General features: G+C 34.9%; 2 protein-coding genes across 2 annotated transcripts; one reads left to right on the top strand and one right to left on the bottom strand.

Annotated features, from left to right (window-relative positions):
* Positions 1–17,180: 17,180 nt before the first annotated feature.
* On the top strand, positions 17,181–23,079 carry LOC120349860 (uncharacterized protein K02A2.6-like). Its single transcript, XM_039421098.1, has 2 exons — positions 17,181–19,311; positions 22,900–23,079. The coding sequence occupies exons 1-2, from the start codon at positions 18,231–18,233 to the stop codon at positions 23,061–23,063; spliced, it is 1,245 nt and encodes a 414-aa protein (XP_039277032.1). The 5' UTR covers positions 17,181–18,230; the 3' UTR covers positions 23,064–23,079.
* Positions 23,080–48,444: 25,365 nt separating this feature from the next.
* On the bottom strand, positions 48,445–65,904 carry LOC111055724 (gastrula zinc finger protein XlCGF57.1-like). Its single transcript, XM_039421096.1, has 4 exons — positions 65,886–65,904; positions 65,544–65,645; positions 54,827–54,962; positions 48,445–54,370 (listed from the first exon to the last, which is right to left on the bottom strand). Exons 1-4 carry the CDS (start codon positions 65,886–65,888, stop codon positions 53,184–53,186), a joined length of 1,428 nt encoding a protein of 475 aa, XP_039277030.1. The 5' UTR covers positions 65,889–65,904; the 3' UTR covers positions 48,445–53,183.
* Positions 65,905–72,089: the final 6,185 nt, after the last annotated feature.

Genomic DNA, 72,089 nt, shown 5'->3' with positions numbered 1-72,089 from the left:
TTATTATAATATATTCCAGTTTTGTTAATTCGTTTTCTGAGTTCGATTATTTCTTAAGCCTGTCAATTATTGTGTCTGATACGTTCTATATCATCAAGAACCGATCGAATACGATCATTGGAATAATTGAATTAAGCTGGATATTGGAACAGGTCTAAGTGGATGTAGCGAGTGGGGTCAGATCGAGATATTTATTCTTTGTCCTTACCTGCTCATATATCAGCTTTTATCTGTTACCAACCTCGACTTAGGAGCGAATACATCAATCGTACAGCAGATGCAGCCAGAGATCATATAATTTCCTACAATAGAGCTTAAAACCCGACAAGACTCTGTTCTCGAAATATATTCCGAACGATACCTGGTCCTTGTACCCTATCTTAATCTTCGGAACTTATTAGAGACGCAGTCCCGTAAATTATCTACATCGGGATTTTTGCTCGACCTGTATGATTTTGTATGCTCATTCTTCACAGGTAATAATTTTAAGGCATCCGTATTCAGTGTTTAGCGATCGCTACACTGCTTATAAAAATTTCATCACTATACAATCTGTCATTAGAAGAATCAAGGGTGAGCGAGCATTTAGGCCTCCCGCGATTCCGACAATTGCATTGAATCTTGTAGTGAATCAATCAATCTGGTGTGCACTCAGCGTCCACGCACGCAATTACAAAATTTATAACCTCAACACCGTTGATTTTAATACAAGATTCACCCTACATATGTGAAGCCGTTAAAAAACGCTCCACAATATTCAGGCTTCAACAGGCTTCTCACAACTGACTTATATAGAAGTATCAAAGGCTCTACATCACTGAAGGGCGAGCAAGTCCTCAAAATGAATCCCATCTGCTGATTGGTTCTATTAACTGTGTACTCAACTTGTGTGTTGAAAGAGAGGTCAGAGCTAAATACCACCCCCAGGTCCTTGAACAATTCCACCCTTTCCAATGGGATACCACTAATAGAATATAATAATATTATTATGAGGAGTGAATTGCCGGGTGAGACTCATAAATTTGCATTTCCCTACATTAATTTTTAACCCATTTGAATCACACCATATGGGCATATGATCAATATCTCTCTGCAGATTGTAGTAATCATTTAGATCCTTAATTTCTTTAAACAACTTCACGTCATCTGCATACATGAGACAGGAAGAGCTGTTGATGACAGATGGGAGGTCATTAATGAATAAAATTAAGAGGAGTGGCCCCAGATTAGAGCCTTGAGGTACGCCTGATGGGCACTGAAAATATTTTGAATTAAAATCATGAATCTTTACATATTGAATCCTCGCCTCAAGGTAACTCTGAATAAGATGAACTAAATTTTTACTGAATCCCAGTACTTCGAGTTTTCTAATCAGAAGTCTGTGATTTATGGTATCAAATGCCTTAGATAAGTCTGTGTGGATAACATCAGTACGCCCCCCACGATCCAAAGTCTGTGACACTTCATTACTGGAGATCATGAGATTGGATACAGTGGAGCGACCAGGCAAAAATTCATGCTGCTCTGATGATATAATCCTCTTATTCTGATCATAAATTATGGAATGAAGAATTATTCTCTCCAAAAACTTTCGAAAAGCAATTTAAGATTGATATAGGTCTGTAATTTTTTATATTATTTCTATTCCCACTTTCAAAAACATGAGTAACCCTCGCAATTTTCCATTTTGATGGAAATTTACCCGACCTTAGAGCTGAATTGAAAATGTATTTTAAAGTTTTGTAAGACATTATTCTCATAAATGATTTTTGTAAAATGATTAACGGATGTAAAACAGCCTTATATGCTCCCCCCAAAGTTTTTTAGTAATTATCCGCCATTTTTCTCAAGAATATTACGGAGCTCCTGCAATTTTCCCAGAAATGAGACTCATTTCAGTTGATAGGGCTTATGAATAGCTATTCATGGTATAAATTTGAAGAAAATCGTTTGAGCCGTTTTCGAGAAAACCGTAAAAAACATGGTTCTTTAGTAATTATCCGCCATCTTGAATTGAATTTCTTACTGTCGGATCCTCATGGTACAAGGACCCTAAGTTTTAAATTTCAAGTCAATCGGTTGATTAGGAAGGGAGTTATCGTTTTCACAGACATACACACATACACACACACACACACACACATCCACATATACACACACACAGACCAACACCTTTGATGCTTTGATCTTTTCCCGACTGTCAATCTGAGAACCGGAAGAATAGAGCTATGTCTGTTTTCCATGTAAATATAATAAGCTTTGAAAAAAACTTTGATGAACTCGTTGTAGTTTTCCCAGAAATGAGACTCATGTTAGTTGATAGGGCTTATAAGTAGCTTATCCATGGTATAAATTTGAAGAAAATCGTTTGAGCCGTTTTCGAGAAAACCTTGAAAAACATGGTTTTTTAGTAATTATCCGCCATTTTGAATTCAATTTTATTGAATTTCTTATTGTCGGATCCTCATGGTATAAGGACCTCAAGTTTAAAATTTCAAGTCAATCGGTTGATTAGGAATGGAGTTATCGTGTTCACAGACACACACACACACACCACACACACACACACACACACACACACACACACACACACAGACCAACACCCAAAAATCATGTTTTTGGACTCAGGGGACCTTGAAACGTATAGAAAACTTGAAATTGGGGTACCTTAATTATTTTTTTTTGGAAAGCATTACTTTTCTTACCTATGGTAGTAGGGCAAGGAAAGTAAAAACGGTCAGCACGCACTATTCAAGAAACAAAGCCGTTAAAATTGCATATACAGTATTCAATTATTCCCCTTATTTCAATTATTACACCCCTTTCTCCTCGCTTCGCGCCATTCTCCCGTCGCCCGCTCTAATGTAAGGAGCTTAGCGCCGAGGGCAGAAGGTACGAAAATTTTATTTCTTGCCAGAGACGAATCCGGATTATTGACGGTCCGGATTTTTGACGTCCGAATTATCGACGTTCTACTCATTTAGCAAAAATATGTTTTCTATGCATCCTTTATTGTATTGAGAAAAAAGAGTACTAATAGAAATAGCAATATAGATAGATTCCACTTGAGAGAGAAAAATATTTAAACCAACTCATTAATCACATCCCTTTACATAAAATACTAGCAGGTAACCCGTGCTTCGCAAGGGTCTATTTTAAAACTTGACGTAATGAAATATAGAAGAATTAATGAAAATAGGCCTATAAGAATCCTCGGTTGATTAAGAATTTATAAGCAGCATTTCAAGTAAATCAGTCCAGTAGTTCAGACGTGATGATGCGTCAAACATAATTTTCCTATCCTCTACACGTGTATACGTGTTCAAGCCAGTTCTTTCCTTTATTATAGTATCGAAGATGATAGATAGGTGGATGATATATCCATCTATCTATCATCTTCTATACTATAATAAAGGAAATGAATATGAAAAATTTTGAAAGGTTTGAGATATCGATGTGCGGGTTTCACCATACTTTTTCTCTGGAAATCCTGTATCGGAATCATGTATCATACGACTACCTTTCAATTAAAAAAAAGAAAGAAGTTGGATCCAAAATGACGGTTTCAAAATGGTGGAGAAAATTTGGATGCGACGGAAAACCTGTTTTCATCATTCGAAAAAGATCCCCAATCTAATACCTATCTTCTAATTTCCCTTTTAAGAGAAATGTTCTGCTGCTTCCTTACAACAACTGAAAGCATGACAAATAATTGAAAATTTGACAAACTGAAAACTTGATGTAATCAAATCTTGAAGAATTTATAATAGGTTTATAACCATCCTCGGTTAAGCAAGAATCTATAATTCAAAATTTCAAGTTAATCAGTCCAGTACTTCAGACGTGATGATGCGTCCAACATAATTTTCCTATTAGTCCAGTCAATATAGATATAAAAGAGGGGGTGTGCTTGCAATTTATATTGTAGTTCTGATTTTTTAATATATTATTTGGGTACATAAGAGAAGTCCAGAACCAATTTCTTCATGCAGAATTTCCTTGTGCTAGATACAGAGTGGCCCAAAAACCTCGTATTTTGGCTCATTTTCCAGTTTTCAGCTATTTCTGCCAAATCTCGTAATCGGACAGAAAAATTTGCTCTCTCCTTTGTTTTAGATTATAAACTTCTGAATAAAATGAGATCATTCGGAACTCTATATCTTAAATGAGTACTGAGTTAGGATTTTTCAAAAAAGAGTGAAATTTGAAGAAAAAAATCTATTTTGATGAATTTTAGTTTTTGATCAACAATATCTTCCGATTGTTACTATTTAGATGTATAATTCAAAATCTCTCTGGGCGCATTTTTGTGCTCTACAATCTGAGATCAGGTAGAGCGCTCTATCTCATATAGATTTCCAGGTACACCTGACAACAATGCTCCTTGTATTGTGAAAAACACCTAATTTTCAGCTTCAACCATCATCACCAACTACATTGTCCTCACATTGATATTTCGCACAATGACATAAGTTCATGAGATCATGTTCTATGAGAATCACCCGTTATATGCACTTCATTTCAGTATTTCCTAGTGGAGAGGCGCGCTTAAGGACACCTCAAGGATCAAAATTTCAAACACTTATAACCTTTGACACAATTCTCAGATTTTATCGTACTACACTTCATTCTTCTCGGCTCATCAAGGCGGTTCAAAATCATGCATCATAAGTCAAATTCGGTTGAATAGTTTCCCTTTCAGAGGGAATTTTGACAACCCACAAAACTCATTTTTAATTTGAAGATATAACGAAAAGGTTCATATGACTTTTTTTTGATCAGCTTGCCAAAATACCCCTCATTCCAATATTAAAATTTTCAACTGACTGTACAGTGAGTCAGTCATTCTATCAGGACTCGAATAATTTTGAAATTTTAATTAAATAAAAATGGAATAGAATAATTTATTCATGTAAATATCAACACCTTTATTCAAAGACATATTAACTGCATGCGTTTTCATATTGCCGATACAGCATTAATGAAACTGTAGACGTTTATTGAGCACTTTGTCTCAAAAAACTGTTCTAGCTCAAAAATTAATAATCCATACCACGTGTCAGTATGCATTTCATTGCATCAGGAAAACAAAGTTCCAAAACTATGTTCTTTCTGAACAGATGTTTTTGAGATAATTAATTTCTTTGATGCAGCTGTTTCACATTCACCATATTATTATACAGAGTTTGTGAAAATGAAAATATTCATTAATTATCAAAACAATACTATTATTCTATTTATAATAAAAATATTATCATTATTATTGAAAATATTTATAAATTATCAAAACAATATTATTGAGGTTAAGTGGTAACAGGTGGAAAGCAATAATAGAAACAGATGTTCCTTTTTTAATTTCGACTATATTATCTGGTGATTTTTTAATGAAATCGTATGTGCCATTGATGAAATTTTAGCATTAATTCAGAAAAATCTAGAAGGAAAATTGAAATTTGGGCTTCCAGGTGCACGAGATTGATATCTTTAGAACCTATGTGCAAAATTTGGAGATCTGAATCATTCCCGTTTTTCCGGTATGCAATCCACAAGCTTACATGTTTTGATGAGAACAAACGAACACACGAACAAACACAACCCCAACCCTACTCTCTCTTATTATATAGAAGATGGAACAAAACAAATCATAGCTCAATATGTGAAAAAAACAAACCTAGATATAGCTATAGCAAGGAATTTAGAATAAAAAATGAATAATGAAATTCCATGAGAAAAATTAAGATTCTAAACATTTTCGACAGCACATCCAACAGATCATAAAGTTCACTAAAATAAACAATATAAGAGCACTTCATTAATAATCTAAAATAAGAGCACTCTAAAATGAGTAAGATTGAATAATTAAAAGTAGCCTCATACTGTATTAAGCTTTAAAAGTAAATAAGCAATTGAAATAAAAGTAACCGTCACCAATGAAATGGTTTGAGAAAGAGAGAGAAGAGTGAAAATATCAGTATGAAATAAGAAATTAAGTGAATAAAAATTTTGAGAGAAACAACCACAGTAAGAGTAATCTAGCATTGAGCAGTGATAGGTACAGCTTTGAGGTCCTCTTCTGAATTAATAGAAAAATACGTCCATCAGGTACTACTCTGATTTTTATTGAACCGGATTTATCCACCCAAACATACTTGTATTGAAATTGTCTCTGGAGATTCCTAGCTTAAGCAAAGAGTTTTCTACGTTGAGAAGTTAATGATAGATTTATATAAATTTGTCGTTGCTCACTTTGCAGTCCAATATGTCTTGTAGAAAGACCCTTTACCACTTTCCGACCCTGTAATATTGCATGCGTGTCAGTACGCCGGACAAATTTGGCAATGATGGGTGGCGTCGCTTTGCGTGGTCCCCTCTAGAAATGAACTATGCAATTGTATAAATTATGAATTGCTTGCTTGCTAATTGTTTATCATGAATTTATACGCTTATTAGATACAACTATTAGAACTATTGTCGTTCCTCTACTATCACCAAGGAAAAACTCCAAATCAATGTCAATCTCACCTTGAACACTGCTCGATTTACAATATTGAACCGGTGATTGATCATAATCAGATCATTATGAAAACGTCTGTTTCTGATAAGAATGCGCAGAAATGCGATGAATATGACAAACAGGCTGCATAATCACTTTTAGTGGAGTAGAATTTAAAATCTTTCAAACTCATGTTGCGAGTCATAGCACACAATGAGTTACCGTGTGATAACCATAAATGAAGTAAGTCTCTTGAGATCTATATGCATAAAATTGATGATAAATTGATGTAGATATTCTTATTATCAGAGAAACTATCAAAAACTACGAAGATATTCATTCATGATGTTTCATAGAAACTCTCATATCACAAAACTCTCCACAATCACGCAACATATTTTTTTGGTTATGAGGTTATGAGTCTATCAATACGATTTCAACTTCACTTGTAATTCTGAAATAATGAGGTTTGGCGATTACACTTCTTGTATTTGGAATGAATAATGAATTTCAGCTACAATGCTATCTTAAAAAATATTCTAATTCATGGATTGAAAAGTATTTCAACTCTCTTGGATTGTTTTCATGGAACATGTGTATGACACCTCGCCTGACAAGTAACTTATTCCAAAAATTAATTAATATTAAGTAATTAATTAAACAAAAAAATTTTAAGTCTATTCAATTTATCCCAAGATACTCAAGCAATTAATGAAAATGTATCATGAAAGATAGAAAAGCAGTAGAGAAGAGAGAAATAAGCTTTTGTGATGTTACGATGTAAAAGATTGATGAGAGTTTGGTTGATGATTAATGAAGTCTGTAATGAGAAGGTTTAAAACAGACTGGTCGAAGTTGCAAGGAAAACTCATGTCTTAAAATAAGAGTATATTCTATATACCAAGGAATTCACTCTAAATATAGAGTTGATTTATTATTGAATAAGAATATTTATCTAAATATTATTTGTTTTTAGCGATAGTTGCAAATCTTCGATTTCTTTTTGTTTCCTTCTGTATCACCTATATTGACTAGCAAGAGTTGATAATATTTTACTATTCCATTTACACTATACCATATCAGTAGGAAAGACAACATGGATATAATGTGTAATATACATACATAAGAGACTGAAGTGAGATTCGTATTTTAAAATTCTTACATTTGTAAATTTTACATAAGTAATCTGGGGGATGAAAAAACATGCAAAATTGCTTAAATTTCAGTTTCTCTTCCAGCGAAATATAGCACCTCACTTCATGAGGAAACTGAGATAAACACCACTCTGTAGATAGTAGATCTACTTCAAGAGCACAAAGCATTCCTATGCTCATACAGTACTTTCACATATGTGAATGCACGTTTCATGAACAAGTAAATGTAGTTGAAGTACATGTGTGAGATTCCGGATGAAACATTTCACAGATTAGCCAACAGCAACCTGAAGAAAATAGCCGGTGAAACAAGCCTTGTTTTCACACGAAATCCTGAGTGCCCTTTCCTCTAGAGTTATTACTGTGTTGAGAGAACTTGAGATGAGGTAAGAACCCTCATCTATTATCCGTGAACTAGAATTTGTTGAGGAGAGACTCACAATATAAGTCAGGAAATAGGAGCAATGATCACTCTTTATAACAGACATGGGCTGCTGGACGTTGTTTCTCGTTTTCAGACAATGTAACACCATTACTGAACAAAAATGTTTCTATTCCTATTTAGTTTTTTAGAACTTACTAAAAAAAAATAAGAATATTTTTTGAATTTAGAAATTATCAAGTGGAATTTGGATGTTTTCCAAATCTTGAACATTAGAGAAGTTATTATCGCACAATGATAGATATTATTATCGAATAATATCAGTACTGAAAAAGAACACCATTCAGTTATTACGTGAAGTCATGTAACATTTGAAGGTCTCCCAGATCTTGAATTTATCAGAAGATTGTGAAGGTGAACTCGAATCATTCAAATTTGGAATTATAAAAACAATAACGTTTTTTATCGTTTTCTTTTCGAATAATCATTCAAACAAGTATGCGTATTTTCGCAAATTCGCAAAAATAATTATTACCTATGTATAAGACCGTATTTAATAATAGAAATGAATACCTAACTTTATTCAATTTCACAATTTGAATTCAATTTACTTCCATCAATAAATGTTCACGAGAACAATTTGATTCAATAATATCTTAAATTAATACATCTTCTTCAACTTTTGATAGTCGAATGTGGATTCAAAAATATTTTCTATCTGATCTCTAGATTTCGAACACCGTAATGAAAGACACAGACATTCTTCCATGAAAATCACGGAGGAGATCAATCATTTAAAGTATTATTTGATTTTATTAGCTCAAAAAGACGCGATCAATCGCCCTGAATTGATTCAATAATATCGATATCACAAAGTCAATTTGAAACATCGTCTTTAATCAAAAAATTTTATGAGTCTGGAGTCGGCTAGCGTTACGGAATTTTCATTTGATAGAGCACCTGGGCTTGGGAGGCAATGATTAATGGATTAGGCTCGAGGGCAAATTCTAATTTGAATTCGTTCCGGCATTGTTGACTCTCCTGAGAATATTCATATTCAGTCCACAACTGGCATGATAGCTCCAATTATATGAGCAATGACCGAACCAAATAACTGAATTAGTTTTTATTTCTGCAGATTTATTGAAAAAAAAAGACTGGAGAGACTCGTGCTCAGTGTTTACATTTTTTGAGTTCTGTTCCAATCGATGTATGGAGCAGAGAACTGTTTGAAGTATGATTCAGCTGGGAATAAAAATATCAATGTTTCACAAAAAAAAATCCACACTAGATACATGAACCTTCTACATTCAATCAACATTACTCAAGGTAATGTTGATATTTGTTGTTCCCTATCACAACTTGAATTGGGAAACTATGAACAATATGATATATTGAAACATTCACTGTGTAAGAAATTCAAGTGTTTTGTGTATCTCCATACACGGATTTAGTCGGAGACAATAATTTTGAGAATCCTGTGTTTGACCCTTCACCAGACATTGGTCGTATCGCCATCATAATCATCTACTGAAATCTACTTCATTATCAGCAGGCCTAAATACGAATCGCAACGAATCATGGAAGAATACTATTGACATATATGAAGTATCGATAGAGTAGCTTGAGTAACATGATTGTGATACATAAAAATCACATGGCTGTATCTATATCCTATTACATTAAGTGAGCAATTTCTGTATTTTTATATATTTATGGTTATTATATCTGGTTATTTATGTTCAACGGATCTCGAAAACGGTTCTAACGATTTTCACGAAATTTGAAACATAGTAGGTCTATGATATAAAAATTTGATTGCACTAGGTCTCATCCTTGGGAAAACTCGCTGAACGACATTAAAAGGATAATTCATCCTTGGCTGAAACAGCTGTGGATAGTTAAAAGTGAGTGAGCGAGTGAGTAGGTGTGTGAAAAATCAAAATATCGCATCCCCGAGATTCATAAGATGACATATAGCCAGCTGTGAAATATAAACACGATCATTTTAGAGAATTGTGTTCTGTTTATCAATAAATAAAAATAACGAGCGAAGCTCGGTGCCGCGATATTGAAAGAATATTATCACCAATACAAATCTTCTTTGAACAGGATGATTCGATTACTAAGCATTTCAATGATAATAAATCTGAAAATTAGAAGAAATTCGGAATCATATATTTCCAGAAAATCTGTCCCTGTGATTAACGCAATACAACTCGGTCATAGGCTACCGTATAACTTTATAACTGGGCTAACTAACTATTCGACACCGGGACTAGCGAACCCTAATAAAAATTGTATTATCTTTTTGAGTAATGACGTACTTACCGTGTGTGCAGGAGAGAACACTAATTAATGCAGATGATGTTCCAATACTTGTTGGTAATGCTCATACAACAGTAAAACCGATAGGCCATATCCCTACTGATTTCCAGGAGTTTTGGTGTCGTGACTTTATCTCTACTCGTTCTTAACGCTACATAAACAAAGTTCACATTCATTACTGGTCTCATCCTATCATTTTATTATTGTTGTATCTTATTATTCAGCTAACCTATCCATCCTATGCAGTATAAATATAGCACAATAATATTTATTATCTGTAATGTGAAAACATATTTTGACGATGTCTGTCTTTATTTTTCTATTTTTTCCCAAACAATATACTTTTTTTTTAAATTGACAGTAACCAAGAATGTTTCTCTATCAGGTTCTTGAAGCTCTAAAGCTTTTTGAATATTGTAATGGTAGTGAAGAAATATGGGAGAGCAGCTTTGCCGATTCTCTGCCTTGCCACTGCCTTCTATAGAAGATAACTGATATAATATTAACTGTTTGTCTTGTTTAGAATAACTAATTATATTTTTCAAGAAAACAAATTCTTCAATGATTAAATAATGAATTTCTTTAATACTATTGAGATTGAATGTTTTGTTTATTGATTATATAAGACCTATATTTCTAGATTGTTGAAAAATGATATGGAAACGTTGCGGAGCTAGAGAAGGATAGCGCTATCTGCATTATAGAATATATGTTGTTTGTTGCCGACGCAGACATTGACAACTCCAGTGGTGAACTAATTCTACCGCCGCAATATTTATTACATAAAATACACCCATTTGAAATAGATATTAGGGCTGCTTAGTAATTGGATCGAACGGTATTAGGCTTTGTCTGAGATTTTATTAAGAGGAATCATATTACAATCACAATACGGAATTCGATCACCCTTTGCTACATTATTTCCAGTTCAGTTAAATTTTTATTTGTGTTTTAGAAATTTAAAACAAATATTGAATGAGAATAATTTCTATTCTAATCCTTACTTTTTTAAATGTTATTAAATGTACCTTTCTAAAACAATCAGCAATACTCCTATTCTACTCATTTACTCAAACGATGTAATTATTTAAAGCTGGGATGAAAAGCGAGTGTGTTTCGATGTTTTCTCATCTTAATCTAGAAAACTGAACGTGGTCTATCGTGCGTAAAGAATGTTCACGGAGAGAAACGATCAGCTTTTAAGGAGATTGCTGCCGAATCACATCAGGAATGAAACGCTCCAAACAATAGTTTGCCTGGAATATAATCGCAACAACACTGTTCCAATCTTATTGTGTGTAGCAAACGTGGCGTGAATTGAAGTCGTCGAGTTGTTTTAGAATGAAATGTTACTGGCAAAGTGGCGGTGAGGGTTGGAATCCGGTAGCAGATTAAGAGACAGCGATGGGTTTTCATACGTGCATGAAAAATGAGCACACATCAGAATTCGGATGCTCAGGTAGCTGATTAGCTGGTGTTGGGGGAAATTAATGACAGACGGTCGCGCCATAAAGATCGAGCAGTTGATGAATGAAAAGCGAGATATGGTGTGTGTAGTTGACTGGAGAGTGTGTGAGAGAGTAAATGAGTGAGTGAAAGAGTGAGTGAGTGAATGAGTGAGGTGACTTCGAACTGTCGGCGTTCTAATCTTGGTGCCATGAGGGCCGGTTGAGTAGGACAGGTGAGGTGAGGTGAGGTGAGGCTCTCCTCATCCTCAGAGTAGCGGCAAACTCAGAGCGGAGGAGAGCCTCTCCGGATCGATATAGCTGACTCTCTGCCACGTAAACAAACGTGCCCCGGTTTCCCTGTTGCATGCCCTCTAACCCCCCCTGATCCGGGTTCACTACCCTTGAACTCCCTCCCCCGCAGATTGCCGGAAGGCTACTTTTCTATCCTTTACCCTCTCCTTTTTATCTGTGCTACAAACCTTCTCCCTCGTCATCATACTTACACCATCAAGTCCCCTCGTAATTACTTTCATTCTGAGCAAGAACTAAATTTTGTGGTCGTGTAATTACTGGACCTCAACGCTGGTGATTGGGGGAGTAGAGGATGGTGTAAAATTAGAAATACGGATACAAAGAAGAACGAATAGCTCATAATATGCTTCCTGAGCGGGAAAAGCACGGGTATATTAAAGTCTTAATTTTTATCAGTGTTGTTAATGAATGAATTCAATTCAAAGAGAAAACGAAATACTCAGTGATTGTAGAGGATTTCTCAACATAAAAATTACTTAATTGATAGAACTACAGTTGACGAGCTCAGTCATGGTAATTGTCAAGTTTGATTGTTGTTCTATTTTCTACGTCACTTCCATATTCTGTAATAGACCGAACGCAGTAAGGTCTATGTTTTGACTCGGATTTTATTTTGTCTGTATGTGTGTTACGCATTCACGTCCAAACGCGTTGATAGAATTCTATGAGATTTGGCAGGAATATTCCATTTTCAACTGCGCATCGATGTATACACAAGGTTTTTTGAAGTTTTGCGTTTAAGGATAGTATGAAAAGAAAAGGAATTCCTTCATTCTCCGATATCACTATATATATAATCTTCTCTGAAGATAGGATTAACCAGACTATAGAATAATTCATTAATCAATCAAGCTGACAAGTGGATTCATTGCATGCATTACACAGATGTCTGGAGAAGCCAGTGAAGAGGTGAAACCAGATACTTGTGGGTGAGAAAACTGCGTGAGGTCTACTGTTCACAGAACTACTGATGTAGTGTATAAATTATGTAAGTATAATATAAAATAATTCTATGTTAAAGTAATGTGAGTGTAAATTTTTCTTCTGTTTTTACGCAATTAGGAAACAAATATTCACAAGCATATTTGACAAAATAACACTCCATTATTACGTCATTGAAAGAAGTGGAAAGTTCCTTGATGTCTTTTTTGTATTGATGCATCAATAAACGTTTTGGAAGCGCTTAGAATAGTGTTAGAGAATTTTTGAAGTAAGATCATATTCCAAATAATCCAAATTTCACACAATCTGTTGCATTGAATACACTCGATACAGATCGATGGAAGAGGAATGCATAAAGTCTGCTTGAACAAAAGTGTTTTGGTGTATGGTGTTTACATATTACGATTCACGAACCCAAGTGATCAGCATTGATGTGAAGTGATAAATATTAAATGTTATTTATAGATAAATTGTATTGGCAATAATTGCTATCAATGCAGCCTGAAGGATAATCATCGATTATATCAACGTACAGGACATCAACTACCTCATGTACTCTAAACGAGAAAATATTTCCTTATCTCGAGACAGTGTTCAAGAGAATGAGCAACAAGTAAGACTTGTTACCCATGCAACCCGACAGGCTATTCACTTGCATGTTTATTACCTCACGAGGTTATAAACGTGTCGTAAAGGACTCATCATTTTATACAGTGTCCGTTGTCCAGAGGTGATTTTCAAGAACCTTTTCGAGAAGTAACAATATTTATGTTAACTTCATGGGTGTGAAGGTTGTCAAGAAATTTATGACTTGATTTTGATAATGTAAGTAGACTATTCATATTAAAGTCGAAGTTCTATCTTAAACATCAATTTTCGACCCTCAGTTTGTACGGATTCTGAAAATTGGATTTCACTGAGATTTCAATAAGAAGGTCTTGATAATGATGAACATTTTTTAGAATATAGAATAAATTTCATTGCACTCGCTTAAAATACAATGTGAAGATTTATTACAAAGCAATAAAAAAACTAGCAATGACTTACGTTCATGAATAATGATATTGTGAATTTTAAAAAAATGTGTTATGACTATGAACACCTATATACTAGTAGTTATGTGAACAGTAGACTTCACGCAGTATTCTCATCCACAAGTATCTGATTGAAACTATAGACCTTATGGAAATACAGCAATAGACTGGCTTCGCCACACATCTGTGTAATCACTTGTCAGCTGATTTATGATGAATAATTTTATTCTATAGTCTGATTCTTACTCTAATATTGGCGTATGAAGGAGGCTCCTTTTTCCTTCTATATTATCCTTGAAATGCAAAATTTCCAAAAACCTTGTATATACGTCGACGCGCAATAAAAAAAGGAACATACCCACATTTAAACATTTGAACATTTAAACATTTAAACATTTAAACATTCAAACATTTAAACATTTTGCTGGAATTGAAAAGACGAACTTAACTCCATAATTGTATAGATGTAATTGTATTTTCTTCTAGTTTGTATCTTATATTATCCAACTTTGTATTTTTCTGGTTTTTCATTATTGTTAGCAAGCGAATGATATTTTCTATTAGTCAATGATACTGAGCTTGACATCTGCCATTTCTGTCATAATTAGCCTCATATGAGAAATCTGCATGTTTTTCAATTATGAATCACAACCAATATAATCCTAGTAATATTCCAAAGCATTCCAATGCAAGGCGTGAATGCATATTATTGTACATTGAATACTGCATTATCATTTAATCATTTTATCTATTTTAGAAGATACTAGCAGGAACCCGTGCTTCGCAAGGATATATTTTCAAACTTGATAATCTGAAAACTTGACGTAATGAAATTTTTAAGAATTTAAAATAGGCCTATAACCATCCTTGGTTAATTAAGAATCTAGCCTATATGCAAAATTTCAAGTTAATTAGTCCAGTAGTTCAGACGTGCTGATGCGTCAAACATAATTTTCCTATATCGTACGTGTGTATAAGCCAACTCTTTATTCTATTATAGATATGGTTAACGACTGCAAGAGATAGGAGTGTGGAACAGAGTAGTTGTGAAACTATGATATCGCCAGAAGTGTCTCAAATACAATAGTAGGTACTACATGAACCTTTTGAAAGTGATTTGAAAAAAAGTTAAAACAACAGAACTGAAAGTCGTCAACCTTATCATTCTACCTCCATTTAGAGAGGCTTTTGTTTGAGACGAATGAAACCTTCTATCTTATATATATATATATATATATAAATGAATGTCTGTTTCTTCCTATGACTTGAAAAATACTTGACATAACGGCATGGAACTTTGGGAATATGTTGTGTGAATATTGGGGATGGTTTCTGACCAGAAATTTTAATAGGGTGGCTAATAATGATTATTTATCAATCCATTTTACAGACCTATGTTTTCGAAATTGTCGGCCTAGCGGCTACCGAATAACGGAAATATGATCATGTAGTGTCAAGTGTAGTTGATTGGTACCAGCTGTAGATAATGGTTCCTTAGAAGACCTATACAAATAATTATCACTCCCCTATCATTGAGTAACCGGAAAATGTTGGAAAAAAATATTCACCTCATGGAAGAGAGCATTTATTATTACTGAAGAATGTCAGAATAATTTACAATTTTTCTTGAATTTAGCTTAGCTTATATTCATCCTAAAATAGGAGATGGAAAGAATATGTAATTCCTGGTTATTCATCGTACATCGCATATTTCCTGGACCATCTATTGACAATCAACAACTGTCATATACCTTCCAATTACTGATTAAGAAGGCACTGGCCGACGATTCGATTCATATGGCTATGTACAACACGAAGTTATTATGATGTGAGTAAACAAGAAATAAAATGATATAATTTCCTACCAATGAGTTAGTTTATTATTAAAAAAACCTAAGGATACAACAGAATGGCGCAGTTGAGAGATAAGTAACCTACATTACGTGAGTATTGGATATTGAGTAATACGGTACGCTAAACTACTACTACAACGTCAAGATGAGCGAAATTGAACGTTTGGAATCTTCTATTCAGACTTTACTTACCATAGTTACTAGACAACGTGAATTGACTCAAACGTTAATAAATACGAATGCCAGTGACAATCGTGAAAAAGCGGTAAGTGGAATTCCATTTGACAGGTTTGATGAATCTTTGGAAGACTTTGACTCATACACTGATAGGTGAGCTGCCTACTTTGAGGTTCAAAATGTACCAGACAATAAAAAGGTTCAGTGTTTTATTTCGCTAATTGGACCAAAACTTTTCAGTCTCCTGAAAACTCTATTATACCCAGAGACAGTTGCATCCAAGACTTTTAACGATTTAAAAACACTGTTGAAAAATCATTTAAGCCCTGCACCATCAGTTATTCCAGCTCGGCATACGTTTATCAATTGTAAACAACAAGAAGGCGAATCAATAAGCATTTATTTGTCTGAGTTGCGTAAGTTAGCTGTCCCATGTAAATACAATAATGATACATTGTCAACAATGCTGAGAGACATCTTTGTTAGTGGCCTACGTTCAAAATCAATTTTAGATGGACTTTTTGAGGAGGATGATATTACTCTGGAGAAAACAGTAGAGATTGCCTTAGCGATTGAAAAGGCATCGATGGGCACACAGAGTATCCTTGATAATACTAAAAGCAGTTTTATGCAAATTCCAGTTAACAGCATAGATTCAGGGCAACGAAAGTGCTATCGGTGTGGAGAGTCAAATCACATTGCAAAATCCTGCACAAAAAAACATTCATTCTGTTCATATTTCAAACGAGACAACCATGTTGTTGATGTCTGCCTTGCAAGGAAACGCAAAAACACAAAACCACAAAATGCAAAACGCATCAATGTTCTTGATGTCTGCCGTGCAACAAATGTTGACAATCAAGATGAAACTTCAGTTTTGGATGACTGTGAGACACACGATGATAAACAAGTGCCTATCTACAACATGGAATCCAGTATCAGTAACCCTCCGCCAGTTATAGTCACTGTACAAATCAATGGCCACGATACTCCAATGGAATTGGATACTGGAAGTGGAGCTACTGTGATCAATAATAAAACACTCAAAAGCATCCCTAGTAAAGGTAGCAGAAAAATTTTGCCCACTAGCACAATTTTCCGAACCTATGGAAATACAGAAATACATCCGCTAGGAGTTATTTATGTGAATGCCAGCTACAACAACAAATTGGAAACACTTAAACTATACATCACAAAAGAGGACTGCAGCTCAATAGTGGGTAGAGATTGGATAAATGCCCTTAATATTCTCCCTGAGTACCACGGAATAAAAAATCTTGAATTCACAAACAACCCAGACTTGAACAAACTATTGACTGCATACACGAATTTATTCAAAAAGACTGTTGGAGTTGCAAAAGATTACACTTACAATATTGAATTAAAGGATGATGCCCAACCCATCTTCAAGCGTGCAAGACCAGATCCCTTTGCTCTTCAGTCGCAGATTGAAAGTGAAATACACAGACTTGAGACAGAAGGTATTATAAGTAAAATTCAATTCTCTGACTGGGCCACCCCGGTGGTTCCAGTTGTGAAGCCCAATGGAGACATACGTCTCTGTGCGGATTATAAAATTACAGTGAACCCACAGATGTTTATTCCACAACACCCTTTTCCTGGTTATGAATGTGTCTTTGCTAAATTGGCTGGAGGGAAATTGTTCATTACATTGGACATAAAAACAGCATTCCTATACATCCCAGTTACTGACAGTACTTCACAAATACTCACCATAAATACCCACAAAGGACTGTATGCAGTAAATCGATTGATGTACGGCATTAGCTCTGCCCCTGCTGTGTGGCAATCATATATTGAAGGAGTTATAGGTCAGATTTCAGGTGTCTGTGTGGTACATGATGATATAATCATTACAGGCAGCTCAGATAGGGAACACCTAGAACGTTTAGAAGTAGTTCTAAAGAAACTAGATGAAAATGATATCAGACTGAATGAAGGAAAATGTAAGTTTATGCAAAGAGAGGTGAAGTACCTTGGATACATAATTGACTGTGAAGGACTTAGGAAGACATCTGACAAGACAGATGCTATTTTGAACTGCAAGACACCGTCAGACAAAAAATAATTAAAGGCCTTCTTAGGAATGGTTTCATTTTATTCTCGATTCGTGGAAAACTTGTCCACAATTGCTGAGCCATTGTACAATTTGTTGAAAAATGATACAGTATTCAAGTGGACTGAGATTGGAGACAGAAGTATGAGAAGAGTAAAGGAAGAAATTGTATCTGACAGAATTCTTGTACACTACAATCCAGATCTACCTTTGATACTCTCTGTGGATGCATCACCAATTGGATTGGGAGCTGTCCTTTCCCATCAGATACAAGATGGAGAAAGACCAATTGCTTTCACATCACGCACCCTCAATAAGAGTGAAAGGAATTATTCACAATTAGACAAGGAGGCCTTGGAAATCAAATGGGGAGTGGAAAAGTTCTTCAACTACATCTATGGCAGAGAGTTCACCTTGAATACTGACCATAGAACTCTCATACATATTTTTGGAAACAAAAATGGACTACCTGTTCACACGATTGCTACACGACTTTTACATTATGCACTCTACCTCCAAATGTTTCAGTTTAATATCCAATATGTGCCATCAGAACAGCATGGCAATGCTAACTTCCTGTCCCGTCTACCAGCATCTTCACAAGAATTATTCCAGGAGGAAGAAAACCACCTTGATGAAATATCATTATTCCAACTTGAAAAAATCAACACCCTACCAATTACATGCCATGACATTAGGAAAGGAACACGGGAAGACCCAAATCTACTAGAAATACTGGATAAATTGCAGAAAGGAGTATCTGTGGGAGCAAATACTCATTCTATGTCACTTCACAATGGAGTCATATTTTGTGGCAGCAGAGTCTACATTCCATCAAAATATCGGAGGCTCATTCTCCAAGAACTCCACAGTGGTCATCTGGGAATACAGAAAATGAAAGCCTTGGCTCATTCACTTGTATATTGGCCAAACATTAATGAGGACATTGGAAATACATGCAACAACTGTTCCAACTGTATTAACACACAAAATAATCCAGGGAAGGTTCAAACACACTTCTGGGAATATCCTTATCACCCATGGGAAAGAATACATGTGGATTTTGCAGGACCATTCATGGGTCACATCTTCTTTATAGTAGTGGATGCACATTGTAATTATTTCCTAACTGAAAATTGTTTCACTAAAATTATTTCAATCTCCCATGTAACGAACAATGTAAATTCAATTTGTGTGAAAGAATTAGTTAATTCTAGTGTTAGTGCTATGCATCCTGTACCTATTTTAATAAATAATGACAACACGAAAATATATAGTGACGAACATGCATTTGATTTAAGTGTTAATGCAACTAATTTGTCATTTAATGACAAATCAAAAAACAAAATTGATGCTAACAAATTAATTAACACGGCTTTTCAGGCTGAGCAAAAGAATTCAAACATTTTTTCAAGTAGAATGGAGTTATGTGATTTGACAAATGAAAATGAAGACAATGAACATTCAAACTGGAAACTTGTAACTAAAGGAAAAAATAGTAATTCAAGAAAAAACACCTTATCTAAATCCATTCCAAATGTCTTTTTATCTTGCAACTCAGCTAATGTACAAGGATTGAAGACAAGTGACAGGCCTAGTGTGATCTCTACCGGGACTGACTCATATTGCTCTGCTTTATTAAAAAAGCCTAAGACTACTATTATTGGCTCCAGAAAAATTTTCCCCTCCAAACCTGGTATTCTACCCCTCAAGACAGTGGATAGGAGAAAATCAGTTTTCGTCTCTAGGCTGCACCCTGAGGTGACAGACTGAATCTGGTATGGATAAATCTGATTTTGACTGCTACAAACTGAACTCTAAATTCAATACCTATTCATCCTTCAAGATAGTGATTACTGATAGGCTACTTAAGCATGTCATGGCTTCAGACTTCTGGACCGAAGGAATCTTGGTGAGAAAATTCATTCCATCCAATAAGCCTAGGGATCAATCGAGTGCTTTCCTAGGCCAACCAAGCCGGGCTGCCCGGGTCAAGTGACACTCATGAATGATGAGAGTAAGGCTGTTGATTCTACCACTGATGTTTCTCTCGATCTGCTTTTCTATAATGTCCAATGCCTTCGAAATAAAGTGAATGAGTTTGAATTGATTGTCAGCACAAGTAGGAGGTACAAAATACTGTGTTTGTCTGAACACTGGATGTGCCCTGAGGAGCTTAAACTTTTGAACATCTCTAACTATGAGTTGGCTGCTTTCTATAGTCGAAGTGAGTACTAGTGTGGTGGTGTGGCCATTTTCATTGATGTGGATATGCATGCCCTATTTGCATGTGTTGATGTTACTACACATTGCATGAATAAGGCTCATGAATTTGCCTGTCTTTCTTATGAGCTTGCTAGACTGTATATTGTTCTGGTATACCGCTCCCCAGCTGGGAATTTTGAGAACTTCCTCCTTTCCCTTGAGAAACTTACTGCTGAACTTACCAGGGTAAACCCAAGCTTTGAGGTTGTGATCGGAGGTGACCTCAATGTGGATCTGCTGAAGGCTGATAACAGGGCTAAAGATTTTATCAATCTCCTTCGATCCTTGGACATGTATCTGGCCAACTGGCAGCCCACTAGACTCGATGCTTACCTGGACAATGTGGCTTCAACCCTGAGGATTGATGACTGCATTAGGTGCTCTCCCTTAAACCTTTTCCTCAGTGACCACCTGGCACTCGAATGCACAATTGAGGTGTCCAATCTGGTGTCTGAGCCTGTGATCATCAGCAGCACATCTGGGTGAGGCCCATTACACAGTGTGGACAGCAACGTTTCCTCCAGCTCCTGGATAACATCAACTGGGACCTGCTGTTGGTTCACCCCTGTGCTGAGCTGAATTTTACATCATTCTTCAATCAGTTCCTGTGCATCTTCAATGGCTGTTTTCCTCTAAAGAGGATCCTCCAGGGACAAAGTAAGAGGCATGGAGTGGCCTGGGTCACAGATGGATTGCTTGATTTGCGTGACCTGATGCTTGTGGCATATGAGAGATTTCGAGCTGATAGACTTCCATCTTCGAGGAGAATCTACTCTGGCCTGAAAAAGTCTTACCAGCAGGCAGTTAGGATGGCCAGATTGCAGTTCAACTCTGCACTTATTGACCGGTCTCCCAATAAGTGCAAGGCTGCCTGGAGTATTATCAGAGCAAGTACGGGTTCTTCAGTGCCATCTACTATTCCTGTTTCTGCGGATGATCTACATGACACCTGGACTGACTCGATTCATAGGATCCGTGGGGGGATCCAAGCTTCCTCCTCAGTGGCGGTGGACCTGCTGGCTGCCTCAGTTCGCCCTCCAGACTCTCAGCTCCTGACCTGGCGCCCTGTGATGTGTGAGGATGTTTTACGGATTGTGACTAGCTTGAGCAAATCTACAAGTAAAGACATTTATTATATGTCTAGCTTATTTATTAAGGACATCATATTGTCTATTATTGAGCCTTTAACTGTTTTTATTAATCAGTGTCTCTTACAGGCCGTTTTTCCTGATGAGCTGAAGGTTGCAAAGACAGTACCAGTCTTCAAGAAGGGAGATAAAACTGACCCATCTAACAGGCCCATTTCTATTCTGCCTATAATCTCGAAAATTTTTGAGATTGTGATTGCGGAGCAGCTCCTTGAATATTGTGAGCAGTGCAGCTTGTTTGTGGCCACCAAGTTTGGTTTTAGAAAAGGAAGATCGACTGCTGATGCTGTCGATTTCCTTCTGCGTAAAATTTATGAGTGCTTTGAGAGGCGTGAGCTTGCTGGGCTCACATTATGTGACCTCAGCAAGGCTTTTGACACGCTTGATCATGCAATCCTTCTGAGAAAACTCAAGCACTATGGGGTCAGTGGACCCCCTCTTAGATTGATTCAATCCTACCTGGGGGGCCGCAAGCAGGCTGTACTGGCTAATGGTGTGTTGTCTCGTATAAGAAACTGTGTCAACTGTGGTGTGCCTCAGGGCTCTATCCTGGGGCCACTTCTATTTTTGATTTCAGTGAACGAGATGTAGCTCGCATGAATGGCAGAAGTGTTGTTTGCTATGCAGACGACACCACTTTTTACGATCATGGTCATGGAGTTGATGTACTGAGGGCCGAGATGTTGGAGACCAGGTTGTTTGCTACGGACTGGTTTTCTGCAAACATCTTTCTTCTCAATGATGATAAAACACAGTCAATCATATTCAGCCTCAGAAATGGGGATGAGTATGATTTTTTCCCGGTGAAGCTGCTTGGGTTTGTTCTGGATAGAAAGCTCTCTTGGGCTGACCACATTGAGGCTGTCTGTTGCAGGCTGAGCAGAGTGGTTTTCCTGCTCAGGAAATTGAAATCCTGTATTCCTGCTTCCTATCTTAAGGTCTGCTATTTCTGTTTTTTCCAGAGCATTGTCCTGTATGGCCTCACGCTTTGGGGTGGAGCCACAGATGTTTCACGAGTGTTACTCATTCAGAAGAGGGCCCTGAAGATCCTTTGTGGTGCTGAGCGTCTTGCCCAATGTCGTCCCCTCTTTGTGAGAGAGAGAATCCTCACAGTCTTCTCCCTCTATGTACTTCAGACCCTCTGCAGAACACATGCAAATGTGGGGGAGCTTGCAACAAGGCAGAACTATTTTTGATAAATTTCTTTCCTGTTGCTTGCTTTTATTTCTTTTTCTTTTGGACTAGACTGGCCTACTTGTTTCTGTTTGTTTTCTCATAAAAATAACACTCAAAGTGGATCGAAGTGGAGATTGTGAATAACACTTCAGCTCGTTCTGCTATCCTGATCTTGGAAAAACTCTTTTGTAGATATGGCTTCCCTTGCACCTTAGTTTCTGACAATGCCAGTGCATTCACATGTGCAGACTTTCAACACTTCATAGAACTGTAAGGAATAAAACACATTACATCAGCACCTTTCCACCCTGCATCAAATGGCCAAGCTGAGAGATATGTTTTCACACTGAAACAAGGACTTCGGGCATTAAAGACATACAATGGCTCCATCCAACAGCAGCTAAATACATTCCTGTTCACATATCGCCGGGCACCAAATGTCACCACTACTGAATCACCTGCAAAGCGGTTCCTCAACCGTGAAATACAATCGCGACTAGATATCCTGCGTCCTGACATCATAAAGACTGCACAAGATAACCTCAAGAGCAGCGGACTCCTGCGAACCTTTTATGAGGGACAAAAGGTTGCAACACGTAATTATTCATCAACTGACAAAAAATGGAAAATTGGAAGAGTAGTCAACAGGGATGGGGATTTGAACTACACAATATTAGTGGAGGGGCAGTTGTTGCCACGCCATGCAGATCAAATCAGAGCAGTGGTGGCAGGAGCAGAGGAGGATTCGCCTGCCAACTTGAATCGGCCAGTGTTGGCACGCCAAGTGACTCAGCCACCAGGAACGCAGCAGGCAGAAAGCAGCCAGGGCGTGGAACAGCAGCCATCGGTAGCGGTGGAGATACAGCCACAACCTGTAGATGCAGCACAGCAACAACCTGTAGACGCAGCCCCTGAGCCAGTCCTGCCAGAGCCACCACGTCGATCAGGGAGAGAAATAAAGAGGCCAGTACATTTGAACTTGTAAGATAAGGGGGAAGATGTCATATACCTTCCAATTACTGATTAAGAAGGAACTGGCCAACGATTTGATTCATATGGCTATGTACAACACGAAGTTATTATGATGAGAGTAATCAAGAAATAAAGTGATATAATTTCCTACCAATGAGTTAGTTTATTATTAAAAAAAACCTAAGGATACAACAACAACTATGAAAACATTGAATTCATCTTTGAAACACTGATTTATCCTATTTTTTTTAATTCAACACTTTACTGTTAGATATTACTACCAATTGATTGAGAAGGATATGTTTTGGGAATAATGAATGCTGCATGACTAAGCACAAAGGAAGTCCGTATTTACATGTAAATGGAAATATTGATTGTCAGATAAATTTCATGATTCACCAAATAAAGTAAAGTGTGACATGAGATGCATTGACTTTTTGGCGGTACGAAGTTCGCCAGGTAAGCTAGTTGTAAATAAACAAACCACTCCTTGTCTCAGACAGCACCGTATCGCGCATGCGTTAGCAACGGGTTTTTCCCGTTCCATTCAGTCAGATCTTTGAATGTAACGTTCTTTGTGATGATGGTTACCGAGCACTGTAACTGGAGCCAATCGTCATTCTATTTGATGAAGATATTATTATCCAATGATGATTTATCATTAAATTCAATATAATAATCAATTTATTATTATTTTATTTAATAAAAGAAAGAGTACTTTTGAAAAATATAATTAATAAAATATAACAGTTGTTATTTAACTGATGTTAAAAAACACTATAACTAAGTCAGCATATTGTCATTTCAAAACAAAAACCGAACCCTTAACCTCCCCTTTTACATTTAAAACATCAATAAACATAACTATTTGAAAAAACTCTATTCCCTTCAAGCTTATTGCAATTTCAAAGCAAAATCCTAACCTATCTATCCACCTTTGAAATATCAAAAAGCATTATTCTACCTGGACCCTAGCCCTTTCTAGCATATTGCAATTTAAAAGCAAAAACCTAACCTAACCTTATGGAACATTATGAAATATAATCCAGAAAAAACCTAACCACCAACCCCTAACCCCTTCACATTTAATAATTTAGATTTCAAAGCAAAATCCTAACCCCCTAACCTATCCTTTCACATTTGAAACATCAAAAAACATAACTCTAACTGCACCCTAGCCCCTTCTAGCATATTGCAGTTTCAAAGCAAAAACCTAACCTATCCTAATAGCACATTATCAAATATAACCTAAATAAAACCTAACCTCTAAACCTTTCACATTTAATACTTTAGATTTATTTGTCATCTTTAGAACAAAACATAAACATGTGGTTCATTTCATGAACATGTTCACAAACATGTGGTTCATTCCATGAACATGTTCACAAACATGTGGTTCATTTCATGAACATGTTCACAAACATGTGGTTCATTTCATGAACATGTTCACAAACATGTGATTCAAAGCAAAATCCTAACCGCCTAACCTATCCTTTCACCTTTGAAGCAGAGAAAACTCCTATAATAATCCTATAAAACTCCTTGTAATTCTTTGCTTTGAAACATCAAAAAACATAACTCCACCTAGACCCTAGCCCCTTCTAGCATATTGCAATTTTAAAGCAAAAACCTAACCTATCCTAATAAAACATTATTAAATATAACCTAAATAAAAACTAACCCCTAACTCTTTTACATTTGTTGAACGAGACAAGGATAGCAACACTATTGCAAATCGTACACTACCATTATAACGTGGACCTCACTATAGATACTCAAAGAATACTTTTGAATAACTGTGACTGTTGCTGGCCGTTACTCTGTTTCTGAGACAAAGAGAAGCTCCTGTAAATAAAGCTTTATTATTAATAGTCAACGCTGAAAAAAGACAGGCTCAATCACCAGGAATACTATAAATTCTATGAAGGACCAGTAAGTCATTAATTTTGAGTAGTTTAATCACTTACATTATGGACACTGGATACATTATGGACAATCAATACGTATGAAATTTATTAGCTACAAAATACAAAACTTTGATTCAAGTGACCCTGACTACTACAATATGAATATTCATTGAGATCAAATATAAGAAATTACTCACATCTCTCATCCACTCGTACTTTTGGTTCACAAAATATTAACACAAAAATATATGTTATATTGAATGAACTCACGGCTAGTACCTACTCAAGTTTTTCTTTTTCTGGCCGTGTTACAAATAAATGTAGGTTTGTGTTTGACATCTTGTTTTTGTGATCTTGTTGTCTATTAAGAAATTTGTCAATGTGATTTTTGTTTGCAATAAAATTTGAATTTGAAAAAAGAATCATCAACAAACTCCTAACCAAAGAAAATCTCTGTGCTCTGTCCTAATCGGAATGTATGAGACTCCATAAACAACTGATAGAAGGTGCAAACAGAACTGGACAAACATACAACAATGGAACAAACACGTGGCAAGCTCGCGCTTTCGATTCATGGAAAATTAAATTCGATCAGCTGATTGATAAAATTATTTTAAGCTTTCCAATGATTACAACATAATTATGTTAGAATATCATGTGTCAATTATCTCAGTTCCATATGGCATTCACATTACCATGTTCATAACCTTACTAAATAGGATCCTTTTTCATCCTTTGAAACCCTTAGATGCAAAATATCTCAAAATCCGTTCTTAGTGCGCGTCTAGCATGTTTGAAGAATATTTGTGCAAAGTTTTAAGTCTGTAAGCCAATTAGTTTGAGCTGTAGTGTGATTTTACATCAAAATTTTCGAAAAATGCCCTCTCCTGAACCCCCTGTGCTCCTGATTAGAATTTTTCTGCATAGATCTTATTTTTTTCGTAGCTGAACAAAAAAGTTTCTTATGAATTTGCTGTGAAATGAACGGTTAAAAAGTACAAAATTTTTGGGGGGCCCCAGCTCCCTCAGGGGGGTAAATTTCTAAAAATCCTTTCTTAGTGGATGTTTTGAGGCGACCATGAACAATTGTGCAAAATTTCAAGTTTTTAGGCTCAGTAGTTTGGGCTGTGGTGTGATTACAGTCTGTCGGGGCTTAGCCTTTTATAGATATAGAGAGAGAAGATCAGGGGTCTAGTACCCTCGGATGAAAATCTGTAGAGAATTCAGGAAACACCTGCAAGGATGAATTATTGTAATGGATTTAAATTGATGCTATGTAATGTGCATGATTATACCTATCACAAAAATATCAATATATGAATAATATATTATCATATAGCATTATCATCTTTAAGCTTGGCTGTATATACAGACTACTGTGCTAAGTTATCCTGTTTCGTGCATTTCTCAAGTTCGTCAGAAAAACTTGGATTTTCATTGCATACCCAACTTCTGACGTCAAAAGTAATTTTTCCATAACTATGATAAGATAGACACGTTGTCCAGCATAATAGCACGTAGTCGCATCAAGTAGACATGAATAGTTTGTCCTAGCTGAATTTAACGACTCGAATGCTCATAAATGTAGGTACACAATAACATCACGGAAGACATTATACTAAATAGGCTCTAACGTGTTACAAGTTAACATTTACGAACTGACTCAGCAGACATTAACAAATTCGGAAAGTTTATAATTACAGTACTGTAATTCAGCTCTCAAGATATTACAGTAATGAAAACAGCAAGTGTTTACAAAATGATATAAACAGGGATAATAAATCGCCAAGTTCTACGCCATGGTACAGTTATGTCCACAGTAAGATGCCCACACTTAAGTTTTAGTTGAGTCAAGTTCATTGTGAGGAGCATTAGGGGTGATGAAGAAAATTCGGCTCTTGAAAATACGAAAGACACTGGAAACTTGTTTAAGCAGTGTTGTGCGAAGACTATTATTATTATTCTCCTCCAGTTTTGAGTTCCCTCCTAACCTCTTACCAAAGTGTAGGTTATAAGAGATAATATCTATTTGAAGCTGGTATTTGGATGATTTCGTGGATTTTCCCAACAATCACAAATCACAAAACCTGATGATTTTCAGTTGAATAGAATAAAAAGCAAATAATTCTGTTAAAGCAAATAGCACTTTCATAACAGTAAATGGAACTTGTTGATTAGGGAATGGAAGATGATAATGATATCAATATTTTGAATGTGAATTATTTCAGTGGAGAAATATATTGATGTTTTTCACACAGTAAGAATAGTAGGGCGTATGATGTTACGAGGAAATGAATATGAATCACCGAAATGAACAGAATAAGCTCAATAATTATATCCCTAATATTGTATCAATAATATTCATCACAAATTCGTTTCGTATCATTAACCACAATTTATGTACTACTACTAATTTATATTTTGGAAAAAGTCAATCTACAGCAGTAGAACAAAAATATAACTGTTTTAGCCACAATTACTGTCGAAAGAAGAGTTTAAATGGCAAGAGTTGCTCAACCTTGCAAGTTTTAATGGAAAAAATATCATTAAAAGGCTTGTGTTATAACATTCATAAGATGACTTTCCTTCAAATAAATGGAAATTATCGAAATGGTAATTATAGTGATTCATTTCTACATCAACAGAAAACAGTGACTGGAGAAACGATTTTTTTCAATTCAGATTGATATTTTTCTCAAGTATTATTAAATTTCATGAGAATATGTTTTGTAGCATAATAAAATCGATCACATTTAATAGTATTGCAGTAACAAGCAGAGAATGTTTGGTGAGAGGAGGAAATAGAAAGTTAGTTGTTCGGATATTAGAGGAAATAGAAGCAAGGGAAACATTTGCAGCGGAAATTTATAACGTAGACACACATGGAGCATGTTTTTTGCGAGAGCCGTCACGAGAATTTGCAGAAGAGGATTCTTTCTGTTCTCGTTGATATCCTTATGAGGTCGGTTGCTTGTACGAAGCAAGCGATGCGTGCATCAATCGCACGCATACATCGCTGCAAGTCAGGGCGCCGTTTCCTTTTGGTCGGAAAATCAGGAAAGAGTTTTTCCCCGTTTTTATTTGAATGGAAAAAAGACCGACAGTCGCTCTGGCCCGGCTAAAGAATTGTTTTTCGCAAAAGAATAGCCGAAAGATGGGATAGGATCATTTTGTCCGATACTGAATTTATGGCTGCGACTTGATGAAACTTTTCCCCTCAAAAATAGAATCACCCTCACAGTTCATCAAAATCTTCATGAATTATTCATGATACCGAACGGAAAATGATTTCACATTTTCAAAAGACTAGTTAAGGGCCTCTTACGATAAAAAATTCCTCTTATAATAATAAATTGTGAATTCCAAATAATTTACATAAGACAGTTTTTAAAACCTCGATAATCTTATAAGCATTATTGATTTAATTACATGGAAGGTGACCATCCATTACTTTCCATAGGACATATTATTTCCTAATAATAGAAAATTACAGGACATATTATGTCCTTTTCATAGGACATATTATTCAGAACAACCCTTTTTCGCTCTGTGGAACTTTTTTACTTTAGAACTGAAAAATTATTTAAATATGACGATGTTTGAACTTGAAGCTTTTATATCAATAATTTAACACTATATTGATTTCTCAGTAATATTCGGTGGCCTGAATAGTGACTACAGTATCAAAGTATTGTCAATTTCAGATAATGGGCTAATCAGGCTGTTTCTAAAGGTATTCTACTGAAACCAGTGATGAGAGAGAAAGGAACATCCTATAGTGAGGTCCACGTTATAATGACAGTATTTGATCAACTTTGATGTTGCTATCCTTGTCTATCATTCAACAAAGCAGGTAGTACTATCCTTCTGACAATGCAGAAATGTACTTAATTAAGGCAGAGAATCGACAACGCTGTTCTCTTATCTTTATCCACTGCCATTATAACGTGGACCTCACTATATTTGGAATTTCTTTGATGTGATTAATTTCCAATCCCTTCATGCTGGAGCATGCCTTTCACTGGAAAAATTAAAGAAAATGGAAACGTTGAGGATCATGAGTCATGAGCACGAGTCAGAATTGCTTGTTGAGTGAGAGCAAATTAGAAGTTGTGCAGCCCTTCTGTTGTAGCGGCTTGTCTTTGGGGACGCCACTTTATCCCTACAGGGAAATGTTGAGACTGTTGTTACAAGACTCACAAGCTTCACAACTAATATTAGCTCCGGAAATAAGAGGAAAAGGCTTGTTTTATTAGGATGTGACCTGCATCCCTTGAAGGCTTTTATAGCATTTTAATTATCATGTATACACTAACCCTTATGACAGAATAGTATAAGATATCACAACAGGAACCAACGAGAAATTGACATTCTTCTGTAATGAAATATTTCATCTCTTCAAAATTAACATTCTTAAATAATGTTGTAAACAGTCAACGTTAGTAGACTAACTTTGGTAAACACTATCATTCTCATAAATGAAATATTGGATTACAACTCGAGAGGCTGATGGTAAAATATTCTTCTTTTTATTTTGTTTGAAATCAAATTCATATTTTGTTATCCCTTTTTAAATTAGATCGGTATTTTTTCTCGTCGAGAGATCTGTTTCCATTCCATATGAATATGAGGGTTGTTTCAGCTTAAAGAAGATTGTACACAGCTTGCGTTTGAAATCATATTTCATTTGAGAATAGATGAAGATTGGTGGATGCATCATTGTGAAATGAATACTCATATACAATATTAATACTCGAATATAAAACATTTTTCAACATTTTCAGACATTGTTGAAAATCGATATAACATTGTCTTTTTTTCTCTAGGGCTACTTTTTAATGTAAATAAAAATAGAAATCTGAGTACCTTTTTTAAATTTTATTATTTCGTCACGACATGTTACTAACGACATTTTCAAGTCTTGACATGTCGTGAAGAAATAATTTAAAAATGGTACTCAGATTTGTATCTTCATTTATATCAATATAACACTACACAATCAATTTTCTAAACAATCCTATTAGTAAGCATATTTGAAAGAAAGTAAACTAAAACAGACAAGTTTTTTCTAAGGTCCAGTCGACATCCGTTGCAATGGAACACAGTATCAGTTATTATCAGAAAGCGAATAAATAGTGTATGAATCAGTCATATTTTTCAGCAATGTCAAAGGTCCTAACAAACATACCTTATCGTAATTAAATCAGAATCCCGCAATGGAAAATTTTCTTTTTTGACTTTATATTGATAGACCTACCTGATCAAGAATTAAAGAGAGTAACAGAAACATAATCGCTACGCTTGAAGCAATTTCTAACATAATGATTGGGATCTTTAAACATTCGTTAATACAGTAGGTTCATCGCCAGAATCCAAGAATATCATCGTTGCATCAATGATTGCTATATATTGTGTGACTTCACAGAGAAATAAATTTTCAAAAGGGTGTTGAAAACAATTTCACAGGGAATTATCGGAAGAGCTATACAGCAATTTAATTATCAATTCCAATTTAATGTAATGCCTGCTTGAACCAGCTAAATAGGACGGTCATCTATTATTCAATGTATTGCTGAGGGTTTCGTTCGAGTTTTTTTCCTCAATGTAGCACAAAGAACGTCGTCATTGAAAACGCAAAAGTTTTGTCTTTTGAGGGTGGTGCGCGCGGAGGGTGGCGCTCAACGCACGTCATGCATATCAAAGAGGCTCGACAGCTGAAAAGTGGTGCAAAGCATTTGACGATGCATTGTGCTCTTCTCGAGAAAAGTTTAACTATTGTATCGAGCAGAGGGCTCTAGAAAAGGACGGAGCAGAAGTGAGTGAGGTAGTTCTGTGACGAAAAGGGATCTCAGAAATGGAGTGGAAGCTGATGATGACGTATGAAACGAGTCATTTACCACCTTGGTGGTCGTAGTTTTTTCTCATTCAGTTCCAATATTTTTTTTTCAAGAATCCAGCTCCTCGTGATGAGAGTATCAGTGTGGTTTCCGTCCTGAAAGAGCTACAGCAGACCAAATCTTTACAATAAGACAGATCACAGAAAAGTTCTATGAGCATGACCTCGACCTACACATTTTATTCATCGATTTTAAACAAGCCTTCGATAGTATAATAAGGGGTGAGTTATGGAAAGTACTAGAGCATTATGGCTTACCGAAGATGTTGATCAAACTTGCCAAAATGTCAATGAACAAGACTACGGCCATGATAAAAGTTGGATCTAGAAAAAGTAGAAAGTTAGAGTTCAATACTGGCGTAAAGCAAGGTGACGGACTGTCAGCACTCCTATTCAATGTTGCATTACATCGTGTGACATACGTCATTGACAAGAGAGGCAGCATTTTTCATAAAATGTATCAAGTATGTGCTTATGCCGATGTCGTAGCCATAATTGCCAGAAGAAAAGATATCCTCCAGGACACGTATAAATTACTCGAAAGAGAAGCACAAAAGATTGGTCTCCTAGTCAATGAAAATAAAACAAAATACATGAAAATATCAAGAAATCAAGCGTGAAGGGTTCCACAGAGTCTGAGAATCGATAATAGGTTGTTTGAGGGAGTGAAAAACTTCAGCTATCTGGGGGTTGAATTGAATGATCAGAATATGATGAGCACCAGTATCAAACAGAGAATAGTGTCGGGAAATAGAGCATACTATAGCAACATGAAGCTTCTCGTAGTATAGTACGCTTCATAAAGGCACAGAGACTAAGGTGGTTCGGACATATTTATAGGATGGATGAAACCAGAATGCCAAAAATAGTGCTTAAAGAGAAGCTTCACTCGAGAAGAAAACAAGGCAGACCAAGAATACGATGGGAAGATGAGATAAGGGATGATTTGATAAGGATGGGTTATAGAGGATGGAGAGGATTTATAATGGATAGAAACGTTTGGAGGAATGTTGTGGAGGAGGCCAAAGCCCACAATGGGCTGTAGAGCTATATATAAAAAAAAAGCTCCTCGTGATTATTTTTTAAATTTGTGTGATTCTGCCTCATACGCCGATACGCATGTAGAACTACTACACACAAATACACTCCAGGAATATTTTTCATTTCTCTAAATATATTTTAAATCGTATTTTAACATTCTTGAAGCCTTACCGTATCGATTTTTATATGCATTCTTGTATACATGCTGAATGAAAAATTCCGTAATCTGTGTTGTATTGACTAGACTGAGAAAATTCAAGACATAAATAATGTCATCCAACTACTGCAGAACTTGACTGATTTGATGAGAGTCAGTGGTTTGTTCAATAATATCACCATGGACATCTAAGTCATAATAGGATTCAATTTTGTTTCAGATAGAGTTCTTGCAAATTGTGCTGAAAGGAGTAAAGGCTACAGTTCCACCATGAATTTCAATAATTATTCTCTGCTAAATCTAGATTTGATCAATAGGATCAATCCCCATTGAAACTAAATGTTTAGACCAGCAAGCTTATGGTCTGAATTGAAGCAACGGTAATTAACTGACGTTCTTGTTCAAGCCGAACAATAAAAGGTAATCAACGGTACTCAATTATTCATTTACCGCAATGGTCACAAAGAACAATGAGGTAATTAATGGGTTCGCCTGCTCCCAACCCAATTTATTCTGCTCTCGTATTTTTCAAGTGTTATTGTTGATTTATTTGGCATTGTTTCAGCCACTCCACCACATACATAATACTCCAGTCTAAGAATGGTAATAGAGGGAAAAGTTTGAAAGACAATTTTCGACCCCGCAGTTCTTTTTAGGGTAGTAAGGGGGTAATCATAGTTATCAAAAGTCCCCACCCCTAAAACCAATTTTCGCATGCAAAACTTCTTTTTGCTAAATACGGAGTGCCCCAAAAGTCTCAAACCTTTGGTTTATTTACCAGTTTCCAGCTATTTCCGCCAAATCGCTGTTTTGAATTGTATTATGTAAAAGAAAGGTGAGAATTTTTTTCTGTCCAATTGATGGTTTTGGTGGAAACCCGACCCCATCAGGAATGGACCTAGTCATCTGAGAGCAAAACTCAGCGACTTGCCAGATTGCTTGCAGGGAGAGCAAAGCTTATCTGACAGAGTTCAAATAAAATTACAGTACAAATTACAAGACTGCTTGTGTTGTGACTTAATTGTACCTCATTTCATACCTCAAGGTGTGTTTCAAGTTTTGTATTTGGCACGGTGAACAATGTTTGAGCTCTGTCTGTAGTCCACCAAATTGTATCATTTATACATGTTTTAGAAAAGAATATTATGATCACCTCGACGCATATTATTATAGATGGAATTGAATAGAGAATGCATTTATTCAAATGCTAATTAATATATAATTATTATTTAACGAAAATCCTAAATAAATGCTGTAAATCACCCCAAAGACTTCTGCTACTGCAGACATTGACAACAGGGTTAACAGCTAGATGGAAATTCGATGAGAACTACTATCCAAAAATTAGTTGCCAGCCCGAGAATCGAACCCGGTACCTCCCAATTGCTAGTCAGGAATGCTTACCCTTACAACAAACTGACAATCTCTGGATAGCAGCGCTCATACTAAACTTAGTTCTAATTATGTTACCCCACTATAATAATTATACATTATTATTATAGTGGGGTAACAAATTAGAACTAAGTTTAGTATTAGCAATTTTGTATGTATAACAACTAGAATATATTCAACATAATATAGAACAAAACATCCATATAGTTGAACAACGTCAATTATCAAAGTCAAAACAATTCATAAATCAATCAATACAATAGTCATATGAGAGTTTCTATAAAATAGAATTTTACATCTAATTACAATTACTAGTCTATAAGAATAGGCTACGTCATGTATCATTAAAGAATTCTTGAAGACTATAATACCTCTTCTCAACCAAAAACCTATATAAATCTGTTTTGAAAGTAGCCGATGTATGGTTTAAATAAGTTGGAAGACCATTTAATAATTTCACACCTACATAACTAGGTTTTTTCTCAAAAAGAGAAAGCCTGTGAGCTTGAACACTAAGATTGCCCCTATACCTCGTATTATAATGGTGCACGTCTGAATTAGTATTAAAATTATTAATATTCTTAACTACAAACAAAATTACTCTATAAATAAAAATACAAGGAACCGTAAGAAGTGATAGTTCTCTGAATGCTTCTCGGCATGTGTGGTTGTAGCCTAATCCTGCCAGGTATCTTATTGCCTTTTTTTGTAAAATAAATATTTTATTAATGTTTTTCAATGAAGAGCTACCCCAAATTTCTATTCCATACACAATATGGGAATATATTAAAGCATAATATAATAATTTCGCTGTGTCATTGGGCACATACCTGACAATATTTCTCAATATAAATAGATTCCTACTAATTCTAGTTGCCAGACCGTCAGTGTGTGCATTCCAGGACAGATCCTTATCAACAATCAATCCCAAAAAATTTGCCTCTTTTACATTTTCAACAGTGGACTCGCCAATGCTAATCACAGGCTGGAACATTTGATGCTTAGAACCAAACATAATATATTTACTTTTTTGGGGGTTTACTGACAGAAGTGACTCATTGTAATATTGTACTACCATATTTGTTTTTATATTAGCATCCACTTCAATATCAGCTAAATTTTTGGCATAAAGTGTTATGTTTGAACCCACTGGGACTGAGGACTGCACATTGTTAGTGTACAGAACAAAGAGCAGGGGCCCCAAAATAGAGCCTTGGGGCACGCCTCTTGTAACACTCAATCGCACTGATTCAGCCAGCTGAGAATGAGAGTCAACTGTAACAAACTGAACTCTATTTGTCAAATAAGACTTGATCAGACTACCACATACACCTCTAATTCCAACACTTTTCAGCCTACTAAGGAGTATTTCTTTATCAACACTGTCAAAAGCTTTGGAGAGATCCATAAATGTACCTACAGCAAAGTTACCCTCATCAACCTGATCAATAGTACTTTCAATAAAGGTTACCGTACTGCTGCAGTTATTGTCGATTTGCCCCTCACAAAACCATTTTGACAGGACGAAATTAAATTGAATTGCTCGAGATAGGTTACTATCCTGTTATAAATTAGCTTCTCAAATACTTTTGAGAGAGAACAAAGAATAGAAATGGGTCTGTAATTATGTATGTCAGTTCTTATAGCTTGCTTGAACAATGGTTTCACCTTAGCAACTTTGAGAAGATCTGGAAATATACTAGTTTCAAAAGCATTATTCATTATGAAGACTAGAGGAAGAGCTATTTCATTACAACATTCCTTTATCACATGAACTGGAATATTATCAAATCCAACACTATTTTTTGTTTTGATACTTTTTATAATCTTGAGAATTTCTACACTATTAGTTGGAAACAAGAAAATACGGTTGTTACAATTATTGGATTTGTCTAAGGATGGAGCATCAATAACTTGTAGATTTGATTTTGGAGCATTGATTTTGGGAGCCATTGATATGAAAAATCTATTGAAAGTATCTGCTATCTGCTTGGAGTTATTTAGAGTTTTCCCATTTTCTTCTAACTCTATATTGGGCTGTATTTGTTTTATTTTACCTCTGAATTCGTTAATGATTTTCCAGGTAGTCTTTGATTTATTTGTTGCTCTTAAAATCCTATCACTTAAACATTTCTTTTTTGCTTCAACAACTTTATAATCATACATTTTCTTAATATTTGTCAATAGCTCAATATCAATTCTCATACCATCATTCATTCTGAGTTTAGCCACTTCCAAAAGGTTTCTTATTTGTATAATTTCATCAGTAATCCATTCACCTCTAAATTTCTTTTTGCTTTGATTCTTATCACTTCTACGCTTTAAAGGGCAATTTATATTAAGGTGAGATAGTAAAACTTCATGGAATCGCGCAAACTGGTTATTTACATCTGTTGCATTATAAACTGAAACCCATGATTCACCACCCAAAGAAGTTTTCAGTTTCATTATATTATCAGTTGAGCAATTATACATTGGAGGGCCAAGGGGTAATTTCTTAGTCTTGAATCTTTTTATGGAATCATGTGTTTGAAATACCTGTGCAGTATGATCAGACAAAAGTGTATGAAGAATTTGTACTGAATAAAAACCTATATCAATATTAGTAACAATGTTGTCAATGGCTGTTGTACTTATTCTAGATATTCTTGTAGGTTCTTTAATGACATAGTGCAAATCAAATAGGTTAAGAATACTGACAAGATTTCTATGTTCAGAGGAACTTTTTAAAACATTAATATTATAATCACCAGCAATAATCACCTTATCAGTTAAATGACTGCAAAAACGACCACACAAGATTTCAAGCTTTTCAAAAAATACACTAGAATCACCGCTAGGCGACCGATACAGACCTAAAATGGAATAAGAACTTCCATTAACCTTGAAACTAAAGCCACATATCTCGATATCTTTCACCTTACAAAGATCAGAAGTATTTAGAACGGTAAATTTATAATTAATAATATTCAACAATTCAAGACTAACATATATGACTACTCCTCCCTTCCTCATATCAACTCTGCTATAGCTACATACTAAAGACATGTTATTAATACGAAGGGAATTAATTTCATGTTCTTTCAGCCCGTGCTCGGTTAATATCAAAATATCAGGCTGTTCATCCTCCACTAGAATATCTAACAGGGTCACCTTGCTAATTATTCCATCAATATTTTGATGTATTATTTTCAAACTACATGAGTCTTTAAAATATCTATTATTAATAGTGTTCAAACTTAAAACATCATTCACAGGTTGATTGCAACTATTTACTAACTTTGGGGTGTTGGCCTATTTCTAAAAAAGGGGTTGTAAGAACTGACGGAATGGATCTCTGCTCATCAGCTATCTTATTTACTTTTTCTACTATTTTACTGCAAACATATTTCTTTCCCCAGGTGTTCAGATGCAGACCATGTCTAGTGTGAAGTCTTCTACCAATATCACTAATATTTACAAAAGAAACGTTTTTGAAATGTTTACACAGATTGAAATTTTCCTCATTGGCTTTCTCAATTTCTTTATTGATAGCAGACCATTTTGGAAGGTCGTGTCTGTGAGGCACTGAAAAAACTATCACATATTTAGCCCGTCGGTTTTGCAGATCCTGTAGTTTGCTACGAAGTGCTGCATGAAGCTCCTCCCTCTCATTACAGGCGATGTCGTTTCCTCCTGCCAAGAAAACGCCAACATCGTTGTCGCTCAGCTCACCAGACTCCTCTGCTACGTCCCTGAATTTCGCTCCCGGTTTGACGATGGCCGTGAATTTATGGTCTCCAGCGTGGAAGTGCTTATGGACGTCCCTTCCCTGGCTGCTTGCGAAGAATCGCACGTTCAGAGACCTTGTATTTGTAGGCCTAGTTCTGGAGTTTGTTCTCCTGGCCGACAGCAAGGGCTGTGGCTCATCCACCTCCAGCACAGAGAATCTATTTTCAGTCTGAGTTAAGGGACTGGAAACATGACGTCTAGGTCTTACTGTATTTTTAGGCATAACAAACTCTGATTCCGAAAGTGAGGACTCGCAATTCTCAGAATTTTTTATCAAATTTAGTTTTGCCTGTAAGTTTGCAATTTTATCCGCAGCAAGTTGAGCATCTCTTTCCAAAATATTGATGATGGCATCTCTTGAACTAAGCTCATCCTTCATCTGAAGTTCTAGGTCCTCCAACTCATTCACTCTCAACTTCAAAGCGCAAATTTCACTATTTACCACTCTCTCATTGGACAGAGATTCATCCAGCATTAAAGTTCTGTTTTCCTTTTCTACCTTCAATTTTTCCAATAGAGATGTATTCTCGTCTTTAGCATCATTTACCATTGTCATTAAATCAGAATTCACCTTCAAAGAAGCATCATATTTATTTAACAATGAAGTAGTTAATGGAATAAGATCAACTACAGCTTCATTTGAGAATTTATGACTAATTCCGACTAGTGTAGCGTGAAAATCAATAGCTATGTCGATCACATCGTCATTTATAAGACCCTCTTTCAAATCATCAATATCGGCTTCTATTCCTCGAATGAGATTGCTTCGATTTGCTCGAGTACGCACTGAAGACATTTTAAATTGAAGTCCGTGATAAGAATGGTCTTGTGAAAAGGAAACTAAAAAGAAGGGAAGAGAAGGATGCGTCAAGAGGGCGAACGAGACGTCAGCGGAAAAGGAAGCCCCTGAGTAAGGAAACAGAAGGATTTTGAAATTTTAAAATACCCGCTTCACAAGGAGTAAGCTAGTCCATCGAAAAAATTTCACAGATCGAAAAGCTGTTTGACGAAAACTCTTATCTATGAAGAGGAGATAAGCACGCCGGCCAGCACGTGGACGAAAATAACTAACTGTTCGTCAATTTAGGCTGCAAATATTCTTTAAAACTACCAATACCTCTGTTAGCTCTCCTATTCTCCTGGAAATGACCTCACCAATAAAAAGAGCAAGCTTAGCACTCAACTACGCACTTTTAAAAAACTTTTAAATACTAAACTTTTCCAGACAAAACTGTAAATAACACGGAGCACCACCAGACACTTCTGAACACGGCAGAGTGCTCTGCCTAACTATATGTTTTGTCAATTAACTCCTCTGATGCAATTCATTTTCAATCAGAGAAATTATTAAATATTATTATTTGATGCTTTTACGGAAAAAATACATTTTATGAAGGCCTAAATTCAGTAGCCTAGACTTGCACTTTAAAAACATAAAGTAGGCTACCTATGTAAATTTGCAGGATTCAGAATAACTTGAGTTATAATTAATAAGTACTGATAATATACACTTATAAGTACTTATAATGTATATGGTGATGGAGCTGTTTATGATAATTTATTGTTGTATTAGTTTACAATCAAAGCTCACTTATTCAAAACTCATGTCTCATTTGGAAAATATACTTACTTCATAAAGTAAGTATAATATATAACAACGATATATAACATAATATCTATAGTTCAACATATACATTTATTTATTTCAGTATATAACAAAAGAAATCTACAGGCATTCTACATTAGAGGCTATTTTTACAATGTAATGTGATTTGCTAACTCCTCACAACTGCCTGCAGTTTACAGTTCTGCCATAATATTACAATGAATTATTGTTTATTTCATAGAACGCCTTTCTATGCACTTCTAGTGTGTGGGCAGCTATTTCTGTATGTTATTACAGAACTCCTAAATCTTCATGAAATATGTTACAAATACGTTTTTCTGCCAAAACCAAAGATTTTGGTTTAAAAGTTATAACTTATTCAACATAGTTTTAGTCTTGAAAATCATCAAAATCACAAAAATTCATTGCTAAAGGCGTGGTGCAATTGAATTTTAGAGACTTACAAATCCGTTGTAAAAATAATTAATAATTTAATACATTCAAAATTTATACTTACAATAGTTAAGGAAAAATTGAATCAAGAAATCTCAAAATTGAAAAAAAAATTACAATTCTTTGTTCAACTTCAATTTTTCAATTTGTAGATCTACTTTTCCTTCTCCAGTTTTAACTTGGCTGTTTCTTCTTCCATCTTCAAAATTTCCATTTTTTCAACAGCTATTTATTTTTCCACTTTCGAAATTACCATCTTCTCTATAGCTGCAGCATTCTCCAAATTCAATATTTCCATTCTCTTATTGTGTTCTAAAAGAAAAAAATCAAAATTTTTTAAACAAATCTATTTTCCCTTTAGAATAGTGTTGTAGAACCACATTTTGCTCAATGGAAGATCTTTTTTCCACGACTTGCAGCTGCCTGTGTTGCATGAGGCTCATCAACAGCAGCAGCAACAGTTGCCTGTATGGAGGATCCTCCACAATGGCAGCAGCAACTGTTGTCGTCGGTGCTTCTGATGTAAAAATATAAGATTCCGGTAATCTTATATATTTTAAAAGAGGATGCTGGTTCATATACTGTATATGTTGCCATGAAGTTTTATGGCAAACAGTTCAATGTATATTGTAGGCCTATACAATAATAGGCCTATATACTGTCTTATTCATATTGAAATGTTGTTGTAATATTGTTAATAACAACATAACAATAAAAAACTCACCTTTTACTATACTCCATTACAAATGGGAGAACAGAAAATTTGCTTTTACTGAAAAATTTACTAAAATCAAGATTGCTCTTTTTGGTTCTAATTATAATTCTATAAAAAAATATGGAATCATACAAAATTGCAATTAATAGGCTACATTATTTTGAAGCAGAACATTGATATTTTCTGATTTTTTTTCCATATTAATTCTGTAAATCCCTATTCGTACTGCCGTTTGCTCAAAACTCGGTTAATTTTAACCATTATTAGTTCCACGATAACCAACCAGAAAACCTGTCTTTCCAAAAAGATAACCTTCTCTGATTGGTTCTCGTGAAATTAGTAGTAGTATAGTTTTGTTTGTTCTGGCACAAGTCCTCAGCTACTTCAGATTACAGGTCAAAGGTCGAAAGAAAAATAAAAAAAAATTAAATAGGTAATAAAAAAAAGAAAAAATTGAAAAATAAAATTAAAATTATTAAAATTATAAAAATTTATTAAGAATTATTAAAAAGTATTATTAAATATTAAAAATTATTATTACTCATATGGGTAAGAAATCACCTTACTTTACTTTCAAAGACCCCCACTCCACCTTCCCTGTCATATGACTAATGGCCACGCCCACCAATCTTTATCAGAATTAGGGACTTCCATGGGGGGGACCTGTCACTCTAGCCCAAGATGGTCATGGAGACCTATCACTCAAGATTTATATGTCCATCTATATAACCTTGACCTTTGACCTGTAATCTTATGTAGCTGAGTACTTGCACCAGAACATACAAAACTTTACTACTATCAATCATGGTTAAAATTTAACCCACTTTTGTGCACCTGGACCCTAATATTTACTTTCCTTGCCCTATTGCCATAGGTAAGGAAAGTATTGCTCTCCGAAAAACATTAAGGTACTCCAATTTCTATACGTTTCAAGGCCCCCTGAGTCCAAAAAAGTGTTTTTTGGGTATTGGTCTGCAAACTGCAAGAGCACTTTGAGCCATTGGAGAACCCCCATGACTTGAGTGCCTCGATCTTCGAGTGTTGGTGAATATTATACAGAATATTACTAGTGCAAACCTTCAGTATTTTATCGTGCATATGGTATAAGCACATTGTCTAAGGCTAAGCTGTAGTGCACAAAGAGAGATGTCGCACAGCATGGCGAGAAAATGATCAGCCAATAGCCTTCTTTGAAAACTAGATGTTGAGGTGTATCTATTTATCCATCATCCAAGATCATAAATTTCCATATAGTTGATGGTTCATAAACTTTCTACAAGGATTGCCATGAAGTTTCATATACTGAACTGTACGCCATGTATAGGCCTACAATATACATTGAACTGTTTGCCATAAAACTTCATGGCAACATATACAGTATATGAAACAGCATCCTCTTTTATAATATATAAGATTACCGGAATCTTATATTTTTACATCAGAAGCACCGAAGACAACAGTTGCTGCTGCCATTGTGGAGGATCCTCCATACAGGCAACTGGTGCTGCTGCTGACATTCTGTGAAACATTTTCTGTGTCTCCAAGACGTATCCAGCTCTTAGCAGAAAAGATTATATCTGGGACTATTGATGTGAGTGACAAACGTGGGGGCTCAAGGATGAAAATAAAAACAGTGAATGGAAACCAAAGATTATAGAGCACATAAGTTCGTTTCCATTTATTGAGAGTCATTCATAGATGCTCATGAACTGAGTAATGTAGATCCAAAACCAGTTTCCAGGCAGTGGTATCACAAAATTTTCTATGAAGAATTCAATCTTTTCATTTGGCCAGCCAAGGAGTGATACATGTTTGTTGTGTGGCCAATTAAAAGTGAGGGTCACAGAAGTAGAAAACAAACGGCTGAGTTTGACCACCGACGTGCTGAAGGGCTCAAGAGTGCATGAAATCAGATGCAGCAGCGGCTAAAGTGAGAGGAGAATGCCTTGTTCTGAGTTTTGACATGCAACAGCAAATTTTTATCCCAAAGTTGACACACTCACAAATATTCTATAGTCGGCAGTTTGGAGTTTAGAATTTGGGTAGGCTATATACATGTGGAAAATAATGACAAAGAAATAACGAATATATGGCAGAAACTAAGGGAGGACGAGGTGCAACTGAAATAGCAAGTTGCTTATACAACACTTTGACAACACACATCATGAATGACTTAATTGGAGGACACATGCAAAAAAAACTTATTTTGTGGTCTGATAACTGCTGTGCTCAAAATAAGAATCAGTTACTTATTGGTAAGTATCTCATTCTTGTGGCTAAAGGATTTTTTGAAGAAATAGTCCACAAATTCCCTGTATGTGGCCACACGTTCCTATCATGTGACCGAGATTTTGCATTAATAGAGAAGATGTCTAGAAAAGATGGTCCTCAAATTCCATAAGACATCCTTTTCTTGTTGGCAAATACGAAAACAAATGAACTATTTACCATTGTGAATTCTCAACCATTCTACGATTGGAAAAGATTGGCAGGAGAGGCACTGATTACAACCAAACTCATAATATCACAAGTTAGTGAACTGAAGGTTTCAAATCGCAGATTTGGTGGAATTCAGAGTAGATTAGGCCATTCTGAATCAGTTCCAGAGCCAGGAGTAACCAAAGACTTTTTGTCAGCTACAGACTAACTGAGATTGACAATCAACATAAACTTCAGCCAGCTAAAGTAAAAGATCTGCAGAATATGCTTGCATTTTAGGCTCTTGCCGGCGCTCGACCAGAGCCGACGTCGTGCCGACGACGAGCCGAACAAGCAGACAGTTAGTGATACGACCGGAAATTTGTAATTGTAATGGACTAGAACAAGGTAAAGCAGAGCATTTTTATTCTTTTCCTTTCTTACTATTTGTATACAATATCAAAACTCAAACAGTTGGGATACATAATTTAGAAACTTTCTTTATAATTTTGTTTTTTTTTCTTAAGTTTAGTTTTTAGTTTATTATCTTTATATCTTTTTTTTGTAATCCAGCAACAAGAAAAAATCCTACTATAGCTTATGGTTTTGGGGGTGAGGTAGATATAAAGTATTTTTCCAGATGTACAGAATATTTATTTTTATTATTTCACTCAGTATGCTTGAATGAACACGATCTCTTAATTTTGTCTCTGGTAATAGCAAAGTAAAAATCTTTCATCACATGTATTTTGTCGATCTTTATCCAACATAGATAAATAGAGTCCTAATACCCGAACTGAATAATCATATTTCGATAAAGTGATGACAGCAGAAGAGATAGGGCATAATATTGAACAAGCTCGCCATAATTACGGGATTAGATTCCCGTTCAAACAACTATAAATATATCAAACTATAAATAAAAACTATAACATAAATCATCATACTATAAATATCAAACAATGGAATACGGTATTAATATTGCTTCTTATAGACCTGGGAACATTGAAGGTATAATTATGCCCTATGCACTATTAGACTAGTTCATAAATAAATTATTTGCTTACTAGTATCCCGAAGCTTGCAGAACATTATAATATTTTAATATTGCAGGTTATTCTGCTAATGTTCAATTTTAATATTGCGGGTTATTTTGCTAATGTTTCAAACTTAAAATAATGAATACACACCCATTGCTATAAAAGTTCTGTATTACTTTATTTCAGATTGAGAATTAGGATTTTTCTTTATTGTCTTGTCTTTTTGTTGAACACAGTCTGTCATGAATTACGAAAATAATAGATAAATATAATCAATCTGTATGAAAATAAATATAATAAAAACGTTGACAAAACCTTTTAGTACTCCAATTTCATTTCACTGGAAGTGAGGTACACGTTTTACTCTTAATTTATGAAATCTTTATACATTAAAGTTTGCTTAATTACACATATAAGAATTATTATGAAAATTGTCTCCTGATCTTAAACAAAATAATTTAAAAATAGATACCTCGTATCAAACTTTTAAAATTTCAAATATGTATTTATAAGTTTGAGAGTGAATCGTTAATCTAGAAAAGATAAGGTATAATAGGTATTAGCTATTCTATCTTTTTTCTCAATTGTTCAGTTTTGATATTAAGTATTAGCAACTTTTATAACAGCGTAGATATATTATATAATAATTTTTGTATCTTAAAAGCCACATAAAAATGAATACTTTACTAGAAAATTATATGCAGCATCCGTTAACATACTTTTTAATCAGGCGGTATGATGCACCGTTCTTCACCATGAATAATAACAATCAAGATGAAGTCCTGATACAATGTTCCGAATTTGCTGACAATGATGATTTAAATAGTAGTTTTCAGCATAACATAGATGTAACAATTAATTGTGTTAGACTCAGATTACTTCATCTCAATATTCGAAGCTATAATAAAAACTTTGATGAATTTCTCATATTGTGGCAGGGTATTAAAACTAAATTTAATGTTATAATTTTAACCAGGCATGGTTGGACGAGGATAGTGAGCTCATGAGCCTTGACGGGTATCAACTGTTTCGAAGTCACAATGGATTGAATCAATGTGATGGCATAGTTGTGTACTTAAATGATAGCTTATCTTCCGTCACCTGTAACCAGTTCTCAATTGGTGGGCTAGCAACGAGCTTGACCTTGAATTTCACCTGGGCCAATACACCTTGTCAACTTCTCTGTATTTATCGTAGCCCGTCTTCATCTCTTCCATACTTTATTGATAGTTTAACGAATTTGCTCCATACCGACACTAACCCTTCATATCTAAAAATCATAGCTGGCGATATAAATTGCGATATCCTTCACCCAAATATAAACTCGCAAGAGGAACGCTATCTGGATATGCTATATGAATGTGGTTATATATCATGCATAGACCGGATAACGCGCCCCAATAGCAATACATGCATAGACCATTTCTTTATCAAATTGCCGTTCCATTTCAATGCATGTTCTTTCATTCTTCAAACGAGCATAACTGATCATTTTGTAATTGGGTTAGAAGTAGAGAATAATTTGCTGATAGAACCGAGTAGAAATAGTGACACCCAATATTCCAAGATCATTAACTGGTCTGGAATTGATGAAGCCTTGAAAGTGGAGAGTTGGAGACGGGTGGTCGAGGCGGCTGATGTTGAGGCTGCTGAGAGTTTCAATGAGATCCTACAGACAAATTTGGAGCAGTTCACAACATCCAAAAGAGTGTGTGCTAAAACGAAAAAAATTAAACCATGGATAACCTCTGGCCTCCTGCAATCGATGCGTCGTCGTGACAAGTTGAGTAAAGAGGTCAGGAGAAATCCATACAATAATCAACTCAGACAAAAATTTATTCGATTCCGAAATACACTTAAGGCAGCTATTAAGCGTTCTAAATACAATTATTATAAGAATAAATTGAGTGAAGCTGGGGGAGACTCTAGGAAATTCTGGAATGTTATTAATGAGGTTTCTGGTCGATCCACGGGCAAGCCGAAATTTCCGCTGCAGGCGTACTGTGAGCGCGGCGGTGAGGCCTCTCCAGCTGAAATTAAACAAATAGGTAATGCCTTCAATGAATACTTTGCCTCGGTTGGCTCGCGGTTGGCCGGGGCACTGCAGCCGACTGGTCCACTCGAGGTGGACGACGCCGACCATGCGACGGACGCTGTCTTTGCTCTTTGTCCCGTCACCCACAACGAGCTTATCGCGGTAGTGGTCAGTATGAGAGGCGGCTCGGCTCCGGGATGGGATGGAATACCGACCAAGTTAATTAAAAACAGCATTAACACACTACAGTTACCTCTGCTACACATAATTAATCTTAGTTTCACAACAGGTAGATTTCCGAATGTTTTTGAAATTGCAAAAGTTGTTCCTATATTTAAGTCTGGACAAAAAAATGTTACCTCAAACTTCAGGCCAATTTCTATACTTTGCACGGTATCAAAAATAATTGAAAAATGCGTCAAAATATAACTCACAAATTACCTTGAGCGTGAGAAAATAATTTCCAATTCTCAATTTGGCTTCAGACAAGACAGGGGTACCTCCCACGCGCTTTTTGAATTAATAAGATACATAAGTGGAAAAAACGGGTGATTGTCACATTCCTCGACCTGGCAAAAGCATTCGATTCTATTGATAGACATAAATTGATAGTGAAACTCCAGCACGCCGGCGTTGAATCCCTGGACTGGTTTATTAGTTACTTGGAAAACAGGTCGCAGTTTGTGTCCATCAACGGTACACAGAGTGACCCAAAAAGCATCGAGTATGGTGTGGTTCAGGGTAGTACCCTGGGCCCCCTACTATTCTCTATCTATATCAATAACATAACTAGAGTAAATATTGAAGGGAAACTATTGTTATTCGCCGATGACACTGTTTTAGTGTCGTCTGGAAGTTCTTGGGACGAAGTCTATGAACAGGCCTCCTCAGACCTACTAAAAGTTAAAAGGTGGTTTGACCAGAACACCCTATCATTGAATGTCGGAAAAACCAAGTCTCTGCCTATATACTTTAGACAGGATGGCGATCCTGGGCTGAGAAGGCTTGCAATACACTCCTGTGGTGATCTGCGGTCGGCCGCCTGCGGCTGTGACGAGGTTGAGCGTGTGGAGCAGTATTGCTACTTGGGAATAACAATTGATCACAAAATGAGTTGGTCCCCACACATTGTCAATGTTAAACGGAAATTGAGGAAATTATTGTATGCCTTCTCACAGCTGGCATGGTTGCTGGCTGCGGATCAGTGCAGGAGTGTGTATTTTGCGTATGTTCAGTCGCTGCTTCAATATGGTGTAGTGGCGTGGGGCGGTGCCTCGGCCGCTGTGCTTGAGCCTCTGGCTGTCACGCAAAGAGCGCTTATAAAAATTATTCTAAAGAAACCAGTCAGATACTCGTCAGACCAGCTCTTTTCCGATTTCCAGGTCCTGGATATCCGCCAGCTTTACTTGAAATCCATCCTCACATTTATAAAAACAAATAAAACCAATATCTTTACAAACTTACAACATGATTATCAAACCAGACACCGAATAAATTACGGATATAACTTTCCCAGATCAACCTTAACGTCACTGAACAGTAATCCCTTTCTACTTGCCCATTTGATTTATCGAAACCTCCCACAAACAATCATAGATGCAGAAGAACTTGGTGCTGCCGCCTACAAAAAGAGAGTAGGTTTTTGGCTCCGCTCAATCGGCCGGGTGGCCGCCGCGGCGCTGCTGGAGTCGCCATATAGGTGACACGAAGCAGTTGGCACATGCTCAACCACAAACCTCACTAGTTTGTGATTTTGTATTCCAAGCCCTTCATGCCTCTCTCATTTATTTTAATTATTTAAATTCTGCTTTTATATTGTACTTTCTATTTAAGGTTGTTAAATCGTCAGTTCAGATAGCTCACAAGAAGATGAAGTATTCTGAGTCGGGTACTTGTGCTGTGTGAATCATCATTCATACAGTTTGTATTTTATACATTACAGGATTTAACTTTTTTTTTTTTATTTATAGGTTAAGCTTGAATCAATATAAATTATTGACTGTTTTTTGCACTTGTATTGCCTGTATAGATTGTGTACTCTTTCCCCGCGCACGGATCAACAGTCCATGCGGGGAAATAATTATTCCATAATTATTATTCTGTTCTATATTGTACATTGTTTTTGTATTGGAATAAAGAAATTGAATTGAATTTATGAGTAGAAACGCAAAAGACTTTTATTCAAACATTCTATCAAGTCAAAGTATTGATGCTTAGAAAGGATGCTGTCGAAATAATCAATTTCAGTCAAGTGAATTATCATTTTTTTATTTTATTCCTAATGGGTAAAAGGAATAGTAAAAGTATATATTTTTTCATATTATTTGAATTCTTATTGTGATCAAAACATATTTTCAGAGTGAAGCATTATCAATAAATTCAATCAAGTAAATCATCATTTTTTTATTTTACTCCTTGTATAGTATTTAAGTAAAAGGAAATATTTTTTCATGTTAGTTTAAATGTTGTTCTAATCAATAAAATGTCTTTAATGAACATTTTCATCTGGTGTTGGTAGCACTGGGCTACTTTGTAATGTTGTTGAGAAATTCGCTCCGCAAATTTCATAATTTTACAGTGGTTATTTACTAACAAATGTGAAATTCATGTAGTTCAGAAGTTTTAGGTAGTGTGAAGTACCTGTTCTTTTAAGAATTCCATAACTGCAGGACCGGTTGGTGACTAGAATAACGCGGATCACACACGATTTTGGACACTTTGACTCCATTTTTCGTTGCCACTGGCATACACGTGCTATTTCTTGTCGTTTTGACTGAGTGGTTCGTCTTTCCTACGATTCCATCGTAACTGCTATTGACAGCTTAAGTGTGATGGCAGGGGTGTAGGTTCTAATCTGATAGATAACGCGATAAACTGTTTTCAATATAGTGTTATCTATACTGCTCTGCTGACTGGTGAAGTAGATTAACCAGCTGTTTTTTGTTTACCTACTTATTTATACTGCAACTGCATAATTACAGATCTTATTTATATGTAACCATGACAAACAAGTGCGGCACTTTTTAAATTAATTTCATCGAGCTATATCTCGCTCTTGTGATTTTTGCAAACTGACGTGGCTACAAGGCCTTTAATATATTGTTTCCTTTCCCTTTACCCTATCAGGAGCTTCTTTTTACCACCTTGATAGCTCTCTCGGCACTTGTCAATTTTCCTTCCAGTTTTCCTTCCTCTCTGATACTTCACTTGCAAGAACTTTATAGATCGGGCATCAAATAAAGTTTTGAATCACAGAATAAGAACACCGCACAATTACTACTGTAATAGATTATAAGTATGTTGCCAACAATAAATAGATCTTCAACACAAAGGGGTAACGATGCTATAGAGGTCAACGGGTTCAAATTCAGAAAACAACGTACAATGCTAGACGGAAGAGTTTCGTGGAGATGTCTAAACAATGGCTGTCCATATACTTTGAAAACAAACGCCCAGGTTCATACAGTTTTAGAAACAAGCGGGAAGCACGATCATCCAGCTCCTGATCTGGCCTCCGCAAGTACCGTGATCAATGACTCTTCTGTCAGACAATCAACTCCTCTGTGCACGGATAAGTTGCCATCCACTCCTGTCAGTTGTAAGGGTATTCATTCACCTCAACGAGCAATGTGCGATATGGGTGTCAACACACCAACAGCAAGAACAGTCTCAAACAATGAATCGCCTAGTTTGCGTGCAATAGAGCTTCTACAGCAGCGTGATGATATGATTGCGTATTCACAAGACTTAAAAATGCAAATTGAATCTCTTCAGAAACAAGTTGAAACACAGAGGGAACAGATCAAGTCAGTAACGCTGGAATTTGAAAGAGAGAATGGAGATGTTAGAAGTCAGCTAAGAGCAATGTCAGTGACAATTGAAACCTTGGAGGCTGACAACAATGCTCTGAGGAATGAGAACAGCTTGTTAAGAGATAGCTCTAATAAAAATAAGAGCTTGCGTTATAAATCCATGAAGAATGGTAGCAAACAAACCAAGTCGAATAATGGAATTAAACCAAGTCGAACGAGCATTTCAAATTCAAATGTCGATAGTGATGCTGTAGTTTCAAAACAGTGTGAACCCAGTCCAGCCACTCCTAGTCTCACGGTTCACCACTAAGCTGACAGCCAGGGTAGAGATGTCGGAAGACACTTCAAGAGGAAAAGCAACTTGAATTTCACTTCATTTGTGAAGCCGGGGGCCAGGTTTCTTGATGTCATGCCGGATGGATTGACGGATTTTGGCGGGAATGATGTGTTGGTGATTCAAGGGGGTACCAATGACGTCAGTAGAAATGAAGCCAAGGACGTTCTGATTGCTTTACGAAGGAGTCTGGTGGCTCTCTATGGTGGCTCACGACCAACGTCGTCGTGATCTCGATTCCACATCGCTTCGATTTGGCGGACTGGTTTTGAGATGAATAATACTGAAGCTTCTAAAAAACACAATACCTCTATTTTGAATTTAGCAATGGATATTAATGTTCCTCTTGACAATTTGACACCTTCTCACTCGCACCCAGCTACTAATGTGTCTCAAAAGGCGAATGATAGAATCTCAATTTTACACCAGAATGTGCTACACTTGCCCTCACGCTTAAACTTGTTGAGAATTACCTTGGAGGAGCTAAAGCCCGAGATATTAGCTATCTCTGAGCATAAAATGACAGAGGCTGAAATAACTCTGTGTGTTGAAGACAATGGAAATCTTCTAAAAGATCCTACTAGCATTAGTAATTGTTTTAATGACTTTTTTGTGACAGCAGTAGATAAATTTGTAAGACCGAATATTCCTGATAGGCCTATAAACACATCCAATCATCAAAACTGTGATTCCACTCTTAAATTCAAATTCAACTATATTTCTGAGTCAGACTTGATAAAAATAATAATGTCTTTCGAAAATAAACTTTCCTCAGGGCCGGACGACATCCCAATCACGGTTGTTAAAGCAGTCTTACCTGCAATTATCAAACCCCTGAGTCATTTGATAAACTCATCCTTAATATCTGGACACTTTCCAAATACTTTGAAGATAGCCCGGGTATTTCCTATATTTAAAAAGGGTAATGTCAAGGATCCAGCATGTTTTAGGCCATTATCGATTTTATCTGTTTTCTCAAAGATATTTGAGCGGGTAGTGTATATTCAATTGATGGAATACCTAGAAAAAAATAATTTAATAGACAAGGAGCAGCATGGCTTCCGATCGGGGAAATCCACGGTAACAGCCGGAGTGGATTTCATCGATTCTATCATCAGTGCTATAGACAGGGGAGATAAAAACTATAGGTACGTTCTTAGATATGAGCCGCGCTTTCGACAGTGTGAGGCATGATATGTTGATAGACTCATTAAACACCCTGGGAGTGAACGGAAAGGAGCGTACTTGGTTCTCCTCCTATTTGAAAGATAGGCAGCAATTCGTAGAGATTGAACATATAGATGAAACTGAAACGCTGCGCTACAAAAACAAATATCGCTCCAACATTAGACATTTGAATTATGGTGTGCCTCAGGGGACAATATTGGGCCCGCTGTTATTTATCTGTTACATCAAGGGGTTGCCTAGAGTTTTCCAAGAGCAAGCTACTTTGTATCTCTATGCAGATGACGCTAATGTCATCTTCTCAGGTAATACATTGCAAAGTGTAGAAGAGACATCCGCAACTGACCTTTCTCTTATCAATAAATTTCTCAATGACAGGAACCTTCTTCTGAATGGGGGGAAGTCAGTCGTAATTTCATTTTCGACGAGTCAGAGAAAAAATGAAATTTGCCCAAATGTCCTTATTAATAATGAAATGTTGGAATTAGTAATCGGTACACGATTCCTGGGTTTAGAAATCGACAGTAATTTATCCTGGAATAGTCATGTTTGTCAGGTAGTCAAAAAAATCTCCCCTGGGTTGTATGCTTTAGGACAAATGTCAAATAAATGCAGTCTTCCAACTATGAAAACGCTTTATCATTCACTGGTACACTCCCATCTGGCCTATGGTTTATGCATCTACGGAGCCACGACCAAAAGCAATCTTGATAGAATTCTCATTCAACAGAAAAAAGCACTCAGAATAATGATGAATCTAAAGAGAATGGAATCTGTAAAACTGGTTTTTTCGCAGCTTGGCATTCTTATAGTTTACGGGCAATACGTATTTGATGTAATCATGTATGTTAGGAATTACCCTGTAGAAGAGCTACGGAATGAGACTCATGGGTACAATACTAGATTTGGGAGGATAACGGGAAGACATAGGTTAGAATTTTTTAAGAAAAAGACGCACTACATGGGAAGGAAATACTTCACAATGCTGCCTTTAGAATTACAGGCAATAGAGAACATTAAAAAATTAAGTATAAAACTCAAGGAGTTTTTAATATCATTGTGTCTGTACTCCCTGCAGGAGTTTGCAAATAGCACTGTGCGTTTGTGATTGTTGATTATCGAATTTTGTTTATTTATATATATAGGAGGTTTGAGACTTACTACTTTTTACTATTCTACTACATTTTATGTTTATGTTGTTTGTATATTGACGCTGTTCCTAATGTACCTGTACATGTTTATGAATAAAGATTTTAACAATTCAATTCAATCTGTTATTTATTCCTATGCATCATATCTCTGGAACATATTCCTTGCATGTTGAGTACAATGGCATGTTTCAGTTTTTTGCTTCTCCTGAACAAATTGTTATTTGGGACTTACAACGTTATTGTTTAGCACCCTTCAATTCTACTTTATCAAATCAAAGTCATAATAATATTCTAGTTTTACATTAATTTATAGTTTATACATGTACAGTGCTATTTTGTTTTGTACCACTATGGGTATTGTTAGATTCAGTGGAAATTATCATATTGTATAAATAAATATCTCACAATTATTTTTTCACCGACTCTCCTCCAGTGTGTTTTCATAAGTGTTTCTTCAAATCAGTTGAACGAGAACATTTATGGTCACAAAATTTGCAACCAAAAGGTTTTTAACCTGTATGTGTTCGAATATGTACTTTCAAATTACCTGCAGTAGCAAATTTAAAGTCGCAAAATTCGCAACTAAATGGTTTTTCACCAGTATGTGTTCTGATATGAACTTTTAAACTGGCTGAAGTAGTACATTTGTAGTTGCAAAAGTTACAACTAAATGGTTTTTCACCTGTATGTGATCTGATATGTATTTTCAAATGGCCTGAAGTAGCACATTTAAAGTCACAAAATTCGCAACTGAATGGTTTCTCACCTGTATGTGTTCTGATATGCTCTTTCAAATTGGCAGAAGCAGCAAATTTAAAGTCACAAAAGTCACAACTAAATGATTTTTCACCAGTGTGTGTTTTGATGTGTCTCTTCAAAGCACTTGAAGTAGCATATTTAAAGTCACAAAATTCGCAACTGAATGGTTTTTCACCTGTATGTGATGTGATATGTATTTTCAAATGGCCTGATGTAGCACATTTAAAGTCACAAAATTCGCAACTATATGGTTTTACACCAGTGTGTGTTCTGATGTGTCTCTTCAAAGCACTTGAAGTAGCACATTTGTAGTCACAAAAGTTACAACTAAATGGTTTTTCACCAGTGTGTGTTCTTCTGTGCCTCTTCAATTTGCTTAAAGTAGCACATTTGAAGTTACAAAGGTCACAACTGAATGGTTTCTCACCTGTATGTGTTTTGATATGCTCTTTTAAATTGGCTGGAGTAGCAAATTTAAATTCACAAAGGTCACAACTAAATGGTTTTTCACCAGTGTGTGATCTGATGTGCCTCTTCAAATCACTTGAAGTACCAAATTTAAAGTCACAGAATTCGCAACTAAATGGTTTTTCACCAGTGTGTGTTCTGATGTGCCTCTTCAAATTACCTAAAGTAGCAAATTTGTAGTCACAGAAGTTACAACTAAATGGTGTTTCCCCAGTGTGTGTTCTAATGTGTCTCTTCAAAGCAGTAATCCATGGAGTTTCATAGCTGCAGTCAGCACAGCTGTAGAGCTTGGTCTCTTTGCCAGCCGAAGATGGCTCAGTGCACTTTTCCACTGTAGAGATTGAATGTGCATTCAGTCCACCCACTTCTGTTGTATTGGCAGTGCCGCTGATAGAGGGCCACATCTCTGCTTCACTCTGCACTGCGCCAAAGTCAACTTCTTCTGAAATGTCTTCTCCATCGTGGGAATCTATAAAAATAAACATACAACATTACTTGAGAAAATACAACAAACTATTCTTGAACAGATGGAAAAGACATTTTAATAATTACAATATCTCAGTAATTTCTATCTGTAGACTGGCTGGCTGTAAATATGGCTTCGTATAAAATGAGCACTGCTATCCAGAGATTGGTTTACGGGTAAGCATTCCTGATCGGCAATTAGGAGGTACTGGGTTCGATTCCCGGGCTGACGAATAATAGTAGCGCTCATCGAATTTCGATCTAGCTGTTTACCCTGTTGTCAATATTTGCAGTAGCAGAAATCTTCGTGGTGAATTACAGCATTTAATTTGGATTTTAGTTTTATAATGATTATTCTTGAACAGTGTTTCTCAGCTCAATTTTAAAGCTTATTTGATTCAAGTATGTGTTGTCAAATACATTTCTTTGATATGACTAACAAGACACAGTTATATCTTACCTTCTTCTTTGATGAATATTAGATTGTAGCCAGGGATTAAATAATGTTGTTGGCTGTAGTCATTATCGGTTGGAGCTAATGCAGTGCTGCACTCTGGTACTGGTTCTTGGCTGCTATCTACTGCAACTGTCGCCATCTGCAAATATATTCACATCACAACACTGCTCATACACAAACAGTGGTACTATGATCAAATGAGAGCAGAGATTGGGAACAAGCATTTGATTGATAAGTCAACATAAAAAAACTCAGAAATTTATAGCTCTGGAAATATATGTTGATTAAATAGATTAGAATATTTAAATTTCTGATCACAGAATGTAAATTTCTCCTAAAACGAAACTCCCCACTGCAGACACTTGTTGTAATGTGACATGAGAAATAAGATATTGACAGTATTGTAGAAACTTATTGATCTGACTGCTAATTGTCAAGTGGTTGAAATACTTTTAAAGAGTAATTCAAATATGAATGGTGAATAGTATTATTTGAGAAATACAGAAGTAGAGTTGTAAAATTGAAACTATGGATAGCTACTGGCGTGCTACCAATTTATACTAATAGGTTGGATAGCTTTAACCTATCACCTAAAGGAAAGTCATCGGCTCCAAATATGCTAAAGTCTTGATAAATCATGAATGGATCTAATGCCTATGAATAACAAATCCAGTTCAGAGCAAATCAAATTATAATTTTTAAAAATGATTCAAAATTTCAGTTTACACCAGAACAAATAATCATACATGGACCAATATAGATTGAACATGATTGAGGTTACAAATATGTTTGATCTGTTCATCAAAATAGATTCAAAAGCTTTCACAAAAACTCAGAAATTATTGTTTCAAATCAAGATCAAAATATATAACTTATAAATTAAGAATACTTATCTATCGTTTACAGGTTTCAAAACAGGCTTATGGCTTTCAACATTAAACGAGAAATTCAACACAAAATGAAAAGAAAATTTGAAATCTACATTTCACGTATGTTCAATAACATCAAAAACTTTACAAAAACATTTAGATCACAAATAAAACATCTTAACTTTCAATTATTTAGGAAAATTTCAACAGCAGCCAAACACTCCTAACATAAGCCAGCCATTAAAAAATTTGAGAGAGACCCCTGGCAGAAATGCCTGAGACAAGTGCCTAGAGCTTCAAAGTGGGCATCGATTGCCAAGTAATAAAAAATACAAATTTACAAGTTTCACTTATTATACTCAATAAAACTTTATTTTAAAACTGTTTTGAAATTTTATTCACCCTTTATGTTGTTTAAAATTATTTGTTAATTCAGAAATAGAACTTTGTTACAGTAGTCAACACAAATGTATCTGATAAATTCCCAGTTACAAGTTAAGTCCATATATCAATTACACCAATATTTGCTATCAAGTTTTTAATATTTTGAAATATCGAATTGAAGATTCGATTTTAATCGAGAAAATGTAATATTACACTACTAATGACAGGACATGCATGATGAACATGTGTGTACTAACATTTCGTCATGCATTGTTGTATCATCACAGCAAAAGGCTTTGAGAAAAATTATTGAGGTTAGTTTTTTGTATCTTTGATTTTTGTGGTTTATTTTTTTTCACTTCTCTTTTTCCTCCACTATATGAGGTAAATTGAGAAATATTTTGTATATTGAGGTATATAAATAAATTGAGGTATATTTTTGTATCTAAATAATTTGTGATTCAGAAGTTTATTTTTTATTATTGGTTGTTTATATTTCATATTAGAAGCCTCTTGCTGATGATGAAACATGCAAGATGTTTATTGTAATATTACATTTTTTCTCAATAAAAAATCGAATCTTTGATTTGATATTCAAATATCAATAAGACTTGATAGTAAATATCGGTGTAATCAATATGTGGACTTAACATCTGCCTGAAATTTATCAGCTACTCTAATGTTGAATAACTTACTGTAATAAAGTTCTCTTTCTGAATGAACAAATAATTATAAACAACATAAAGGTTAAATAAATTCAAAACAGATTAAAAATAAAGTTCTATTAAGAATAATAAAAATGTAGATTGTAAACTTGTATTTTCGAATTCGGGAGGTTGGCAATTGATGACGTGTTTAGGTGGGGCACTTGGAACTTCAGGCGTTACTCTCAAAGAAAAATGGCTGAAAACTTGTAGTAGATGTGTTTTGTCCTCTTGAAATTTTTCTATATAAGTGAAGTTCAAGATGTTTTAATTGATATCTGAATATTTTCATTATTTTCTCAATTTCTGTAAAATGTTTTGTGTAATATTGAAAGCCTGTAACCAAATAAATGAGTTTAATATAAACAGATAAGTATTTAGCTTGTAAGAATCTTCTGTTTTAAGTATCAAATGGTTCTGTTGAGTATTTTTGCGTTTACAATTGCCCAAGTTTTGTAGAAATTATAATTTGATTTGCTGTGAACTGGACTTCTTATTATTCATGGGCATTAAATCCATTCATGATTTCTCAAGATATTGGTATAAATGGAACCAATAACTTTCCTTGGGTGATAGGTGAAAACTATCAAACTTTTTTGGACAAAATTGGTAGCATGGTAAAAATGTTACCCTTGTGGTGGGACCGAATTACAAAATGTTATGTCCCAAATGGTTCACCCTAGATATAAAAATACATCCCCAGTTATAGAAATTATTAGTAGTCTATAATATCTTGATAGGTTATGAATGGTAAAATGCTGCTGAGTGGGAGGTCAATTCTAGAGCAGTCAAATTCTAGGTAATGAATATATATCTGTGCAAACTAGCAAAATGGCATACAATATGGAAAATATTAGAATTGAAGATGAGTTAATAGCTATCATAAAGCAAATGTTTGATGAGCAAAATGCTAGGTTTGATGAGCAAAATGCTAAAATTGACAATTCGAAACAAGATCAAAATGCTAGGTTTAATGATATGAAGCAAGAATTTGCTAATATCAGATTAGAACAGGTTAGTATAAACCTTTTATTGAAAGATACACATGAAACATTGATTAATAATTGTGAGGATAAGAGTAATTTGCAGCAGGATAGTAGTAGTGTTGAAATAGAAGTGTTGAATGTAGAGATTGTGAAGTATCGAATTTGGGTAGATAAAAATCCCTAACCAAAGTATCAATAGGTCTGAAATAAAGTAACTGGCTAATATCGCCAAATAGATAACAATTAAGATTAGATAGCATCAGCTTGTTCTGGCTAAATGGTACAAAAACCTAAAAAGGATTTGAAAGAATTTGTTGCTAATAAATATATTATTATATAAAATATTTTGAAGATTGAGGTTAGGTATATGCATTCAGTGATCGGCGACCTAAAGATCGACCAAATCGAGCAACGTAGAATCTGACCAAAACCCCTTGGCAGAGCTCTATTGCAACAAAACAGTATGCAATGTGAAAGAACACATGATCACGTGGCTAACTATTAGGTGGCATGAAACAAATATTAGTATATAGAATATTAGCTAGCATGTAGAGAGCATAAGTAAAAAACCAAATAAAAATAATTAAGTGTATTCAGGAAATAGGAGGTACCAGGCGCATGAATACTGAATCAAATTTGCATGCACCAATAGCACAATAGCAGTTAATAGGCGGCAATTGTAGGCCAATTCAAAAATATTTATATATATTTCTATAAATGTTCGGAATTTATGTTAAATTGTTGTATAGTCTATGTTATAGATATGGCCCGAAGGCAAAGAAATCATTAAACACACAACTAAGTAATAATTGATATTTTTTGTACGATCTATTTGAACCTAAATGGCGGAGGACTAAGATATTCAAATTTTATGTTAATTTGAAAGTCGGAAATAAGAATTGTAAAATTGAGAAAGGAGAACCATCACTCGCCAGCCAAATGCCACCATGAGAGGACCCCAAATATTTTAGAGCGTAATGCCTAGCTAATAAATTGTAAAAGTTAAAGTTAGATAAAATTATTAAATTTCTTAAAAGACTTTGTGATGCTCTTGTAAAGCAGAAGTCATTTTCAATTTCAAATAATTTATAACCCCTTGGAAGAGACGATTCCGGCTACCATATTCCAGGACCACAAGGAGTTGGATCGACATCGGCGGCTTATAAGAAGATTTTCGACACGTGAGTGATAAATATTGAATTAGTGATGGGCGCCCTAGTGCTTCGAATCTATCTAATAATCAAAGCTAGCTCGTCAAAAGGGTTTTTATTATAAATAAGGAATTTAATAAGAAAAATACTTGCGCAAGTAAAATTAGTATTAAAGGTATTTTATTGAAGGAAAATATAGATCAATACATTTCAGAAAATTCCATTGAATCAAAGAAGTATAAAATCTAGGCTATTAAAACACATTCATATAATCTTTAATTTTTTGCAATAGAATTTGCGATAGTTTGTTATAGCTCTAATTCACTAGATGAATTGCTCTACCTATTCCATCAGGTGCCGAATCTTGCACCCTGAGATAAAATATATATTCAATATAAAGAAATCTACTAAGTACTAGAGAATTATATATATATATTTGGATTATTAGTTGCCAATTTATCGAGTTGATCTCAAAGAACCTATTTTTAATTGAATTGTCCAAGTCGACAAGTATTAGCAAGCTCATATCGCAGCTACATGCAAAAGGATGCATATGATTTTAAGATAAAGGCACATGGTAATGATTCGTGCCATAAATCTAGAGTATAAAGTTTAGCCTGTAATATTTTACTGATTTCAATTATTGTCCTGTTTTTGTTTCATATTATATTTTTTATCGCTCTTTATATATTTTTTGCCTCGATCTATTTTTTGCATTATTTGTTTAATATATGTATCAAAATGTTTATGGTGTGCAATTTATTTTAATTCCTCAACACTATAGTATAAGTATCATATTTATATATATTTATTTTTAATGAATTACAAGAGTTATAAGGGAAGCTCATATCTGGCCTATAAAGATTTTATGAGACTGAATTCTATTAAAAAACCACGACCTAACTATATAATTATATCAAATATTCATGCTCTACCGACTGATGCCAAGCAGGAGGCTAATCGTTATTTAAATAAAGAATAACGTCATAAGATACAAGATCAATTCATGCAAGCTTCTGATAATGTAGATAGGCCTATTGTTGTTGAGAATGTCAAGCCTACTGAGAGTGTAGAATTGAGTAGAGAAGTAGGTAGGGAGTTGTCTTCACTGAAAGTCAACTATCAAGAAAGTACTAATGCTATATTGAAGTTTAGGAAAACAGTAAACAAATCAAACGTTTCTACAAATCAGATTACTACATCAAAGGTTAGGAACTGCAAACAAAGTGAATTCTTCCATGAATCAAGTTTCTGTAGAGGTTAGGAACAATGTAAACAAAATGAATCTTGCTTTGAGTCAAGTTGATAAATTTAACGTTCAACTGAGAATTGAAAAGGTGAATTCAATGCATTCTCAAGTGAACTTGACTAACTGATGTGAACAGAATGGCTTTGTTGTAACAAATAAACCCATGAACAAAATCATGAGTTTGATGAAACCAAGCAGGTGCTAAGTCACCATTGATGTGTTGGTATTCAAAGGTTGTATCAAGTTGCTTACTTACAAGATGATGACAGTGAACCACATGATGAAAGGGTATTCCCCGGCACTGTGTTATGATCAGGAATCCTGTGTTATGCCGGGATTCAGAATAGCATAATCGCCACTCTGCGTATGGTAAGAGTCCATAATTGTGTCTTTTTTCTTTCCTGTAGCCTATTTTCTTGGCCCTAAATCTTTTCAATTTTCGATTCTTTCCTGTCTTTGTGTAGTATCTTAACCAATCTTGTCCATAGTCATTTAAATTTGTGAATTTTAAGTATTCTTCTGAAATAATGTTGGAAGTTAAAATTGTAGCTTATTTTCCTAATCTTCAAATTGTTGATAAAACTTAACTTTTCTAAAATCTATCTACTGTAGTGTAAATAATTATGTGCTTGCAATATATTTTTTCATTATGTATCACTTATTTTAATTATGTCTATTTTGTTGTGTATCATATTAGGTAACTAGGTTTTTCAGATCAAATTATGTCCCCATTCTTCATCTTTCATTACATATCATGCCATAAGCCATAATATGTAATTAGGTTATAGTTTTCTTCTGGGCTTTTAACCCATTTTGATTTTTTTTATTTTGCTGTCCAATACTTTGGATCTTTGGTAGTTGAGTAGGTGTATTTAGAGGCGTGCGCGTGAACCACATATGGCTGGACTCGATTATCTGACTGACTTGTTTGTGATATAAAAACCATAGGACTGCAACATCAAATGTTTGTTAAATTGTTTGCATACTTTTGATTTTGTGGTCTGATACTAGAGTCTGCTATCACATTACCTTACAGACATCTAGGAACTCTCCACCCAATAACATTAACATTAACAATAGTATAAATAATTTTCCTTCACCAGTTGTTTCTGTGAGAGTGATAGCTCACAGTTATAACAAATTAGAGTCATACTTGGAATCTACAATATTCAATAGTAGTATATTTTATTAAATATACTTCCTTATGAAAGTTTTCAACTGACATGTAGGATAGGCTTCAATTAATCTTTCTCTTCTTTGTATTACGTAGGGAATTTATTTACCCATTATTCCTTTTTCTCTTATTTGCATTTTTTAGGGAACTTATTCACCCATTATCCATCTTGATCTTCTTTGTATTGTAATCTTGAAATGGTTTGTAGTTATTATACAGTCTTCAAATTCAGAAATTATTAGAAAAATAAATGGTTCAATTTAGAAAATGTTGGAATTTAATCTAATGTGTATAAATTATTTTTTTATAATAATGAAAACTTCAAAATTTGAAAGTATTAATGAATTGTGTCGTCATAAATAGGAAATGTTCAAGATAAATAAAAGTTAATTTGAATAATGATTTTATTAAATGTAAAAGTTTTGTAATATTATTAATTGAAATGAGTTGAAGTTTGAATTTCTGCTAAATTTAAATATTAAATTGATGTCTTTTTTTCTAAATTTGAAAACTATTTTTTCAATGAACTTTGATATGATTAATTATCGTTTGAAATGAATGCTGGAGTGTATGTAGAATTTTTAGTGGGGAATGATGATTAGAATTTTGCTGGTATATGATTGTTTTTGAGATGGAAAACCATTATTGCCTAAAGAAGGAATAACCAAAGGTTATGACTTAGAGAGGCAGTAATGAGATAATATTTTTTGTGTTGATTGATTATTATTGCCATAGATGCAAATGATGATTACTTATGTTGATTGCCATAGATACAAATGATTACCTATGAATACTGATTGCCATTGAAGCAAAATATTATTGGTGTTTTGAATGATTTTTTGTTTAATGATTAGTAGTAAAGTATTGTCACGAAATGTGGTTTGTGTTTAGAACATTGAAAAGTCGAAATAAACGATAGTATCCAACAAACGATGGTTAATAATATGGAATAATTTGCTTTTTATAAATTATTTGAATAAAACTAAAATTAAAATTTTATAGATTTGTCCACATAAATAACTTTGAAATCCTAAATGAAACATAGATCAAATTTGAAATGTTATACTGAATGATAAATCATAAATGTGAAATACCAAGTTTTCAAATAAAAATGCAAATATTTCAATTGTCACCAGATTATTTTATGAAATGCAGATATTATATTGTATTATGAAATGATTTTTAGTGGAAGACCAATTGTCTGAATAATATTGATGTAGGCCTATGTGTTAAGGTTTTTCTTCTTGTGATGATAGATCTTTTTTTGTATGTTGTAGCATTGATGGATAAATAAAAAAGTTATTTAAAGGACTTTATGGATTTACACTGATTGTATTGAAATTATTGAATACTTTATTAAAGTTTTTGTAATTGATGTCTCTATTGAATTTGACAAAATTTGAGGTGTTGAAATTGAATTGTTTTTGAAAATTGATGTGTTGCTGACTGTATAATAAGATATTAACAATAAATTCCATTTTATACTTATTACATACTTGAAAATAACTTTTAAGTTCATTAGATTGTATTGGTAGTGTAATCAAACTTTTCTTTTTAGTTTATAAGCATACTAAAATAACAGGTACAGCGTGGAAGTTAACATCAAAATAATTATCGCTTAAATCTCGGGACCTACAAAACAAGTGAATGCCATGAAGAGTGTTAAGAACATTTGGGTGATTTTTGAATTGGTGTGACTCATTAGTGGATTGCCAACTACGCAACTGAAGCTTCTCACTACTGTAAGTAGGTAATAGCCACATTGCCGCTCATGCCCATTACCTGGAGGTAATAGCCAAAATTGTCACTCATGCCTAATAGCTGAAATTGTCACTTATGACTAATAGCCAAAATTGCTACTCATGCCCAAAATATTGCACTGCTGTATCACCTGGAGGTAATAGCCACAATTGTCACTTATGCCCAATAGTCACAATTGCCATTGATGGCCAACTTCTGCACTACCACATTACCTGGAGGTAATTGCCATCCATGTCCAAGTTTGCAACTTTAAACTCAAATAACAGTCACTGTATCCTGAAAGAAACTGATTCAAAATATCCTCACCTAAATTAATCCTGTATGCTGAACTCTAAACCTTGAAAGCTGAAAATATCAAAAAACCAAACCTTACTTAAGTTAATCCTCACCTAAATTAATCCTGCATGCAGCGTCTCTCTCTTTTCCAAAAAGTTACACTGTCATTTCAGGCCTGAAATGTACACTGTATGTCTAATACACTATTTACGTGACTTTGAGTGAGCTTGGCGTGTGTATCAGTCTACCACAAGCATGAGGCCATGCTAACAGATGTCTCCTGTATCCAGCTTGGCATGCTCCAGTCGACTACAAGCATGAGGCCATGCTGACTGATATTTTGTGTATCCAGATCAGCCCAACACATGTCATCACAAACGGAAAATCAAGTTCGTTTGGAGTCACTCTTAACTGAAATTCATACTGAGTGCCTTAACGGATTTTTTTCAAAATACATATTGATAAAAATCAACTACATCAACAGTGAAAGAAATGGTCATTTTTTTAATTTAATGAAATTTTATATGAAAATTAAATGTAACAATTCATCAATTCATTAAAAATTCTGTTCAACATACTAAATTTTTATGCAATAACATTTGATTTTTTTTTATTTACTAAACTTATGTAAAATTTCATGAACTATTTTTTAAATATATTAAATTTTCTGTTGAGATAATTTCCTTGAATCATAAAGCTAAATCAAAAATAATTTTGTTATTCTAAACTTTGAAATATTGTTTGGAGATTTATAACAAATGCTATTGATGAATTTTTATAATAATTTTCAATTATGAGATGACATGTAATGTTTTTGTAGAAAAAAATGTTCCTGTTCTCGAATTCAATTTTAATAACTTCCATGTGTTATGATGTAATGTGATTTTTTTTTTATTTTCAAACAGTTAAATTTTTTTGTCGAGAGGGGGGTATTTGTAATATTACATTTTTTCTCAATAAAAAATCGAATCTTTGATTTGATATTCAAATATCAATAAAACTTGATAGTAAATATCGGTGTAATCAATATGTGGACTTAACATCTGCCTGAAATTTATCAGCTATTCTAATGTTGAATAACTTACTGTAATAAAGTTCTCTTTCTGAATGAACAAATAATTATAAACAACATAAAGGTTAAATAAATTCAAAACAGATTAAAAATAAAGTTCTATTAAGAATAATAAAAATGTAGATTGTAAACTTGTATTTTCGAATTCGGGAGGTTGGCAATTGATGACGTGTTTAGGTGGGGCACTTGGAACTTCAGGCGTTACTCTCAAAGAAAAATGGCTGAAAACTTGTAGTAGATGTGTTTTGTCCTCTTGAAATTTTTCTATATAAGTGAAGTTCAAGATGTTTTAATTGATATCTGAATATTTTCATTATTTTCTCAATTTCTGTAAAATGTTTTGTGTAATATTGAAAGCCTGTAACCAAATAAATGAGTTTAATATAAACAGATAAGTATTTAGCTTGTAAGAATCTTCTGTTTTAAGTATCAAATGGTTCTGTTGAGTATTTTTGCGTTTACAATTGCCCAAGTTTTGTAGAAATTATAATTTGATTTGCTGTGAACTGGACTTCTTATTATTCATGGGCATTTAATCCATTCATGATTTCTCAAGATATTGGTATAAATGGAACCGATAACTTTCCTTGGGTGATAGGTGAAAACTATCAAGCCTTTTTGGACAAAATTGGTAGCACATCATGGTATTGGTATCACATGTTCATCATGCATGTCCTGACATTTTAAAATAGAATTGCAACAGAACAGTGCTTGTTAATAAGATGAATTTGTCAATTGATTCATTATTGATTCAGATTCTGTATTGTTGACCTGCTTAATGTCAACACTCTCACAAAATGCCATTCTTTTCTCCAGCAAAAGACCACACTTACCATCCAATTCACCCTGCAATCATCAAATCACTTCAATATTGATAGCCAATAGGAACATCATGAACGATTACTCATTGCTATCTCAATAATACACTATCAGTTCAATATTAAAACTGCATTTTTACTACCTACTTATTCCATGTATTGTTGATATATGTTACACGCTTTGATTACTTTTGTGTATTATGTATTGTCAGTGAATCTTTCAATGCAATCAGAAACAATACAAGAATTAAATAAGAATAGTTGTTTGTTACATACCTGAGTAGTAGTTGAGGCTTCCTCCAAGGTTGGCTCCTGTTTTATGTTATTTGTTGTCAATTGAAGTTCTGCAAATCCATCTTCTTGCTTCTCTCTCTTGATCTGTAGACAAAGGACAAGATTGGTCTTATCTGATAGCTTGATTTACAGCTAGGGAAAGATTCATAAAACAACAAACAACTATTTTTGCTGAGAACTTACTGAAATACTGTTGGTGAATTTTTGGATAAGATATAGTGAGTTTCAACCTGAACTATTAGCATGAATTGAGCTGGAAGTGCTGATGTTAGCTGTAGAAAACACTACATTTTTGCAGTGAATATCACTTTGTCAGAGTATTACCATAGAGAAAAGATAGCATAAGAGGATATCCCATCGTATAAGATGTTTATGTTTCAAATGTTACTGTTAACTAAAGCCAATAGTCCTGGTAGTTATTTTTTGTGAAGCTATGTGACACTGGTAGTCTCTCATACTCTGCCTTTCTTACATTCTCACAAGGCCAAAACAGTAATCGAACATACGTTAGCGAGTTGTCACCTTTGACCTACAGAAATCCAAAGTTGTTTTCCATCTGTTTGTATGTTCAATAACAACTTCAGAATGAATTGATCAATCAGCTTCAATCACCTTTGACCTACTGAAATCAAAAGTTGTTTTCAGTCTGTTTGTATGTTCAACAATAGCTTCAAATTTTGAACACATATTTTTCGATCCTTTTTATAGGTCAAGTTCGTTGGACAACCAATTGACTTACTCCTTCGTCCTTTTTCAGGATATAAAATAAGATTGAAAGTGCATGAGGAAAAAAAAAGTGTGCTGGCCTATTTTTATACAATTCAGTTCGATTTTAATATTAGAAATGGCTGTTTCAAAACTAACCTTATTTTGAAGAAAGGACGATTCTATAAATATGTTAGTATCTCAACTATTTTTGAAGATATCAACTTAATTTTTTTTTCTGATGAAAGAGAAAGGAAAAATAGGAGTTGATACTATGAATTTTATTTTAAAAGACTAATTAAAATATTAAAAAAAACTGTTTGAATTTCTGAAGTGAGACAACAATGAAGAATGAGGTTATGTTAACAATGAAGAATGAACTGTGAATAATGAAGCCGAAATAGCACAGCTGAATCAGATATGGCCGAATTAAAGATTTCAAAATAAGTGATTGCTTGAATGAATGTTGGCATCAATTCAACTTCTTCGAAAGTGATTCAAGAGTAACTGCAGGCAAGCATGGACATTGAAATACAATATAATTGATGAATTAAATAGAAATTAGATATTATTCTGGGGAGTTCCCATTAATTTAACATTAGAGTTTCTAAAGCTGACCCAGAAACACAACAGGAATTAGTAATTTTTGGTATACCTGACTATTGTATCTCATGATACTGTACTGCACAATTGTATCTCAACTATTTTTGAAGATATCAATCAATTTTTTTTTAATTGAAGAGGAAGAAAAAATAGGTGTCGGTAATATGAATTTCATCCTAAAAGACTAATTTAAACATTAAAAAAACAAGTATTAATTTCTGAAGTAAGAAGCCAATGCAACAGCTGACTCTGATAAACGGCCTAGTTGAAGAATTCAAAATAAGCGATTGCTCGAATGAATGTAGGCATCAATTCAACTTCTTTGAAAGTGATTCAAGAGTAACTGCAGGCAAGCATGGACATTGAAATACAATATAATTGATGAATTAAATAGAAATTAAATATTATTCTGGAGAGTTTTTATTCATTTAACAAGAGAGTTGTTATAGCTAACTGAAACACTACAGAGATTAGTGATTTTTTGTAATGAAAGAATTGAAATGTTCATTATTATTTGTATTTTCAATAAATTTTGGTTACTTCAAATTTGCCAAATTGTATTTTTATTGAGGACGATTCCAATTAAACCAGTCTCAAGTCATTTACATTTATAGTAATTGAGATGATTGAATGGAATAATTGAACATTGAGATAGGATTCAAGAGTTGAGATAAAGAGATTTTTCAAAAGATAGAGATAAGAACTCTAGGAATATGGGAGGAACTTCAAAGTTGAAAACAAGGAGTTGAAGAATTGATGAACAATGTACAAACCTTTACTTTTGATCAAATTTTCTTATGACAATGATAAATTTTAATTAAATAAACTCTTGAATCAAGCCAAATACTTACTAACCTGAACAAGTCTGACCAAAGCTTACTGAGCCTGGGCCAAGACCAAATCTCTCCTAAACTAAGCTTTTTCTAATCTGAGCTTTTCCTAACCCAAGCTTCTCCTAAGCTGAAGTTTTCCTAACCTAAGTTTTTCCTAACCCAAGTTTTTCCTAACCTGAAGCTTTTTCTAACCTAAGCTTTCACTAACCAAAGCTTTTCCTAACCAAGGCTTTCCCTAACCTAAGCTTTACCTAACCTTAGCTTCTCCTAACCTAAGCTTTTCCTTACCTAAACTTTTCCTAACCAGAGCTTTTCCTAACCTAAGCTTTTCCTAATCATAGCTTTTTCTAACCTTAGCTTTTCCTAATCTGAGCTTTTCCTAACCTTATCTTTTCCTAACCTAAGGTTTTTCTAACCTTAGTTTCTCCTAACCTTAGCTTTTCCTAACCAAAACTTTTCCCAACCTAAGCTTTTCCTAACGTGTGCTTTTCTTAACCTAAGCATTTCCTAATCCAACCTTTTCCTAACCTAAGCATTCCCTAACCTAAGCTTTTCCTAACCCAACTTTTTACTAACCTAAGCTTTACCTAACCTAAGCATTTCTAAGGTAAGACTTCTTAATCAAATCCTTTCAATGCAAAATTTTCCTAACCTAACCTCCCCTAACAAAAGTTCACCTATCCTAATCTTTTTCAACCTAACCTTTTCTAATCCAAACCTTTGTAACCCAAGTTTTTCACTATCCCCAACCTAACAAAGCCTAACTCAAACTAGCAAATGCAGTTCAGCCCAACCCATTGAACTTCCCCCTAACCAAGCATAGCCCAACCCAATATAACAAAGCCTTATCAGATAAAGACTGAGCAACCCTCAGGCTTGCTCAGTCTTCATCACTTAAGGTTTGATAGTCACATCAAACTTTGGTAGGTAGGGTTTCATCAATAGCATTAGTCACAGGAGAAAATGTGGTCAGCAGTAATGGTTAGCTCCATATAAAAATTTTCTCGACATTTTTCAGGCAAGAACCGGCACATTTTTTATATTTTCCAGATTTCCTATCAACTTCATCAATAACATTAGATACAGGAGAAAATGTGGTCAGCAGTAATGGTTAGCTCTTTGATGGAATTAGAATAATTTTTTTACAAACATCAATTTGATATATTTGAATTCCAATTTGAAATACATTTTTTCCCCATAATTGGAATTATTTTTTTGAAAAAATTAAAGTTGGTGATAACTATAATTGGAACCGGTTTAAGCATAAGTTAGTCTGTGGTACTTTTCTGTAAGTTGTATGATTCTGAATGATTGGATAAATGAATAAACTTCAATTATTAATACCTAAATGAGACTCCACAAATTTAGTACCCACTGGGGTTACCAATTGTTTAAAAAAGGAATTGTTTCGAAAAAATGTAGATTGAATTAGAATTCAAATATATAAAATTGAAGTTTGTAATGCAATTAATAAAAAAATAAAATAAAGTAATGGCAATATTAATAAAAAAAAACATTAAAATGAATATGGAACTCCTGAAACAATAATCGAATAAGTTGAAACTGGAATCTTTCTTATCAAGCAATTTCAAAAACCGATGACAACTATTTAGCATGCTTCATATTTGTGACCATTAGAGAATAGAGCAGCAACTCTATAACTCTACAACTCTATGGTTCTAGTAGAAACATTATAGGATTATAGGTTAGACAAAATTCAATATTATTGCTATTAATATTAATCTTAGACCAGTTATAGAATAGACACGGCCCATTGTATATTCATACAATAGTAATACTGGTAGATACCAACATAGATAGCCTGAAAACAGATGGAAAAAGCTATAAAGAACTGCAAAACACACTGAATCAGTATGGATGTTTCATTCACAGGCTGCCTGCAACTCGAATAACACCTACTTCAGCCACAAGCCTTGATGGATGTTACCATAGCCTGCCACCTGATTGTATCAAAGTCACTGTTTGCCAAAACCAGATATCTGACCACAATATTCAATCCTCTGCCAGATTCAGTATAAAACAGAACCCAGGAGAGTCATGTTCAAATTTGCCAGAAACTACTCAAAAATTAACCTACACAAACTAAAATACAGACTAAGTCAGAAAACGGTTAACCAGGACTCAGTACAGGATAAATATTCAAACTTTATAAAGATCATGTGCCTCAACATTGATGAAGCAATGCCCAGAGAACCAAAGAAAATTACATCAACTAAGAATGTGTTCTGGGACAACAATACCATTGCTCTAAAGGATCAAGTACATCAGGCAAATAATAAGTTCATTACTACAGGATCATCAGAGGATAAGCAGAACTGATAAGCATGTCTGAACTTTATAAAACTTAAGAAAATCTATGAACAGGACATCCAAAGAAAGAAAAAATCTTTCATTAACAAAAAAAATCCAACTAGCTGATAACAGAACCAGAGTACTCTGGAGGATAATAAACAAGGAAAGAAACAGAAGCAGATGGGGAAAAATGGACAACTTCAGACTCAAGAGAACTAACAAAATGATAGTTGATCCATATCATGTTAGCAACCTCCCCAATTCTGCCTTCACGCAACCACCTCCTAAGACTACATCTGGAAATACCTCGGAACATATCCACCTGGCAAATAATAAACAGGAGCTCAAGAAATTCGAAACCATCTCAATGGCCAAATTAGAGCAACTCCTTAGAAATCTCAAACCTAATAACCCATCAGGACACGACGATATCACTGGCAAGATAATTCAACATTGTGAGCAGGAACTAAAGCTGCCACTCCTTGACATAGTAAATGCATCAATTTCTCAGGCTGAAGGAGGTGACAGGTTGAATGCAAAGAACTATTGGCCCATAGCTAACTTGCCTATCACATCAAAGTTGATTGAGAGAGCTGTATATGACCAACTTATTGCATACCTTGAGAACAACAGCCTACTTTCATCACACCAACATGGATTCAGGAGAGGCCTTGGAACAGTTACAGCGATCTCCGAACTATGTAACAATATCAGCAAACACTGGGAGGAAGGTAAAACTGTTTCAGGTTTTTATTAACCTCCAGAAGGCATTTGACACCATTGACCTTGGCTTGCTGAAACGGAAGCTCAAGATATTGAACATCAAAGGGAGAGCCCTACAATGGCTGGAAGACTAAATCGAAATCTAAATCTCCTAAATCGAAAGCAATATGTTGAAATCAACCATCAGAAGCAAAACAGCATAATAAGCTACAGATCCTCTCTAAGGACAGTCTATAAAGGTGTTCCTCAAGGGTCAACACTGGGGCCACTACTATTTCTGATCTACATAAATGACTTCCCCACAGAAATCAACCATAGGAAGAACTGTATTCTTTTTGCTGACAACACCACTATCTTAATACCATCTGATAAGCATGAAGACTCCGAAGAAGTGGTGGACACAACACTCAATGAAGCAAACGAAATATGCAAAAAACTAAATCTAACCATAAATAAGGATAAAACAGTTCACATTCGCTTCACCCCAAAAAACAGAAACATGGAGGACCAAACAAACATAGGCATACCAGCACAGACAAATACTAAATTCCTGGGCATACTGATCGATAGTCACCTCAACTGGCAACACCATTGAACTGCTGTGTAAAAAACTGTCATCTGCCATCTTTGTAATCTGAAGGATTCGAAATATTACTGAGGAGAAAACTGAATTCATGGCTTACCATTCTTTATTTGCATCTCATTTAAAGTACTGCGTTGTGGCATAGGGGTCCACAGCCCAGAAGAGTATTGATAGAGTTCTGCGACTACAGAAAAGGGCCCTGAGAACTATTCTAAGAAGAGATATGATGGATCACAAGGCGCTCTTCATCCAGCATAACATATTCACATATTCACAGTTGTCGCACTCTACATCTACGAAGTAACAACCCTGGCTGTGAGGAGTAGCCCAGAATTGAGGGGAGATAGACATGCCCACAACACAAGAAATGGAGCCGACATTGAACTCCAGCAGCACCGGCTCACAAAATTCAGCAGGTCACCGGCCTACTCTGGGGCCCGACTCTTCAACCTTCTGCCCAAGGAGCTCAAGGCAATTCAGGACTACGGTGCCTTTACTAGAGGTCTCAAGAACTACTTGATCATGAGGCCCTACTATGCATTGGCAGAATTCATAGACGACCACACATACCAGCATCACAGACCGTGAATCCCCATTGATTGGGGAGAAATTTGACAATTCCCAGGTCAACGACCATGGAGAAGACTACAACAAGTAACAAGTTATACTGAAAGTCGATGAAGCCAGCATCTACTGCCATATCACCATATCGTGACGTCAGCATCGGATAGAAAACAATGTAAACAATCTATGCTGAAAAGTTTTCTA

This window comes from Nilaparvata lugens, chromosome 2 (genome assembly GCF_014356525.2).
Source record: "Nilaparvata lugens isolate BPH chromosome 2, ASM1435652v1, whole genome shotgun sequence".
NCBI classification, from domain to species: Eukaryota; Metazoa; Arthropoda; class Insecta; order Hemiptera; family Delphacidae; genus Nilaparvata; species Nilaparvata lugens.
The sequence above is the reverse complement of the archived record's forward strand: the minus strand, read 5'-3'. Positions and strand labels throughout refer to the sequence as shown.

Coding starts and splice junctions, on each gene's coding strand:
- LOC120349860 (XM_039421098.1), top strand. CDS start 18,231: ATGGTTTCATTTTATTCTCGATTCGTGGAAAACTTGTCCACAATTGCT. Junction 19,312..22,899: donor CTTTATAGTAGTGGATGCAC/ATTGTAATTATT, acceptor CATAAAAATAAC/ACTCAAAGTGGATCGAAGTG.
- LOC111055724 (XM_039421096.1), bottom strand. Junction 54,963..65,543: donor AAGCCTCAACTACTACTCAG/GTATGTAACAAA, acceptor ATATATTTGCAG/ATGGCGACAGTTGCAGTAGA. Junction 54,371..54,826: donor AATATTCATCAAAGAAGAAG/GTAAGATATAAC, acceptor TTATTTTTATAG/ATTCCCACGATGGAGAAGAC.